Source organism: Malaya genurostris, chromosome 1 (assembly GCF_030247185.1).
Source record: "Malaya genurostris strain Urasoe2022 chromosome 1, Malgen_1.1, whole genome shotgun sequence".
In the NCBI taxonomy this organism is placed as follows: Eukaryota; Metazoa; Arthropoda; class Insecta; order Diptera; family Culicidae; genus Malaya; species Malaya genurostris.
In genome coordinates, this window is record NC_080570.1 from 73974099 (window position 1) to 74046187 (window position 72089).

A 72089-nucleotide genomic window follows, 5' to 3' on the forward strand; every position below is an offset into this window, starting at 1 on the left:
ATCAGTACTTTGATCATTTGATAAGCCTTTCAAGACAGCCTTGAAGGGTCTGTCTGATTGTATATCATATGAATAAAATTTATGAAGTTTCTCCGACAAATATCGGATAAGACGTTCATAATCTTCCAATCCATCAACCAAGACTCGACATTCTCCTCTTCGTCCGATTTGAAATGAGACTTTTACTTCTGGGAGAAAAGTAGAAAGCTCAGTACGGAATGCTTTGAAGTCGGAAATCATCACCGTCACTGGTGGCATAGATTGTTTTCCCAGAACGACAAGCGTCCATTTTGGAAATTTTTGAAGAATTTTCTTCTATGTCGCTACAATCGGATTCAGGAAGAATCTCGTAAATATTGTTAGACGGCATAGGATCAACGGAACGGAAATCCGTCCGTTGTCATTTATTTTTACGTTCAGATTCTATAAGATCGTGAATGTTATTAGAAAAAATGTTGAATAACGGATTGTGATTTATTCCGTATTGAATTAGTTTTAGCCTTAGGCTTGTTGCCTTTCCGGTTGGACGCAGGCATTTTTTAAATGAATGAAATTTAAAATTAATTTAACTAGGCTAAATTAGTCTTCGATTAGACTCCTAGTTTGGAAAAGTCTTGATAAAGACTGATTTTGTGGTAGTCTTAATAAAGACTGATTAGTTCGAAGAATAGTTCTTCAAATAGCTAGCCTTAAAAAAGGCTGATTAATTTCTTAGTCTTGAACAAGACTGGTTATATTAGAATCACTTTTTATATAGCCTTGAGAAAGGCTGACTAATTGTTAGTCTTTAAAAAGATTGTTAGTGATTCAGGTAGCCTTGAAAAAGACTGAAGCCTTGAATCAACGAAACTCTAGGTAGCCAGAAAAAATTTCTAGGAGCCAAGAGCTATACGCGTGCGGTGCGAACGACTGTTGTCACCACCCTATATGATTTTCCTGAATTGACGGAAAGCAAAGAAAAGGTCATTCAGTTTGTTTGGGTCACACAAATAAATCTTACCCCCAGGCCCATTAAAACGTGAAAGAGGCGTTGATAGTATGCAAATTATGTCGATGTTATTCTTCCAGAGACTTAAATGGTTAAGCATAGGGGAGAGTCGGCAGCTTTAGGTAATTTTTTACTTGACATTTTTGTATAACTGTAAATGAAAGGTATTTAAACATTCGGTACTCTGGCATTTTAGTATGCCTCCTTACCTTCTTTGTAATCTCTTTGTGAACTGATACTTTTGTAATTTCTACATACAAATTGAGTTTGTAATTTCTTCATAAATTAAGTTTCTACATAAAAAATGATATTCGATGCGGACTCGCTATGCTACATAAAAAATGAGATTCGATGCGGGCGCCATGCTCGCAAAAAGGATGTTACCAATGATTTGTTCGGGAATTATGAGAGCTGGATATCTTGTTAACATGATTTCTTTGCCTAAGGCATCCTTCATGTTTTTTTTAATTATTTACTGATTCTCTTTACTGATTCTTTCTCTTTTTCTCTGTTCATGAACAGTTGGACAAAGCTACTGCTCTATGACCCAATGGACTCGATTGTGCTTTTAAAAATCTTTATTATTAATTTTATTATTTATTATTATCTAATACAAGAATTTCTGTTAATTTAATGATACAGAATCATGAAACCAAAAAGTTACATTGCCGTCGTCCCGTAAATGAGGTTGTTTTTATTTCTTTTGAAATAATCAAATATTTTTTAAGATAGTTGGATGAAGGTCACTGAAATTACTCATTTTAATTACAATAAAAAATTCAAATAAATTCCTTCAAAACTTTTCAATGAAACACGAGTAGTCCACGGCTGCCGACTCTCTCCTACAAGTCTGAGGCTTAAGGTTGTTGTTGGTTAAGATGTGGAATTGACACTCTTCTTTCAAAGCAAATTTCTCAATTTAGTAGTTTCGTTCTTGAGTGAGCAAGCATTCTAATTCAGCACAATCACCAAGTCAAACTGTATATTGAGTTTATTGGTTTCGAATTTCAATTTTCTCTGCAAAACCGAAGAAAAGAATTTCAGTTAATTTAATGATACAGAATCATGAAACCAAAAAGTTACATTGCCGTCGTCCCGTAAATGAGGTTGTTTTTATTTCTTTTGAAATAATCAAATATTTTTTAAGATAGTTGGATGAAGGTCACTGAAATTACTCATTTTAATTACAATAAAAAATTCAAATAAATTCCTTCAAAACTTTTCAATGAAACACGAGTAGTCCACGGCTGCCGACTCTCTCCTACAAGTCTGAGGCTTAAGGTTGTTGTTAGTTAAGATGTGAAATTGACACTCTTCTTTCAAAGCAAATTTCTCAATTTAGTAGTTTCGTTCTTGAGTGAGCAAGCATTCTAATTTAGCACAATCACCAAGTCAAACTGTATATTGAGTTTATTGGTTTCGAATTTAAAAAAAAATATAGCTCAGACAAAGGGTTCTAGGTGAAGCCTAGTGCTCCGTACATAGAATCAAGCCTTGATCTGTAACAGATGATATTTTTCTACAGGAATTGCGTTTCTAGAATATTCAAGTATGCAAGGCAGGTGAATTCGTCCCGAGTTGGTAGTTTAATGCATTGGGCGCGGGTTGAGTTTGTTAGTCTTACAAGCCAGTTATCGTACGTTCGAGGCCCGGCCTCGAAAGATTCTTAGTTTCAATGGAATCATTTTTCTAGAAATGCAATGATTCTGTACGCTAAGAGTCGGCTTCTAGGTCTGTTGAAATAGAATGGTCAAATTCCACAAAAGGTGTGTAATGCCAAGACTTTGCTTTTGTGAAATCGTGCAAAGTAATCATGCCAAATTTTTCGACGTTCACTTTCATACCGTTTTCGTCACATCGTAAAATATTTGTTCCCATATTCACCAGAGTTGCAATGATGTGATAAATTCCCAGATCGTCTGTGTACATGGCTTTAAAAGTCTACCACCAAGGTCGTTTACGAAGAACACAAAAAGTAGTGGTTCAAGATGGCTTTCCTGGGATATACCCGAAAAGATGTTTAAATTGTCCGAGAATGAAGTTCCATGTCGTACAGATACACAACTGTACTACTACTGTACACTACACTCTGTGAAACTTCGTCCTGTGAGTGGAACCAAGAGGTCAACTAATCGTGAAAACCATTTCTTCACTACCATGTTCGGTAATAAATTTGAATAGACTGTTTTACGGTACCACGTACGGAGATTCGAAGGTTTGTAGTGATCATTTAAAAAGCACTATTAATTGTATTGCGGAAACTGTACATTGTCTAAAAATAGTGTACAAGAAAAAATCGATTGGGCGCTCTTAAAAAAATACACATTGTACAAAGTTGAAAACTTTTTAAAAAATTAGAAAAACTAACCGAAAAACTAAAATTCAAAACCGTCTCTTCAATATTTTTTTAAATAATTTCATTTTGAACTCAAACTCAAAAAGTAAAATACTAAAATTAGTAAAATGTGTTTTTTCAAAGTGTTTTAGACCTTTTTCTTATACGCAACGTACCAAAGTATTGTTCAATTTAACTTTGAAGCGTAAGGCTGATTTGAATACCACCTTAACCCTCCGCCTGACAGATGAAAATCATGTTAGCCAATTTCGATAAACGGAATCTCACTGAAAAAATTTCAGAACTTCTTTTGGAACAACGATTACGCAACGATTCATCCGTTTGAAATGTTTCATAAAGAATCAGAATAGCTAAATCATTTGTTATAAAGTATCAAAAGAGCTAAGCTATTGCTGCTTAAGTATTCAAAAACAATAAACAGGAAAAATTTTGCTATATTTTGTAGATTCAAATGTATGTATAACATTGATGCTGAGTGGCAAGTTTTTGTGGTGAAGGACCATGTGATGCAATAACATGGCGCGAAAGCTTGTTCAAACAACATGAACATGTCAAATGTAAGAGAAAAGTAAAGAAATAGTTTGAAATAGGAATTTTTCACTTATCACCCTTTAATTCCGGAACCGGAGGTCGAATCAAAATAAAATTCAGGAACTTTGTATAGGACAATTGTGCCTTTCATTTGAATCTAAGTTTGTGAGAATCGGTTCAGTCGAAAAGAAAAGCAAGTGCACTTATTTTCTTTTTTTTTGCACATATCACCCAGTAATTCCGGAACCGGAAGTCGGATTCGAATGAAATTCTGGAACTTTGTGTGAGGTTACAAGATCTTTCATTTTAATCTAAGTTCATGAAAATCGGTTTAGCCATCTCTGAAAAAGGGAGTGAAAAAATGTTACATAAATACATACAACGACGAACTGAGTCGAATTCACAGTGATTGCATAACCTTTCTACATATACGAGAAAAGAAAAAAACGAGTGTTTTGACATGATTGGGACCAATGTAGAATATGACCAATCCTAGATTTTTATCTAATATGGTAGAGGCGACATCGTCCCACGACATTCGATAATTACCAATAAGATTGTAATGGTACGTTCTGTACTGTTTTCTTCGGGAACTTGTATGTTCAACCGTTCAATGTATTTGATAGGCGCGTGTGTACTGCTAAGCCATTCATCAATATTTTCTCAAGTACTTTGTACGTTATCAGATAAACCTACTGAATAAAAAAAAACAAATCTAATAATTATCTACCATTTATATATATTACGAGACTAATCAAAGAGCTACCTACATTTTTATCACGCTTTATATACCATTATACGATTGTACAGCCAAGTACCAGTGCATTAGCGAAAATCGGTTCTTATGTGTTACGTTCGTCTGTTCGTTTATGGTTATCGCAAGGATTAGAAATGCACCACCAATTGATAAGATATTGGTCCATTCAAATGGTCTGGTCTATTCCACCAACAGGCACATACTTATTTACGTTCATAGAAATTGTTCAGCTTAATGGCCCCTGTATTTAGAAGACATCAACTCATTTCCATTCTACACCTAATCATCCCATTGCCATTACCTCACTCGAAAGCGATTCATTTGTGCACTTTTTTCGGCAGTCGGCTCAGTACCTAATCAATCAATGTGAAATAACATTAGAAAATGGTTTCCGCTCGTTCGATATTAAATTTTTTTGTTGTAGTAGGAATATTAACAATATTTTCGGTTGTATCATCAGCTACTATTGAAGAATTGTCAATTCTAGACGAGGGATATCTTATCGAGCGAACTTCCGAACCACTATCTTACACGTTATTCCTTGATATAAGTGATGAAAATTTTAATTCCTACAACGGATCAGTTGACATCCAAATGCGTTATCTGACCTCGAAGAACTATTTTTACCTAAACAGTGCAGAAGTTAACATTGATATAAGTAGCATTAAAGTGACTAAACTAAATGGAGCAGCCGTTGAGTTGTCTAATTTTAATGAATTGAAAAAGTATGAACAACTATATTTCGAGTTTACTGATAACCTTGAGCTGAACACTGTTTACAATGTGCACATAGATTTCTCCAACCGTATCGGTACTGATCTTAAAGGATTATACAAGAGTAGTTACATAGTGGACAATTCAAGAAGGTTAGTATGACTCTTAACATTTATAAATTCCTAGTGAATTTTAAGCAAAGTATTTTTTAATTATTCCTATTGTTACTGAACTTTTATATTATTTGTATAGGTCTTAAACTTGAGGTCATTTACCTCGAGATGCAATAAAATAAACTAAGTTTCGATTACATGAAAATCAAAAGTAGGGGAAGATGTCCAGGTTCCGGTAGTGTTCGGTTGCCGGCACCCTACCGTAACTTTTAACAGAAAACAGACAGCGTCATTCCGACAAATGTCATGTATGTGTGTAATATCAGCACGTTGTTTTTGTACCGAATGCCAAAGCAAACATACGCTTGTACTTTTAGCTGAGCTGAAAAGAAATTTGCGTGAAAATCAACACAAAAGTTTTTTATAGAATCATAAATTGAAAAGCATCAATCGAAAAGATGAGTTTATTGAATATTTATTAGGTAAAATCGATCTATTTCGTGATTTAATACCAGATGCTATAAAAATTTTCGCAACTAATGTCTTTTTTCGTCATTTTCAAAATGTTTACCGATTTCGGTTACAGGCACCCCAAGGTGTTTGGTTACCTGAACCCCATTTTTTCGACAAATCGCGAAAAAATATTAGTGATATGCAGAGATGCCAAGTTTGCAAATTTGTCTGTAAATTATGAAATTTCTTAGTAAACATGTAAACCTTTTTTCGTCTGAAGACTTTTTACAAACTTTTGAATCTTTGATTGTTTGCAGACATTCGTCAGAAATTACAGACTTAAGAAAATTGGTGCGATCTTTTCGTTTTTGATAGCTAAACTTTTCATTTTACCTGGCATCTCTGGTGATATGCAACACGTGGACAGACGTGCCAAATGTACCGTCGCGCGACAGTATTTTTGAGGCTGTCATGACAGCTTTGTGATTGATTTCATCACGACAGCCCGCAGAAAAGCAGTATTGTACACCCAATGTTGCCATCATCCACTACGTTCGATAGCTCATTCATTCTCATGACATTTTTTTCGTGCTTCACGACAGCCGAAGAAGCATGGAGTTTTCTCTAATGCAACAGTAAACTCCGGGAAACAGTCACTGCGTTGTTACTGTCGAGAGCAAAATATTACTCTCCCTTGACCAGCTCTGCGACTGTAGCCGGGCGGTTTAAATCACCTATCTGACACAGGTATGTGAGCACCAGCCATTTGAAAGTATACCGATTACGTTGAGCCCCTCGCGTTTCGAGCCCCAAACACTGCGATGTTTTGATACTCATCGCGATACTCAAAATGTGAAAATTATCTCCACTTGATGTCCCAAAACACTGTCTGAAGTATTTTAGGTAAACCGACAAGTTATTGTGAGAGAGAGAGTGGGTTTTGACTTTTGCCTTTGCTTATTGATATGCGAATTGATATCCATTGTAATAATATGGGCGTTTGGTGGCTTACATATTGATTGTTTACTGATATGCGACTTAACGAAATCTCAAAAAGAATAGGTTTAATAAATAATCTTCATGATGATAAACAATGTATTTCAATTGCTATTAACTCAATTACTATTACAAAACTGTAGCGTAAGTGATTGCAGAACTTTCAATTGAAAGCCATCGAACCACATTATAGTCAACATCAGCATAGAGCATTTTTCGAAAAAATCAAGCGTTTAGAACTAGTATTGTCGAATGATTAGCAGATTTGACATTTTGATAATATTTTCGTCAATCCGATGAAGTTGCCGCTAAACGATCAAAACTTTTCTCAATACTCCTTGTATTGACAATAATATTATCTCGTGCAAGGACTACTTTATACAAGAAACATGAATGTACAATCCAATCCGATTTTAGATTTATATGTAAACGATAAACATATAAACAACAATTAACAAAAAAAAGTCGTGCTATTTGACGCAGTTCGCATGGAAAGATATTTTTAAATCAAAGATACCATATTCGATACTCATTTGCGTGATTCTGAAATGCCAAAACCAATGCACTTCTTTTAAATGATGAGAGTCGCAGTCGACTTGTAAGTCTACAGGGTCCGGCACTCGAAGTGTAACCAATAAAAAAGGCCATAAATTCAGTTTGGAAAATTACTTTTACTTAATTCAAAGTACAAAATGTGTAAAAATAATACAAAATTCAGAATCAATTCACTTTTGCTCGATATGACCACCTTTTGCCTTGATTATGGCCTTGAGACGGTCGAAAAACGAATCGCAAGCTGCCCGAATGTGACTTGCAGGTGTATTTTGGCCCACTCGCGGACAATAACTTTTTTCAGCGCCTCGAGACTGGTGTATCTTTTAGTTCGGACTTTGCTCTCCAAAATGGCCCAAAGAGAATAATCCATTGGATTCGCATCTGGTGAATTAGAGAGCTATTGTGTGGACGTGATGAAGTTCGGAACGTTGTTTTTCAGCCATTCTTGGTTCACTCGAGCTTTGTGAGACGGTGCCGAGTCCTGCTGAAACGTCCATGGTCTGCCACCGAAATGTTTGTCTGCCCAAGGCTTCAAAGCAACCTCCAGAATACTTTCCCGATAATATATCGCATTTACCTTGACACCAGGCTCGAAGGTCTGAAGTTGGTTACACTTCGAGTGCCGGACCCTGTATAGGACTATTGCATGACCAGTGCTGCGATACTACGGACACTAAGAATCCTTCCAAATCAGGATTCGAACTTACAAAATCTGGTTTGTCAAACCAGTTTCTCACACATTGAACCGCCAATCAAATAAAAACCATGAATGCTAATGTATCGGGATATCAAGTGAAGCCATCATAAGTTCAATTTCATGCCAAGGGATACGGGTTGACTGAGAATAGCCCTGATATGATTCATCCATTTACTTTTTACTACGGCTGTTACCAAACAAACAATCGTTGGACGAATAGTTTGTAAAAATGATCTTTCAATCATAATATCATGAGCATAAGATGCTACTCATTGCTTTTTTCTTTCACTTTTATCGAAATGCTGAGACTTTTTCACATATAAATATGAATATTGTAAATTTCAATTTCATGATCGAAAAATAATCAGATTACAACAAACATCTTATTTTAGTTGAGGCAGGGGTACCCGCCGACAGTATATGTTAATCTAAAACAATCTCTTCATTTCACAATTGTAATGTGCAATGAAACCCTAATGTTTCGTGCAAAAGTAATCCCAACAACGCAATCGTGATGTACTAGTACCGCTTCATTGAAAAAGTGCGCGCGCACTTTGGACCACAGCTTTTCTCCAGAAACAGCCGATTAATTACTTCAATTGACATTGACGAGACAGCCATTCGTGACAGTGATTTCCTAAAGATCAAAGGAAGTCACCGATTTTCAAAGGTTGTCACCGTTGCTGTCAGAGTCTAGGCGCGCGTGCGAGCTAGTTGCATTGGTCAAAGCAAACCTGTCAGAGTGAACGTGATGCGATAACAGTACATTGCATTGAGCCGCTTCGCTTCGCATTGCGTTCCGCGCTCACTCTGATATCAATCTAACAGTTTATGCAAATGAGCGAACATAAAGAAACAAGACAAGAACAATCCGTTCAATTTGACTATACTCTCCGGATAGAATACTCTCATCAAACTGGCGAGTAGAAACTGTCTCAGTGACAGTATTTATTTAGCCACGCTAGCGCTGTTTCCATTACAATTCGGCCTATGCTTCACACATACTGTAGACTGTGGCTTTCGACTTTGCGCTCAGACAGTCTATGCTGCCTCGTGGGGGCTCTTATTGAAAAGCAGTATTTCTGGGAAGCCTGCACGTGGACAACAGTAACGTATTCAATGCCGCGAAGCCGGTGGAAAACCGGCCAAATCAAGAATAAAGGCGCCACCATCCAAATCATCGGCCAAGAGAGCCAAGGCGAAGTCTCCGTCAAGACTTTTGTCCAAAACGCATCCGAAAAGAATAAATTCCATTTTTTCTTTGAATAATTGTAGACTTCACTTATATTTTTCAATTTTTAGCGAATTTTCTTGAGGTGCCGGTAAGCGAATACCTTTTTTGAAATGGTCAAAATTTATCACTTTACCAAATTGATGATAAAGTTTTTTCAATCGCTTAAATCAACTTAGTTTCTTATTCAGTTGTTAGCTAGGGACTTTAGCTTTCCATTGATTTATATATGTCCGCATAATGTGCACTTAGTCAGAAGTTATAAGCTAAAAAGAAAAGGGTGCCGGTAACCGAACACTCTCCCTTACTATAAATACATAGCACTTGGATCGGGATTTTTTGTGGGTCAGGATTGGTAGTTCAACGCACTGGTCTTACAAACCTGGAAGGATTCTTAGGTTGCTGTCAGAGTGAAAGTGTAACGCGAAGCGTCTAGGTACGCGTGCGAGCTAGTTGCATTTGATCAAAGCAAACCTGTCAGAGTGAACGCGATGCGATAACAGTACATTGCATTGAACCGCTTCGCTTCGCATCGCGTTCCGCGCTCGCTCAGACATCAACCTTAGTGTCAGTAGGATCTTAGCACCAACCATACAATGGTTATGTACGCTATGAAAGTCTGTTGAAACGGAAGGTTGCTGTAATACCAAGGCTCTGCTTGAATCAAGATTTTGAGTGAAAAGAGTGTAAAACCATTACCAAGATATTCAACTTTCACATTTCGCATCGAATCTCGTACATAGAAGTAGGCAAAGACATCATGTTAACAAGATATTCAGCTCTTACATTTTCCAAACAAATCATTCGCAACATCCTTTGTTGCAAACATGGCGCCCACAGCAGAGTCCACATCAGTGCTGTCAACTGTTTTTTCCAAAAATCTGTATTTACCGGAAAAATCTATCTGTACAATATCTTTCTCGAAAAATCAAACATCGATTTAGTGCGGAAACTGATTTTGCGACCAAAACAAAAGGTCGTTCGATCTGATTTACCCCTATGGAATCCAACACAAAAACTGAAAATCGGTATTTATCTGTATGAAAATTGAAATATCGGTATTTTGAGAGAGCATATCTGTATTCCTGTATCGAGTCCAAAAATCGGTATAAATACCGATAAATCGGTATAGTTGGCAGCGCTGGTCCACATGGAATCTCGTATGTAGATGTAGGGGAGAGAAATGTCAAATTCGTGCGCGCCAAAATAGCAGCACTGCGCACCCATACAATTGACATGAGATGTTGAATGTGATGCCGTGCGATGGTGTTGCTGATCTGAACTGGTATAACTGAATTGAGACTTATTGATTTGTCGAAAATTCAGAAAAACTAAGAATATGTGTATAAAAATAGATTGAAACAGAAGTTCCTATGGAACAAACAGAAATAACTTTTATACTGCTATCGCCAGTCTCACATAGTCAAATATGCAGAATTGCATGAGTCCTACAATGATACACAGAATTTCCAACAGAGGCCTATAATACAGCAGTAGCGTTCGATTTATTTAGACGAAATCAAGAAAATATCACGAATCATAACAGAGATCCATCAAAATAATATCTCTCGTGTCAGAATCTGTTGCAGTATTTGTTTCTCGAACTTGTAAATAATGTCCAAAGAATTAAAATATGGAACTAACAGGGATTTTTCGGATGCTATATAGGTGATTTTCACAAACTCGTATTTAGATAGAAAATTGTAATAATTTTTCAAAGATATAATGACATCAGCTCGGTTTCCTGAGTCGTCTTTCTAGTTTTCTTCATTTTCAAATTCTTTTTGACTGGCCTAAATTACGCATCGCCGTAAGATTTTCTGTTTGTGGTGACAGGTTGCCAAATTTGGGCAAATTTGTTAAAATATAAAAATGTTGACCAATTCAAAAGAATTTTGTTGTTAGTATAACGACAGGAACAGTTCTGGTTTGATTCAACAGAAAGCTACGGATTCGAGTCTCGTCGCTATGGTAACTTTTTGCAGTTTTTTCAATTTATATTGTGTTCGTCTATCTATTTTGTCTTCGTCTATTGCTGGAAAATCCGACTTTTGATCGGAGCATTGAAGACCGCTAGTATTATATACCATTTGACTCAGTTCGGCGAGATCGGCAAATGTTTGTGTGTGTGAGAGATTATATCAGAACTAACTGGCTCAAGTAACACGTTCCTCTAGTTATTTGGAGATTTGTGCATATATGTATGTACACTTTTCAAAACCCCGATTTCAATGAGCATAGGCTTGTTTAAAAGCTACTATTGAGTTGTGAATCAATTTCGAACATCAAACAGCTTTCACTTTCGGTTCCGGGTATACTACTGTCACTTCTGGTTCCTGAGATATAATGAGGTAACCGCCAAAACGCACTTTGTTACATCTCCACTCAACTGTCTGAAATGGCTGAGTCGATTTTTAAATCCTTAGGCTCGTTTGAATTAACTAAGGAGTGTATCGAAAAGTAGTTAGCAACATTGATTATTGAATAAAAAAGCGAAAAAAATCATATTTTGACATCAGTTTTCGATAGATTGTAGAAAAATTACATTGTTATGCATTTCACTGATTATATTGAAGAAAATCCTAGTTTCTGTGAAACGCTCGCACTTTGGACTTGACATTCTTCATTAAAATTTGCACAGTTACTTTTGTGACTTTTCTGGTGGCAGCTGTCCAGTTTTGGGACACTGTACCTTCCTTCCGCATGTTTTGGGACACTGTACCTTCCTTCCGAAAGTGCCGCTTGACAATTACCCAATATCTTTCAATTGGCCGAAGATACGGGCAGTTCGGTGGGTTTATGTGCTTTTCCACGAATTGTACATTATTTTTTGACAATCACTGTAGAACGGAGTTGGCGTAGTGGGCTGGAGCCAAATCCGGCCAGAAGAGAGGAGGAGCCTTATTTTTTCTGTACAGTGGCAGCGTTCTCTTCATCAAACATTCTTCCTCGTACACTTTGGCGTTAATTGCGCCCTTCGTGAAGAAAATCGACGACCGCAAACCACAGGTAAAAATTGCTTGCCAGACCAACACCTTCTGCCCAAACTTTTCCATCGCCACAGTGGTGTCAGCGTCGTCCAGGTCCTGGTACACCGATTTCGTATAATATTGCGGTCCAGGCAGCGCTCGAGAGTCTTCCTTGGCGTAGGTTTCGTCGTCGATCAGGATGCATCCGTCTTTATTCTGTATAATCCGGTTATACAGTTTTCGCCCTCTTGTTTTGGCCTGAACTTGGTGTACCAGGGACTTTTTCGGCACCTTCTGATTCTTGTACGTTTTCAGGGAGTTCCGAACTTTGATCCGTTGAATCATCCCGATGCTGATGTTGAACTGCTTGGCCAAATCCCGCGTCGATGCCGATGGGTTTTTCCTGATGTACTCAACCACTTTTAAGTCCCGGCCGGGCTGCCTGGGACCCGTTTTCCTACCGGATCGTGTCAAATCCTTCATGGAAAGGGTCTTACCGAACTTCTCGATAATATTTTTGACACTGGTGTGGTGCACTTTCACTCGTTTTGCAATTTCGTTGTACGTGACACCACTTTCTGAGCACCAAGTGTGCAGAATTTTCTTTCGCGTTTCTGGATCAATTCGACTCATCATTGAAACGATAAACCGTACCGAAACCAATCGATTGCACAGCTGTTATTGACATGTAAACAAACATGTCACCGCAAAACACGCTGCAAACAATTAAGCCATTTCAGAGTAATAACTGTTTGAGTGTTGCTAACTACTTATCGATACACTCCTTATCTACTTTTGAGTTGTGAATCAAATTCGAAGATCAAAAGGCAGCCCCTTTTGGTTTCATAGATATAATGGTATAAGTAACGTAACCGAAAAATCAATTTATTTTCTCCGTTCAATTTTACCTAAGACTTCTACAAGCATAGACTCTTTTAGAAGCTACTATTAAATTGTGAGTCTAGCTCGAATATCAAAAAACTGTTTTTTTCGGTTCCGGAGATATTATGTTCGAAAGATAAAAATTTCGATATTTAACGAAAACATAGACGAGAATATTGAAATAGGTCTTCAGGGAAACGTAAAAACTAAGTATCTGAATTTCGTGCTTTAATTTTAATTATTTCCAGGTAAAGGTAGCGTTGAGGAGTAGGGTAAGGTGTTCGGTTGCCGGCAGTGTTCGGTTGCCGGAGCCACATCGTAACTTTTGACAGAAAACAAATAGCGTCATTCCGACAAATGTCGTACAAAATTAACAATCTACAAAACGCTGATTAGACCGGTTATCCTCTACGGGCATGAGTCCTGGACAATGCTTGCGGAGGATCAACGCGCACTGGGTGTTTTTGAATGGAAGATGTTGCGAACCATCTTTGGCAGAGTGCGGATGGAAGACGGTACGTGGAGAAAGCGAATGAACCATGAACTGCACTAGTTGCTGGGAGGACCAATCCTCGTTCAAACGGCCAAGGTCGGGCGGTTACAGTGAGCTGGACATGTTGTTAGAATGTCTGAGAACAACCCGGTATAAGAAGAAGAAGCGCGCAGCGGGCAAGTTGGATCGACCAAGTTGAGGACGAACTTTGGACCCGCGTGGTCTGCGACTGAAAGTGTAAGAGTAAGTAGGTTCAAATGAAAGATCTCGTGATACGGAATTCCTAAATTTCATACGGATCCGGTTTCGGAATTATAGGGTAAAGTGTGTTAAAAATGGTGCACAGCCACGGCGAAACAAACGTTACATTTCTTCTAAACTGGCCTCAAAACTACACCAACTGGTAGATGTTATCAGCAAGCAGCCAAAAAAACTACTTCAATTGGTAGTCATTATCAGTAGGTGGCCAAACAAACCGATTCCGGTTACCCTGGTTCTCGTTGCTTACACAAAATATCGATATCTCCGTTGAAAGAAGTAGGCATAAGTTGAATCGGAAATCTGATTTAGGATCATGATCGATTCAAATTTAATTTGAAATTGCAGCCTACTTGGGTTCGATTCCCAACTCCGGAAAAATTTCCCCAACCACGATTTCTCTCTGTTCTGAAAAAGGTTTGTTTACTTGCAGACACATCGCCACAACGCACTTTCAATCGACATATGCGCGCACTGTATTTCCATGTTATGACGAACCGGCCTATAAAGCATATTTCAACGTATCAATTCGCCATGATTCAAAGTTTCATGCTATCTCTAACATGCCGGTACAAAAAACGTAAGTTAAAGTTGTGGGACTCAAAGAACAGCAATAATTTATAATTTATTTCAGAACCCAAACAAGTGATAAGTTAACAACAACAACGACGTTCCAACAGACTCCATTGATGTCTTCCTATTTGTTGGCGTTTATCGTGTCAGACTATTCTACGTTATCCAATCAACAAGATCTCATTAGAGTTTATGCTCCAGTCAGTAATACTTCCGAATTGGTTAATTCGATCTGTCTTATTACATTTACAACTTATTACAGAGTAATCAAGTTCAGCATACAACATACGCATTAAACTTTGCAGAAAAATCTCTCGCATCGTTGGAACAACTGTTCGGTCATGATTTTCAACTACCGAAGGTAGACTTGGTTGCCATACCCGATTTCAACATGGGTGCCGCAGAAAATTGGGGCCTTATAACTTTCCGTGCAGTTTATTTAATTTATGATGAACATTCTACCACGGCACGTACGAAGCAAAGCATTGCCAATCTTATAACTCATGAGTTTGTACATTCTTGGTTTGGTAATGAAGTTACCCCTGAATGGTGGACTTATCTGTGGTTGAGCGAGGGAGTGGCAAGGTTTTTTGAATATTACGTGACCGCGCAAATCGAGGACACTTGGATGTTGTGGCAACAATTTGTTGTTAATAATGTTCACGCCGCGTTATCTCAGGACGACAAGAATAATAATAGGCCTATGAGTTATAACGCAACTGAACCCGATGTGTTAAACAACTTATTCGATTATGTAGTATATGCCAAAAGCGCTTCAGTTATCAGAATGATTCAGAACGTCATAGGTTTTGACGAGTTTGTGGAAGCGCTTAACGATTACATCACCAACCGTAGCTACCAAACCACGAAACCAGAGTACCTTTATAACAGCATTGAAAAATTTAGCAATGTAGAACTACCAGGTAGTATATCCGACATATTTAATAATTGGGCCAATAACCCCGGATACCCCGTTGTGACAGTTACAAAAGATAAAAATCTAGTGACATTTTCACAGAAACGATTTTGGATGCCAATTGAAAATGAAAAAGCACCGTCAGATATAAACTACTATATTCCAATCAACTACGCCACCACTGAGGACGCTGATTATAATGATACCACGCCTATGCATTGGTTAACACCAAGTAACCCGATTCTGCAAAATGAACTACCTGACTCCGTCAACTGGATTTTGATCAACAAACTGCAGACTGGTTACTATCGGGTAAACTATGATCAAGATAATTGGGTAGCCCTTACCAATATTCTAAGGTCAAATCAAATGGAAGACATACCGGTCATCAATCGAGCTCAGCTAATAGACGACGTTGGTAACCTCGCTAAAGCGGGAGAAGTTAGCTATGAAATTGCACTTACACTTCTACAGTACCTGGAACAAGAAACAGAATATATCACATGGAGCACCGCGTATAATGTACTGATCCACCTTAATAGAATGTTTTCCGGTAGCGATCACTATTCTCGTTTCGAAGATTTCGTAAGGACTGTTACTGTCAACATTTACAAAAATGTCGGTATGACCGGTCGTATGGATCAGATTAGTAGACTACATCGTGGTAATACAGTTTATTTAGCTTGCTATTTCGGAGTCAAAGAATGTGTTGATGAGGCTGAAAAACAAGTGCAACAGATGTTAGATGATGAATCGTATACAGTTCCAGAAGAAGTCCAGTCATCCGCCTTTTGTGCGATGAGTAAATATAATGAGGCACTGCAAACAAAAGCTATGCTTGTATTATTTGAACGTTATCTTCCGCTCAGAGCAAGCGAAAGTGCACTGATAGGACGCTTCATCACCGGATTGGGATGTAATAGAAATGTTACGAACATCGGAACATATCTAAGCTTAACCATCAGCAACATACCCGGTTTTCAGCTAACAGGCTCCGAAAGAATTCAAATTCTTAACTCAGTAATAACAGGAAGCTACGAAGGACTACTCGAAAGCCTGAAATTCGTTCTGAAATATTACACAGAGGTTGCTAGCCTGTTCTCACCTCTCGATCCTGTATTCACAGAATTTGGAAATCGGATTAACAATAACGTCACGTATGGATTGGTAATATTTTCACCTTAATTCGAAAGTATGGCTCCTTTGAATCCAATAGTATTTTTTTTCAGTTACAAGACATTATTAAAACATATGAAAATAATTTCCCCGATTCTATAAAAAGCTCAGCTTCGAGTGCACTCATCCAAGCCACTCAGAACATAGGATGGACTGCTAAGTATAATGTGTTTATAAGCGAATGGTTAATCAAAAATGAGTATGTTGTTAGTACAACACCCGATGCATCTGATCCTGGCAGTGCTTCTTTGATTGTAGTCAACATATTTATTATTATTTCAATTATGCTTATTGTCAATGTGTTTATCTAAGTCGAAATTATAGCTATGCGTTACGATATATTACACTTTTGATCCAACCAAAATGATGGCTTATTTTAGTGAAAACTCCTTTGTTACATTTTTCACAAACTGATCCACGATTGAACAGACCTACCAAATATGAGATTTGGACTTCATATTGCTCATCAGACCAATGATTGTAGAGTCCAGTTCCACCGTCAGAATATACAAGCGATTCAAGAGTACCGTACAATTTCAATACACATAATTCTGATTCGGTGAAATTAGTGAGCTTTTCTTTTACGCAATTTTTCCGATATATAGGATAAACATACAATGGTTTCTCTCCGTTGCTGGTACCATGCAGAATGAGTGGTACATGGGAATGATTACGCCATAAGCAAGCAGGAATCACATCCTTGCTAATTGAAATCGAGGTTGCTAATTTCAACACAGCAATGTTGTTGTTTCGAAGGTTTAGATCAAACCTGGGATGAATGAAAGCTTTCTCAACAGTGTTGTTCTGAAGTTGACCTATAAGCACAACCACGTCATCAGAGTTTGAGAACCTGCAATATAGTACAATCGTTTTCATTTCTTACTCAAACCCCAAAGTTTCTCCATTGAAAAGAATATGTCTTACCTTATATAACAACTGGCTGTTGTTACCAAAAAATATGAAGATATTAAAGTAGCATCGCATGTCACATTTGACAAAGTTGATTTCAAAGTAGCCTGAAAAAACGTGGTTTTCAAAATAAAATTGCCATAAAATTACCATTTTATCAATTAAATTGAAATTTCAGGTTAATTTAAAAAAAATTGAAATTAACTTGATTAGGTATTTAAACTACAGTACACTCGTATTTGTGCAATTTTTGTGCATTTTATTACCATGCACGATACCTCTGAGCTCCTTCTCCAAAAAATGGGGTGTTATCCAATGTTTGTGCCTAGGCTAGGGCACATAACCGTCGTTTATTTTTCTTTACGTTTCGTCTTAGACTCGTCAATGCATAACACTTTATACTGAACTGTTGTGCCACCTAGCAGTCATAAACCAATAGGCATGCGTAAAGCTAATGCTGTGTCTAAGATGATAAAGAAGATGGTTTTGATGATAAAAAAGAAGGTTTTGTGTCCTAAATCTTGTCACATCTTTAAATCCAATTTTCTAAATACTTGTGCAAACTGAAAAGACGACTTTCTGTTATGCAGCCGCAACGGTTGAAGTTGAACTGATAACTTTCACTAGCAGTTTAATTACACTGCCGAATCGAACACGAAAAAATGAATATAATGGTAAAGTTCACGAAATAGCAAACCGTTACCAAACTGAAAAGACGACTTTCTGTTATGCAGCCGCAACGGTTGAAGTTGAACTGATAACTTTCACTAGCAGTTTAATTACACTGCCGAATCGAACACGAAAAAATGAATATAATGATTAAGTTCACGAAATAGCAAACCGTTACTTCCCAATGACCACTAGAGTTGATGGTCAGTCGGCTTAAAAGTCTATTCGCACTATTCCAGGACGGGACCAACCGGGACGTTTTTTTCCTCATCGGCGATGACTGAACTGCCGGCGTGTGCATGTATTGGAATGTCGAATCCGGCATAAAATCCATTTGGTTGCCACCGATAATCCTCGCCGAGTTTTTCGCACCTTCGGCACCGGGAAAAACTCGGCGAGGAATATCGGTGGCAACTAAATGGATTTTATGCCGGATCCGGCATTCCAATATATACACACGCCGGCAGTTCAGTCATCACCGATGAGGAAAAAACGTACCTTTGGCACCGTCCCAGATGGTCCCGTCCCGGAATAGTGCGAATAGACTTTAAGTCGACGTAAATATTTCATAAGGTGCAAAGTTCTCTTCGGTTAAAAATTCATTATTTTCACATTTACTTCCTAACTGTTTGTGTAAAACTTTCATTTTGTAATCAGTATTAGATAGTTTGCTAAAACGCCTATATAACAGGGCAGAAATAACCAAAAGACAAAGTAAAAACTGTTGGCGAGATTTATTATAGGGACGCTGAGTCACTAAAACCGGCAACCATGCCAGTCAAAAGAAAAATGTTTTTTGATACCACTGTTCAGTACCTTTTTGCACTAAGACAGAAATACAACACGCGTTACTTTGATTAATTGATTTTCACGTTTTTCTTTACGCGGTATAAGTTCCCTGCAACTTTGTTCTCTGCTGTAGCCAGTGGTCCCAGTGCAGGAATCGTGAAATCGGCGATTAAGGTGAAATGTAGCGGAATGCGAAAATCGCGTTTTTGATCAATTATTCAAAAACTAGACCGATTTTCGAAAAACCAAAAACACTTAAGTTTTCGAAATCAAATTTATCATAACTAAGTATTCTTAGAATTTTGAAATTTTGCTTTGCCGAGCCGTAATTGGTTTTTGAAATGTATAAGCGGTAACTGTTCCGTTCCACGGGGATGATTTTAGAACTGGAAAGTAGTGTTTGTAGCAGAATTTCACAAATAATCTGAAAATGCAACTCAAAATTATAAATTTTAGCTAAAACAACCGAAATTTGAAAAAGTTTACATAAACTTTTCCGCATTTTTTTATTGCTTGCGCACTGCTGTTTCGTATTGAGGTGGCGTGCGAAATGCATGGTGGACTCGATGGCATTACATCGTGAGCAAAAATTACATATAAAATTATGACGCGAATTTATGCAGCATTGGGTTTTGTGTTGAAATAAAAACGAGATGAATTCAATAAAATGGGTATTGTAAGAAATTGTTTATTTTCTAAGTAACTGTCATTTATAATGCTAATAATGTCCAATTCTGTTGAGTTCAATGCATTGATGTTGCTGAAGCAATAAAGCATGGCTGTGTGATATCGTATAACAGGTATTATTTTAGATTGTAGCAATTTTTATAGCAAAACCAAATACAAATTATAATACGGAATACTTCGACAAATTTTCAAGGACACATTTTGCATCGTGCGGTACACTGTCATGATACACTGTCAGAGTGACGGTGTACCTTATTGAATTTTATATAAAACTGGCAACTCTGATGACTGGAAAATGATTCACCATAGTGACTGTTTATTATGCTCATAAACAAAGATGTTTAATTTTTCGAGATCGTGGAAAATCCGAAAGAATTTGAATGTAATTGAAGCTTTTTGTGATTACCATTGTTTGACTCAGAACCGATATGACTATCGACATCTGCAAGAACCCGGATTCAGTTTTGAAAACTGTCGCAGGTTAGTGTCGTCAGAGGAAACGCAAGACTTGAATTTCTAACCTTGATGTTTTATAGAAATGCTCAACAATGCACCAACGATTTGTTCCGCCGAAAGCTATTAAAACTCGTGCTACTGAGAGACCAATCGTGGAGGATAAAAACTGCGAAAATATTCACTACTTGACTAAAAACATGAACTACTGTGGTACCGGAACAGCTGCTGACACGGAAATAACCACTCATATGATATCGTCAAATTTAGAATTACACCGGTTAAATACTGGATGAACAGTCCCGGTAGTTATTGCTAATACGATGTTGAAACAGTTTTTGTTTCGCTATCAAGGTCATATTAGCGCTGCTTTGGTTTTAGGGGGTGTAGATCATACGGGATCGTATATTTATTGTATTTATCCTCACGGATCGACAGATAAGCTGCCTTATGCTACAATGGGATCGGGCAGACTTGCAGCTATGTCCGTGTTCGAGTCTCGCTGGAAACCAGATATGGATGTAGAGGAGAGCAAAAAGTTGGTTCGTGAGGCAATTACTGCCGGAGTTTTCAACGATTTAGGATCCGGTTCTAACATTGATCTATGTGTGATTCGAAATAATGATGCACAATATTTGACACGTTCGACGTTCGAGGAAGCTACTAAAAAAGGTACCCGTTCCCTCGCATATGACTACAACAACGGCAGTTCAACAGAGCAAGTGTTTCAACATTGATATTACCGAGGAATGCGAGTGGTCCAGAAGAATATCACACTGGCGTCAGTTATGAATATGGTTCTTCCATTAAAAAAAAACAATATGAAACTTGGTAATGGAATAAGTAAAATACCTCAAATCACGGAAGTTTTCGTTTTGAAATATAAGTCATTTCGTTCATAAATGTTTTCATCCGCTATTCGATAGCGACGCATTGTTTTCATGATAATTACTAGCATGCTTCGATGTCGTAGTGTTGCCAGAGATTTTCTTTTTCAACTTTTCTAAGCTGTCATGACGAAAAAGTAAAACATGCTAGGCTAAATTGATCATTCTGTGAACCAAACATTAGCGCTCCGAATGTATGGGACTTAGGGGTATTATTATTTGTATTTGGCAAAACTATAACTTCATCATTGACAAGCTGCTGAATAAAACACAAACCAAGTATTATTGTGATACAAACAATGTGATAAACTTTGAAAATAACAGGCATATACATGGTTAGCAAGTTGATCAATACATATACATATGTCATGTTAGTCATTCATAATTACTCATGATTGATAGCTCTAGTGTAAGAGTAATCACTATCAATAACGATTGAATTAGCATATTTTCAAAGTGTGAAGGATTCAAAAATCCATTACGTCCAGCCTTTTTTACAAGCCAATATAACGAGAGGTAAGCCCACTGCGCTCAATCATTGAACAAAGTTCTTGTTTCTATGTGTCCGTTTTTCTAGGTATGCTTTGTGTGACGGTTCGTTCAACGGTTCTAAACTAAATTTCGAAGAGATTGTCTGTTGGGTTTTTTGATATTCGTCACCGTTTCTGAGAAAATCAGATTTGAAGCGTGAAAATAGCCCTTTAAAACGCCCTAAAACACACTGGCCTCAGCCCTTAATTGGTATACTCTGATCTTGTGTCATGCAAGCTCGGAATTCCGTGTTATGTCGTTTCCCCATGAGAAATTGACAACTACCTCTGGATAAATTTTTAGTGTTTAAGATTAATTTCTAATTTATATTAGATGAACTCGATTGATAATGAGAAATAGTTTATCACTTCAACCGAAATTGCAGAATGGTAGAGAAACTTAACGCTAAAAACTGCTTGCATAAAAAACTTGAACACAAGCTTGGCGAAGAGAAGCTTAATAATCGAAATCGCAAGTATGTACAAAGATATAATTGCATATATTTGGGATAATGGTGTAATTTCGTCGGTCATAAAACAAATGCAAATCAAGACAAATTATGTTCGGTGTTGGTTCGGATTGATTGAACTTTTTGACTGTAGATCATTAGAAATTTTGGTTGCCTTGTTCCACATCAATGGCTCGAACAACCCCATGGGGCTGATCCTTGTAGTTTTTTCAATCTCATTTGTAATAAATGTTTATAGTGGCAGCACTGTGTAATTAAAATCAGCATCAAGACGTTTTTCTTCTTAGTGAATTAAAGTGTAACCAAAAAAGATTTGTTAAGTTAGTGTAAACTCGAAAGTGTGTTAAGTTTTACGAGAAGAATGAACTGTTGTGTTCCATACTGTGGTCGTACTAAGCATTTCTATCCAAACTTGATTTTTTCCGGTTTCCAAAAGATCCGGTAATACGTCAACAATGGATTTGATTTTTAAGTTTTTAAGCATTAATATATAATAAAAATAAGCATTCACAAAAACATTTTTCATGTTTATTTCAAATCCAAAACCGATTTAAAAATTTAAATTTAATAAATAATTTTTTCTTAGCATAAAGTTCTTAAAAATGTGTAAATATGGCAACACTGTAGCCGATACGTTGGTTTTTATTCCACAGAGCGAAAATGACGAGAATGATGATTCGGAAGGAAGAATAAGAAGCCAGTTGTCAGGTCTTGTCTTAGGTTTCTGCTACTGCAAGTTTGTGCAACCGGTATGATGAAATATTCACATACACAGCCGAAGAAATTTCAAACCAAGCCAAAGAGGTCGACTCATGTGTGTTCAATAATAAGTTCACTACATTTTCTCGGAGATCACTTGCTGGGGTTTTGAAAACTTAGATTGAAATGAACAAACTATATAGTACCATTAACTTTTTTTTCGGAAGCGACTTTCGAAATTATAGCATAAGTCTAGAAATGGCTATTTCAACGATAACGAACCGAAGATCAAATGTCATCTGGCCTCCGGTGCCAGAAATCATCAATAGTTTAATAATTTCTTAGATTACGAGGTCTGTTCAAAAAGTTCCCGGAATTTTTTAATTGCGCGCGTCTGGAGAGTCCGGTGGTCAAAATTTTTTTTTATTGTGTTGGTACATATGTCCCTAATGTATGGTGAAATTTTCAGCTGCATTTATTGTTTACATTCTGTCTTGTAGCGGCTGGTGTAGACGTGTTTTTTTGAGCTCGGCGATTTTTGTTAGTTTAAACAATGGAAGAATTTAAGAGTCAAAGAATTTGTATTAAATTTTGCGTGAAAAATGAAATAAAGTGTAACCAACTGTGCGAAATGTTACAGAGAGCCTACGGTGAGTCTGCTATGAAAAAAACAAGTATTTACGAGTGGTATAAGCGTTTCCAAGATGGCCTCGAAGACGTTGAAGACAACGAACGCTCCGGTCGACCCAGCACGTCAATAATCGATGAAAATGTGGGAAAAGTGGAAAAAATGATTATGGATGATCGCCGAATCACTATTAGAGAGGTTGCTGATGAAGTTGGCATATCAGTTGGCTCATGCCATCATATTTTTTGAAATATTTTGGGCATGAAACGAGTGGCAGCAAAATTCGTTCCAAAACTGCTCAGGAGCTGCTAAACGACGTCAACGACGATCCAAATTTACTTGAAAGGGTCATAACAGGTGATGAAACATGGGTGTACGGTTATGATGTCGAAACAAAAGCACAATCGTCCACGTTGAAGAGATAAAGGCAGAATCGCTGAGAGTGCTACAGAGCATTACAAAAAGTGACTATCAGGGATGTTTCGAAGACTGGAAAAAAGGCTGGCATAAGTGTATTATATCTAGGGGGGATTACTTTGAAGGGGACCATATAGATGTAGACGAATAAATAAAGTAGCTTGTCAATGATGAAGTTATAATTTTCCTATAAAAATTGCTACAATCTAAAATAATACCTGTTATACGATATTACACAGCCAAGCGAAAACTTCGAAATTTTCGAAAATCGGTCTAGTTTTTGAAAATCGGTCTAGTTTTTGAATAATTGATCAAAAACGCGATTTTCGCATTCCGCTACATTTTACCTTGACGTGCGGATTCAGTCCAACAATTAGCGGTTCGAAAATCTCGGTGGTGTACAGTTCCGATCGTGAGCAAGATGGCGGAGGCCGGAAAATTTTCGGTAGTCAAGCTCGGGAACGATAATTATGGAATATGGAAATTTCAGATGGAAATGTTTCTGACCAGAGAGGAACTATGGCACGTGATTGAAGATGAGAAACCAGAACCGGTCACAAACGCATGGCAGAAGGCGGACAATAAAGCACGGGCAACAATCGCTATGTGCATCGATCAAAGCCAGTACGTTCTCATCAAAGAAAGTAACTCTGCGAGAGCTGTTTGGGATACATTGAAGACTTACCACGAAAAGTCGACGGCAACATCACAGCTATCTTTGTTGATTGTCTGTGCGACGCAAAATTGGATGAATCCGGAGATGTGGAGAAGCATTTACTTGACATGGATTCACTGTTCGAACGCGTGGAAGGTGCTGGGCTCGAGCTGGCCGAGAAATTGAAAATTGCGATGGTTTTGCGCAGTATGCGAAACTTATGCAGGAATACCACAAGCGGAAGGAGCGGGGCGGTATGATGAAAAACGAACGAGTTTTGAAGGTACAAAAGATAAAAAAGGAAAAAGAGAGCTTCTTTTGTCACAAGCCAGGAAACTTCAAGAAGGATTGCAGGAAATGGCAGGGAATAAAAAAAGATAGTGATGGCGAGGGATCCGGAAGCAAGCCCGGAAATAACTGTCAGACACAAACAAAGGCGAAACAAGCAACGGGTTAAAGTTTCTCAGCGAATGAGAAAAGTGAACTCGTGTGCGCGGCGGAAAAAACGAATCACTATTGGACAATCGACAGCGGTGCGTCATACCATATGAGCAACGATGAAAGTTTTTTTGATGAAATCGACATGTCAGCGACCACGTCGGTGCTGATGGCTAACGGGAACAGTGCGAAATCGTGCGGGTACGGTAACGGTACTGTGACGGGTATGAATCGCGCGGGTGAGTCGGTTAATATCAAACTTGAAAACGTTCTCTATGTGTCGGACTTGGAAAGCGGTTTGATCTCAGTAAGCAAGATCGCTGATAAGGGTTTTAGTGTTCTGTTTCTGCAATTGCGTGCAGATTATAAATGAATTGAAGTGAAGTGGTGACGCTAGGAGATCGCTGTGGCGGATTATACGTGCTCAAAGAACCCGAGCGTGTGTTAATAGCAAACAGTCGATGTCACACCCTCAATTGCCAGCACACATGGCATAGAAGATTCGGACATCGTGACCCCGCGGTGTACGAGCGCATCCAGAAGGACAAGTTGGCAACTGGGATGAAACTTGTCGATTGTGGAACTAAAATACCGTGTGAACATTGTATGGCAGGAAAGTCGTCTCGTTTACCGACCAATGAGTAATGTCACACCAGGAGGAAACAAATATTTCATGACTATTATCGACGATTACAGTCGGTATGTAGTGATGTATCTGCTGAGAGATAAAGGAGAAGCAAAAAATTGTGAAATGGACTATGTACGGCTTGTGGAGAACCAGTTCGGAAGAAAACCGAAGGCTATTCGTTCCGATCGTGGCGGAGAATTCGTGAACGAAACGCCAAAGAAATTCTACAGAAACGAAAGGATCAAGATGCAGCTGACAGCGGGGTATGCGCCTCAGCAAAATGGGGTGGCAGAGCGACGCAACCCCGGAGATGGCCGTTTGCATGCTCCTCGATGCAGGTTTAGAGAAAATCTATTGGGGAGAGGCAATTGCGGCAGCTGCGTACGTCCAGAATCGACTACCATCCCGAGTAATAAAAAAAACTCCTTACGAGTTATGGAGCGGTGAGAAACCTGATTTGTCTCATCTGAGAGTTTTCGGTTGTGAGGCTTACGTTCACATTCCCGACGTGAAGCGTGGTAAACTAGACAGCAAAGCGGAAAGGTTGATTTTCGTTGGTTATAGCTGTGGATCTAAAGCTTACCGTTTCCTGAACAAACAGACCAATAAGGTGGTTATCAGTAGGGATGCCAAGTTCCTGGAACTCGGATCTGATATACAGGAGGAGACCAATGATCGTTTGCCAAGTGATCAATCGGTTGAAATGGACGTAGAGATTCAGTGCTCATCTGATACAGATACTATCGTGGATGAACCAGACTTCTATGGTTTTTCGGAAAGTGACAGCGAGTATCATGATCTCGAAGAAGCAGATGAGTTTCCACAGCGGAGATCGCATCGATCTAATGCTGGTGTGCTACCTACTAGACTAGAAAACTATGTAGTAGGTATAGCAAGAAGTGAATCGCGAGAACCAAGAACCTACAAGGAAGCAATTGAATGTTCAGATAGGAAGGAATGGGTGAAGACAATGTACGATGAATACCAGGCTCTATTGTCTAATGATACCTGGTCGCTCGTTCGTTTGCCCAAAGAAAGTCATCGAAATGGGTATATAAGTTGAAGAAGGACTCGTCTGGGCAAGTAGTACGTCATAAAGCCAGACTTGTTACTCAAGGTTATGCTCAGCGTTTTGGCGAAGATTTCAATGAAGTGTTTGCGCCAGTCGCTATGCAACAGACTTTTCGAGTGCTGTTGGCAGTAGCTAGTCATCGTAAACTGAAGGTGCATCATATCGATGTAAAGAACGCATACTTGAACGGGAATTTGGAAGAAGAAATTTTCATGCGAGAACCTCCAGGATATGCTGTGAAGGGAAATGAGGAGTATGTTTGCAAATTGAATCGTAGCCTGTATGGATTAAAACAGGCGGCAATAGTTTGGAATATGTCACTGAAAGGAATGTTGCTGAAGTTGGGTTTTAAGCAATCACAATCAGATGTTTGCTTATTTTCGAAACAATTGGAAGATGGTGAATGGTTCTACCTACTCGTTTACGTGGACGACATGATCGTGGCTTGTGAGGATCAACGGCACATTGATTATCTTGTACGAAAGCTAAACGAAAATGTTGAGATTACGTCGCTAGGTGAAGTTTGACATTTCCTGGGCATGCGAGTGAGGAATGATGACGACGGAGTGTTTCATCTCAGTCAACAATCTTTCATAAGGGAGATTGCGCAACGTTTTGGTCTTGAAGAAGCTAAAGGAAGCGGATATTCTCTGGACACGGGTTATTTGAAACAGCAGGATAGTGTACCTTTACCGGATAACATCCAGTATCACAGTTTAGTTGGGGCGTTGCTATACGTTGCGACTAACACTCGACCGGATATAGCAGCGGCAGTATCAATTTTGAGTAGAAAAACGAAGAATCCAACGCAGCGAAATTGGGTGGAACTGAAAAGAACCGTGCGATACCTGCTTAGTACTCAGAACTACGAATTGAAGCTGGGAGGAGATAGAACGAAGCAGATGGAGCTTGTTGGTTACAGCGATGCTGACTGGGCAGGCGATACGGACAGAAAATCCACCAGTGGCTACATCTGCCAACTCGGAAATGGATCTGTAAGTTGGGCTAGCAGGAAGCAGAATTGTGTGAGTACTTCGACTATGGATGCCGAATACGTCGCAACTAATGAAGCAGTATGGTTGTGTAGGCTTCTTGTGGATCTGGGACATACACAACAGAAGCCAACGCCGGTGTTCGAAGACAATCGTAGCTGCATCGATTTTGTTTCACTGGAAAAGCAGAACAGACGGAGTAAGCACATCGACGTCAAGTACTACCAGGCGAAAGATTTATGCGCGAGAGGAGAAATCTGTCTGCGATTTTGCTCAAGTGGTGTAATGGTTGCCGACATGTTCACGAAACCTCTGGGACCAATGATGACGAATCAGTTTGCTACATGTTTGGGATTGATGGAGAAATGAAATTGATTATTTTAGTGAAACAGCGAAGAGGAGTGTTGGCGAGATTTATTATAGGGACGCTGAGTCACTAAAACCGGCAACCATGCCAGTCAAAAGAAAAATGTTTTTTGATACCACTGTTCAGTTCCTTTTTGCACTAAGACAAAAATACAACACGCGTTACTTTGTTTAACTGATTTTCACGTTTTTCTTTACGCGGTATAAGTTCCCTGCAACTTTGTTCTCTGCTGTAGCTACGAATAATCCAACAAAAACACAGATACTGTTATTTGCTTGAAAAAATGCTTTTTAAAATGCTTACGTTGAACTGTTAACAAGTTTTTCTTCTGAGCAAATTTGTCGGGAAAATTATTAGACACAGTTGGTGAAATTGTGGTACATGATTTTTTTTTTGTTTTCTAAAACAGAAAAGATCTAAACAACTTAAAACTTACCACGTAAGTGACAATTTCTTCTTGAGGATTATCCAATACATTCGATGGTCTGAAATCGATGTACATATCTGAACAATTTTCAATCTCTCCTAATGCTTTTTTAATTCTTTCATTTGATGTAGGAGTTTGAAAACAATCCACGTTTGTACAACATACTAGAGAAACATCTTTCTCGAAGCCACATAGTAGTTCACTTAAATCAGTTATATTTCCATCCACAACCTGTTTCATCGTGCCGGGACATTCGTCAAGTGTGAGACAAACACCAGGTCCATTCAAAGTTATACATTCGTCGCCGTAATAAACACTTGAGTCCTCGTATTTCACTATAAAGATAACGTTATAATTATTTATATGATTATTGCATCTTATATCACATATTTCCTAACCATTGTCTGCAAACACAATACTGTCTATCCAGTTAATGAATGGTGCTATCTTTGTGAAAATGGAGGGTGTGTTCAATCCACAGTTTTCACCTTGGTTGTTCACGGCGAATATATAATCAAATATATAACTTTTGAAAACCCATATTTCGCGTGACATTGCTGATCCGAAGTTATTCTGTACTTGAAAAATAAAAATGGTTTAGTTATTTTTAGCATCAATTTAATAATCAATGCTTTTTAAATATAGTAAAACAATACAGGTCTCCATGTAGCTCGATCTATGGTCGCTCATTACCAGCCACTAAAGGCACGAACACTTCGCAAATCACCCTCCTATTGATCGATTTTCCCTTGAGCGCTGTACTGGGATCAGACTCAAGAACTGTCCACGTTCCGTCTTCTATCTGCACTTCGCCACCACTAAAGACACGTTCATCCTCTGCCAACACAGTCCAGGTATCGTGGCCATACAGAAAAATCGGTCTAATGAACGTTTTGTAGACGGTCAATTTCGTTTTTTTTTCAGTCCAAAGTCTGCACGATTTTCTGCTAGAATACGAAATTCCCTGCTGGTATCATTGTCGGCGGTTGCCTGTGAGCCAAAACACACAAGTTCATGAACCACATCAACATCGTCGCTATCTGTGAAACTTTGTGATGGGAGGCGTAGTGTTTCCTCTCTAGAGCCCTGATGTTATGTATTTTGTCATCGACGAATTTATAGCCAACTAGCTTCGTGTTTTCAGTTCAATAATATTTCCATCATGATCTCAAGGTTACTTGTCACAATATCAAGATCGTCAGCGATGCCAAAAAGTTGTACATACATTCGGAACATCATATTACTCATATTAATCCTCGTTCTTTGAATCACACCTTCCGAAGCTATGTTGAACAGGCAAGAGCTCATCACCTTGGCGTAGCCCTCTCCGAGACTCGAGAGCTTCCCAGATACTCGAAGGCAACACAACACTATACACCGTTGATATGACATATCGCAACAGTATATACGAAATATGATATTGGCGCCAGTACAGTTGGTACGGCCCTAGGAAGTCTTTAGATATTGTTGATAGAGGGCGACAAAAAATACTGTACGTGGCGTTCAGAAATGTGATCACGTGATACTGGTAGTAATCTAGCCTTTCACTCGTTTTGTAGATAGGACATTCCTACCGTAAAATCTGGCATTCACCGTCGAACCAGTAATTTCCTCGATTCTATGCCCTGGTACCTAATACGATCGCTGCAGTGTTACTAATGAAGGATATCATATCCTTCAAGCCATCTTCAACAGTCACCGCGCGGTCAGTGCGAACATTTATTACGTCGTTTTTTTTTTTGTAATGATCGGGTAATCTACGGGTGGCGCAGGAAGAAGGTGCATCAGACAAGCATTCTCGGTAGGCAGCAAAACTATCTTATCGTTGGCCGTTGTCGTTGGAAGCCGTGGACAAGCTCTTCAGCCCGATTACATGCGTGTACATTACCTTTCACTCCGTGACTACGATATCGGTCATCATAAGACATATGTTGAGGTATGAGATAGTGACCTGATGACCCATTTGACGATCGTTAGCAATTTCGTTACTTATTACTAATAAACATTCCGAATTAAAAAAAAAGGAAAAACATGAATATTCTAATGTAATACTTGTATGCAATACAATAATTATTTTTACAGTACCTTGCACACTCCTGGAACTAATGTATACGCATCTCCAACGCATATTTGATGGGCTGTCAGATTCATCGGACAATTAACCAATACTTTTGAATTCAAGTAGAGCTCAATTTCTTGTCCATCATCTGGCGAGGTATCATATAAGTCCGCAGTTTTTTGGGGGCCATGTCCATTAGTTTGAAATTCTCGCACTGAAAGCAGATCGTGAGTCCACAGACAAGCAGGCTTGAAATACCGATTGAAACTGTTTTTCTCAAACGGAAAAATGTTATTGATAATTATATTACTGAAGTAAATTATTTCTAACCTGATATCATGAAACTCTAGATGTAAGAGTGCTAAATCATTTTCCAGTGGCATTTTACTGAAATTTGGATGAATGTATATCTGCGAAACAAGCACTTCCTCTTGGTATGGATAATATTCTTTATAGGGAAGATTTGGATCCGTAGGTTTAATATATTCACTTTTCTGATTCATTCTAACGACTACAGAATGACTGGAAATTTGAAGAATAAAGTTTTTTTGTCCTATTAGAAACATATTCCTACGTTATGTTATATTTACTTTGTTATATCAGTGACACAATTAGCTGTAGTTAAAACATACTGGCGATCAATCAGCGTTCCATAGCAGTCATACGATTTAGTTGATTCAAAATCCTTCAGATAATGTCCTATTAATACTTTGTAGTGATTGTTTAGCGAAGTTAACATGATAGCTTTACTAAGCTGTAGGGATTGAAACGTGTCAGTTTCAATGACGGGAATGTTTACTCTTATGTTGGTTTCATATTCTCTAAAGCGGAAATATTTTGTGGCACAATCTGAAATTATTAAAAATCTACATTAACAGAAATAGGTAATAACAAAATAAAAGCAAAAGGAATGTTTACTGGAAACGGTTGTGACAACTTTTGTTGATTGTATTACGAGATAGCTTTTAACATTTGTTGCTTGAACAATATTTAATTGGCAATCGTTAATGGCCAACTATACCTTCATCTTCAGGGTAAAACGATGAGACATAGTTGTAATCGTTTTGCCCTGATGATGAGGAAATGAACCTCCAAAACGTTTGGTGCAAACTAGAGATACATATTTTTGTAACAGCAAACGACAAAAAACCTAATTCATTAAAATTGAAAAAATTGTACACTGGAACTCTAGTTTCCGCGAATTTTTACCCGCTTTACTTAACATAACGCGATTTTCGCGGAAAACCTATAAAAACAGTTTATCATAAACGTATCAGTAAACGGAGCATTGTGAAATATATGTGCATTGATTAGTTATCTAGTTTTATAACATATAGTTGAGATCTTGGGTATCCAAGAAATCTCTGAAATAAAGAAATCAATAGAGGAATGTCGTCAGGGTTGGGCCACTGCAAAGACATCATATTAACCATGGGCCATTGCTTTTTCTTTTATATGACATGTACTGTCATCGGTTTTATATCATGGAAGTATTCTTCTCAATGATAGCAATCTTTTCAGTGCATTGTTTGTCACGAAGAATGTCTTGTAAAAGTTTTGTGCATTTGTCTTGTTTTTGTCAGTCCTAAAAGTTTCAGAATAACCGTGAAAAACAGCTCAAAGCTTGGACAATAATGATGACATCTTCAAAGGAAATATATATTTCCATTATGTGGTTTACCATTAACAAGTTTTTCAAGAGAAAATATTGTTTCTTTAACCTGTTCGCATGTTGTGTTTCGCGATTAGAAAAAAAAAAACGCTTGTTTTTGGGCCACTTACTTGTAGGTTGGACCACTCATGTAGTCATGAGTTTTCGTTTTGTTAATAACTTTTTTTATATAATGCGCAGCAACTTACCCTAATTAGAAGTTTCTTATGGCGGACCAAACCTCTAAATAAGACATCAATATTGAGAATAGTCCAATATAAACAAAAGATACAGGGCAAATTCAAAAAACTGGTCCAACCTAGACGACATTCCCCTATCTAAATGCGAAACGTGTGATTTTTGCAAAATCGTAATCGATTACACTATCGAGTTTCTTGTATACGGTCCATGCTCGTGGTAGTACATGCAATTATTGTTATAAATTAGGAGGATGTACTAGTTTATCTCAAAAATATTTGAGGTCATAGAAAAATTATTTTGAATATAGGCCTTAAGATCTAGCCAAAGACCAAGATAGATTTTTTGCGAGCATGGCGCCCTCAGGCGAGTCCGTATAGAATCTCGTACATAGGAGTAGAAGAGAGAAATTTCAAATTCGTGCGCGCCAAAATAGCAGCACTGCGCACCCATACAATTGACATGATATGTTGAATGTGTTGCCGTGTGATGGCGTTGCTGAACTGAACATTGATAATTAGAATGCTCGATCTTTGAAATCGAGTGAAGATGAATTTTATAATTTTCTCAAAGTTCACAAAATTCATATTGCCACTGTGACAGAAACTTTTCTTAAACCAAATGTCAAATTGAAAAGTAATCCACATTATGTGGTTCATCGATTTGACAGGTTTACTGGAATGGGTGGTGGAGTTGCCATTTTTGTCCAACGGCAAATTAAACATCAAATATTACCTTCTTTCAATACTAAAGTTATTGAAAGCTTGGGAATCGAAGTTGAAACCATTCATGGAATTTATTTCATCGCTGGAGCATATTTGCCATTCCAATGCACTGGCGAACAATTAAATTTCTTTAAAGGTGATTTGCAAAAACTCACAAGATATCGAACGAAATTTTTCGTAATAGGGGACTTAAATGCAAAGCATGTCCAGTGGAATTGTAGGCAAAATAACAGTAATGGTAAAATACTTCATAATCAACTCTCAGCTGGTTACTTCACAGTTCTTCATCCCAGTAATCCGACTTGTTTCTCTTCCGTGAAAAACCCGTCTACAATTGATCTGGTTCTAACAGATCAAAGTCACATTTGTAGTGAACCGATTACACATGCTGTCTTTGACTCAGATCATCTTCCTGTAACATTCAGACTTTTCAACGAAGCTTTAATTAATCCAATTAGTTCTATATTCAACTATCATAGAGCGAATTGGTTGGATTACAGATATCATGTTGAAAATCATGTGGATCATGAAACTATTTTAGAAAATTCTGCGGACATCGACACAGCAATTGATAATTTGAATCACTACGTTATCGAAACTAGAAATCTTTCAGTTCCCAGTTGCAATCATCGATTGCAATCTTCAACTGCTAATTCGGTTGAAGAATGTTCGCCGACGACAATATCAACGTTCTCGTGATCCTGCTATGAAAAACATAGATAAAGATTTACAAAAAGAAATTAAACATAGATTTACTCTTTTGTGAAATGAAAATTTCGCTAAAGAAGTTGAACAAATTAAACCTTATTCTAAACCTTTCTGGAAACTTTCTAAGGTTCTTAAGAAACCTCAGAAACCAATTCCTGCTCTCAAGGAAGGAAATCAAATACTTCTTACAAATGGCGAAAAAGCTCAAAAACTTGCTCAGCAGTTCGAGAGTGTCCACAATTTTAAGTTGAACGTTGTGAGTCCTATTAAAAATGAAGTCTCACTGAAATATGATCATATTTCAACCCAAGTGTTATCACAAGATGACATTATTGAGACGAATTTTGATGAAATTAAATGAATTATTAGGAAACCTAAAAACATGAAGGCTCCTGGTAATGATGGAATTGGAATATTCTTATTAAAAATCTTCCCGATGTTGTCTTGAGACTCCTGGTTAAAATTTTCAACAAGTGTTTTTCATTAGCTTACTTCCCAAAAAGATGAAAAAACGCTAAAGTAATTCCTATCCTCAAACCTGATAAAAACCCAGCAGAAACATCAAGTTATCGACCAGTTAGCTTACTTTCTTCTATCAGTAAACTTTTTGAAAAAATTATCTTGAACATGAACATTCAACAACTCATGAACATTCAACAACTCATCAACTTGTCTGAGTAACGAACATGATAAAAGCAAATCAATCTTCTGGGTTATCCACTGGAGTTGCTCTTCTAGACATAGAAATAGCATTCGACAGAGTTTGGTACAAAGGTTTAATAGCAAAAATGTCTGATTTCCAATTTCCTATTTATTTGATAAAAATTATTCAATTGATCGTACTCTTCAGGTTAGCTATCAGAATTGCTACCCGGACGAGCCGGTGTTCCGCAGGGTTTGAGCGTAGCTTCAATCTTGTATATTATTTTCACTTCTAGTCTTCCAAATCTACCCGTTGGGTTTCAGAAATCGCTATTCTGTGACGACACAAGTCTGTTAGCCACAGGTAGAAATCTAAGAGTGATCTGCAGTCGCCTACAAAGAAGTTTAAATATTTTCAGTGATTATCTGTCAAAATGGAAAATTAAACCAAATGCAGCAAAAACGCAATCAATTATCTTCCCTCATAAGCCAAGAGCTTCTTCTCCTAAACCAAACAACAATCACATTCTCAAATTGAATGGCTTGGAATTGACATGGTCTGATCAAGCTAAATACTTAGGTTTAACGTATGACAAAAAAATCACTTTCAAGGATCACATTGAAGGAATCCAGGCAAAGTGTAATAAATATATTGAATGTTTATATCCTCTTATAAACAGAAATTCTAAGCTCTGTCTAAAAAACAAATTGTTAATTTATAAACTAATTTGCAGACCAGCCATGCTTTATGCAGTACCAATTTGGTCAAGCTGTTGTTCCACCAGGAAGCAAACGCTTCAAAGGATTCAGAATAAAAATCTGAACATGATTTTGAAGCGTTCTCCCTGGTTTAGCACAAATGAGTTACACAGACTCACAAATATAGATCCATTAGACGTAATGTCACATAATATTATAAGCCAATTCCGACGAAAATCGATGCAATCTTCAATTGAATCGATTCGCTCTTTGTATTAGTTAGTAAGTTAGTATATAAGTTCCTTTTCTCCATTACACAGTACAAGTAGGTTTAGAATTTACCTTACACAAAAATCTCAGAATTGCGGAAGCAAATTATGTCCTCATGGTAACAACCAATTGATATATACGAGGTCTGTTCAAAAAGTTCCCGGAATTTTTTAATTGCGCGCGTCTGGAGAGTCCGGTGGTCAAAATTTTTTTTATTGTGTTGGTACATATGTCCCTAATGTATGGTGAAATTTTCAGCTGTATTCATTGTTTACATTCTGTCTTGTAGCGGCTGGTGTAGACGTGTTTTTTTGAGCTCGGCGATTTTTGTCTTGGTGACATTGGGTGCTTCCACGTGGACGATTGTGCTTTTGTTTCGACATCATAACCGTACACCCATGTTTCATCACCAGTTATGACTCTTTCAAGTAAATTTGGATCGTCCTTGACGTCGTTTAACAGCTCCTGAGCGATGGTAATTCGTTTGTTTTTTTGATCAAATTTCAGCAGTTTTAGAACGAATTTTGCTGCCACTCGTTTCATGCCCAAAACATTTGAAAAAATATGATGGCATGAGCCAACTGATATGCCAACTTCATCAGCAACTTCTCTAATAGTGATTCGGCGATCATCCATAATCATTTTTTCCACTTTTCCCACATTTTCATCGATTATTGACGTGCTGGGTCGACCGGAGCGTTCGTCGTCTTCAACGTCTTCGCGGCCATCTTGGAAACGCTTATACTACTCGTAAACACTTGTTTTTTTCATAGCAGACTCACCGTAGGCTCTCTGTAACATTTCGCACACTTGGTTACACTTTATTTCATTTTTCACGCAAAATTTAATACAAATTCTTTGACTCTTCAATTCTTCCATTGTTTAAACTAACAAAAATCGCCGAGCTCAAAAAAACACGTCTACACCAGCCGCTACAAGACAGAATGTAAACAATGAATACAGCTGAAAATTTCACCATACATTAGGGACATATGTACCAACACAATAAAAAAAAATTTTGACCACCGGACTCTCCAGACGCGCGCAATTAAAAAATTCCGGGAACTTTTTGAACAGACCTCGTATAATAGGGCTGAAAAGTCACCACTTGTGGCTGAATACCCAATTTAAATCCTAAGAATTTAATTTTAACTCATATTCCAATAAATAGTTATTTAAAATAAACTGAAGATTGATTTCACTCCAAGCTGAAAGAGTCTGTTTCCTGGTAGCGTTCTGAAAAGGAGAGGAGAGGAGCGACATAAAATCAACTCAACAAGGACCCTAAATACACAGACGCAAAGGGAATTGAATGAGCCAGGTAATCGATTCGATTCAATATATTTATGTAAATATATATATATATATATATATATATATATATATATATATATATATATATATATATATATATATATATATATATATATATATATATATATATATATATATATATATATATATATATATATATATATATATATATATATATATATATATATATAGATACTAGAATTAAAAACATACCATTTTCAGTTAGTACCAACCTTCAAAAGATACGTGTATAAATTTGACAGCTGTCTGATTATTAGTTTGTGAGATATTGCATTTTGAGTGTAGCTACTTTTGTTATTGTGAAAAAAATAAAAAAAAAAAGGAATTTCGTGTGTGAAGTGGGAATTTCGGAGTGAAGTGATGGAGCCATGTTTCGTCCATTGTTATATATCGACGAAAAAAATCGGTTTTATTTCGATATAACAGCTCCAAACACTGCTCAGAATCATCAATTCGTTGTTGTTTTTGATCGATTGTGAGCTCACGCGGCACCCATTTTGCACAAAGCTTTCTCATATCCAAATATTCGAGAATAATATGTCCAACACGTTCCTTTGATATCTTTAGGGTGTGAGCTATCTCGATCAACTTCACTTTACGGTCATTGAAAATCATTTTGTGGATTTTTTTCACGTTTTCATCGGTAACAGCCTCTTTTGGACGTCCACTGCGTTCATCGTCTTCGGTGCTCATATGACCAGTACGAAATTTTGCAAACCACTTACGAATTGTTGCTACGCCCGATGCAGAGTCTGGATAACACTCATCAAGCCATTTTTTGGTATCGGCGGCAATTTTTTTCATCAAAAAGTAGTGTTTCATCAACACACGAAATTCCTTTTTTTCCATATTTTTTCACAATAACAAAAGTAGCTTTACTCAAAATGCAATATCTCACAAACTAATACTAAAAATCAGACAGCTGTCAAATTTATACACGTATCTTTTGAAGGTTGGTACTAACTGAAAATGGTATGGATTTAATTCTAGTGGCGCCCTCTCATAGAAACGATACGAACTTTTCAGCCGACCTGTTATATATATATATATATATATATATATATATATATATATATATATATATATATATATATATATATATATATATATATATATATATATATATATATATATATATATATATGTGTATGGTTTATTGATTTCGGATTATCAAAACAGCCGGAATCATGACAGCAGTTAAGTACTTCAACTTTGCGGTTTACAAAGCTTTGGGTTGAGTTTCCTATCAAAATAACACATTGGCTGATATTAGAGTCTGTCAGACTACAGATTTCACAAACTGCAGATAATTTTTTTACGTAAAAAAGCGGTTGCTCTGTATTAAATTTCATACATACTATAAACATAGACTAACAGACAGGACACTCAAATTAGATTCTTCAATCATTTTAACGGTCATTTCGAATATTCCTTTATTTGGGACAGTACTCACATGTGTCATGATGGCGCCATGTTACCCTATCAGAAACATCCTGTCTGGCATCTAGACTGTGTTTATTTTTTTCATTTACCAACAGAGTTGCCATTCATACAGAATTACCTGTAATGTATTGATTTGTATACGTCCATGCGAATTTCATGGAGGATACAGATTTAATACATATTACCAAAACTATATACAGAATTGTGCCTACTTCTCATCCTTCAACGCAATACAAAATCGAACCCGTTATGTAACAATATTTACTTACTTCTGGTCTGACGCCACTTGATTTTTCATTTTCAAATATTATGATGAAATCAGGCATCCCTGCAAGCAGCTGATCGGTGTTGTCAAACGAGGGGAAACCAACTAGTAAAAAAACTTTTACATAACACAAGGGGTGTTCAGATAGTAAATAGTTCGCACAGTACAATATAGGTGGAACTAGTGCATCACGAAAAAATATTTTTATAAGAATTTACTCTTACTGTCATGTCTGTTAGTCTGTGCTATAAACGTGGGCACGAAAATATAGTTTCACCTAACGGGCTCAAATGTTGCATGATTCTTAATGAATCCAAATGGAACTTAAAAAATTAACTGGAGTAGGAATCTAAATTTTGCCCCACCCTAATGAACATACACTTACCAATCGCATCCAGCTCGTATCCAATTTCTTGTTCAATCCAGTCAGCATACTTTGATATCTCTAAAATCGATCCATTTTCGTTAAAACCAAAGGCCACAACGAAAGGATGTGATCGGTAATTAGAGACAGCTGGAATTTGCAAAAACCCGATGTTGACATTTTTAGCATCCTGAAAGCAAGTTTCACGTTCAAGAAGCTGACAATTTATTGTAATATTTAAAAAATTGCCATTCTGTTGATCTGAAAAATAAAACCCGTTTCAATGTGCACCATTATGTATAACAAGTCTGGGATTTACCCCGAGAAACACGTTGTATAGTAGGAAATCCACTACTAGGTGATGCAGTCCAAAAGCATGCTGGTGTAATCTGGTTACTGATGCTGCAAAAAGATTACATTGAAAGTAGCACAGACTAGAAAATGTACATCAGAGCAGAAATGCGGTAATATATGAGGAATGATTAACTAATTGCACTCGCCCAAGTGTACTTTACATTGACTTTACTTTAGACTAGTTTTTAACTGCAACAATGCAACATCAAAACTCTGATGATACGTCGTGGATTCTATATGATAATCGGACAGATTCGTATTGTGAAAGCTCACTTCCTTAGGGTTTTCCAAAGCACAATCCTTAGTAGTCAAAATGTGCATATTGTCGACTATAACACCTATGCATGACAGATTTATAGTTGATAATTTAACAACATGCGCGAACGTCTTGTCGACGTACATTTCCGAAAATATTGAACTAGCCAAACCTTGTTTTGCATAAACGTAGTTAGTATACGGACAATCTGGAAAATAATCCTATTATTGCAATCCGAATCATGTATGGTAGACAGAATTCACCTCTCACACTTTTCTCATCATATGGCATTAATGGATTTAGTGGAACATTTTCAAACATAGGAACACTTGTTGGTAATAGATCTGTTTGCCATGTGTGAATGGAACTAATTATCAATCATTTCTATATACATATAACATCACATTTAAAATAGAATGCAATTAAAACTCAAGATTCAAAATACTGGTTCAGCTATCAATCGGCCTACATTTTACCGTATTTCGATTGCAGTCTATTTGAATTTATTTGAAATTATCTTACTTCCTTTGATAAATGACCAAAGCAGTGTGTAACAAAGTGTAGTTTTCAGTATCATTGTTAATATTTTTGTTCAAAAACTGTAGCTTGAAAAAATTCAATAATTCACACTTCTCCCGACAAGCGCTGTAACTGTACTGCTATGCTGCTGCAGCGAATTGAGTATAGTTTCCTTTCAAGTTTGGCTCCGGGATTTTGTTTTGTGTACAATGTCAAGATAACCTGATTATCGGAAATTCTCATCTTATGACGCTTTTTATATTTCATATTAAAATATGATATATTAACCACCGTTATAGCAAAACCTAAGAACTGCAATCGATTTTCAAAATGCGTTCTCCACTTTAATGTTTTTTTCTCAAGTGAAATTACAATTTACGTGAATATGTCTTACTTTTGCATGGAGTGCCTTTTCATGTGAAAGAGTGATGTATATGTCTTTGATCGCATGTATCTCGAGTTATATTAAATGTAAGAACAACAGCTTTTTTACTGTTTTCAATATGAACAGTAATTTATGATTAAGATTTCAACAGATATTTTTACGAAGTATCTTCAATATTGTAGAATCAATGTCCATATATGTAGATGATAAAACGCTCATCACGTTTGCTTGTCCCTCTCGAGCTCGAGTAATGATTTCGATGCAGTTAACAACATATCAGTCTCGCTGAACTGAACGAGTATTGGGCATCTTAACGTCGTTCTAAGGCATAGGCGAAGTAGGCGATCAAGAGAGGGGCATCAAGATCAAGGGAGCGGCGCCGAAATTCTTAAATTTGAAAAACGTTTTTTTTTTCTTGAATTTTTTGAATGTGAAGAGTGAAATGTGTGATTTTGCAAAACGAAATTTATAACGCGTGAGAAGTTAAGTTAAGGATTCAAACCATAATAAACCATAAAAACCATAAACCATGTTTTCATAAGAATGACCCTTTGTGGGACGAACAAATAGGTATAGATGGTATGGATTTAGTATGATTCACAACAAAATTTGCCTACATAAAAAATGCGCCTTGAGCCGATCCTGCGGACACAGATGAAATGTGAACGGACGCGTTTGTATACGGAATGGAAATGTGTGCAACCTGTAGTCAAGTTTGTTGGGAATTCAATCTTAGCCTCATCTTTTCGAATTCTGTATATTTATCAGCTAACGAATTGTGGTGAATTACGAATCGATCGAAAAAAAAATCTTTGAGAGAAAGTGCAACACAGATTCTGAGTTGGTGTTCTATTTTTAATTATATTTATTATTGTCGACCTATTATCCTCTGAAATTCTCCCCATCAGATGATGTTCAGAGGCTACTCCAACACACTCATACTTAAATTTTACCTTAAAATATAAAACAAGGTCGAAATTTGATAATTTCTTATTGTGCGTTAAACGGAAAAGAACCAGCAATCTTATACAATTCTTTGCCAATAGGAATAGCAGTATTGCTATCTGACAGGGGCCGTTAGACTGGATTTTTTATGCTTGCAGAAGAAGTCTGGCAATTATTGAATCTACCTATATTCGGGTCGATCATTTTATAATGAAAAAGATAGCAAAGATATTGTATACGACTTTATCACAATTGGTTGATTGAAAAAGCATTCGGCAAAATAATATGGCGACTCTGCTAATGAGAAGGCTATTGACACAATAACCCTATACGATTTCATTCAGTGCGTTTAGATCAGTGAATGTATGTGTTTTTATACTTTATCTTTCTTTTAAAGCTTTGCAGTCACGGTAAAAACAAACTCTTGAATCGCGGTACGAAATGCCATTCGACTCAGCCCGTCGATGGCTAAACCGATTTTCATAAACTTTTTTCAGAACCTGAAAACATCTTCCGATTTTTACGAACTTAGATTCTAAAAAAAAATGTTCCATAAATGTCTGTTCAATTTTATCCGACTTCCGAATCTGTCATTTTAGAGTGTTTTAAATTTGAATCCGTCGTTTAAAAAGACGATGCAAATAACGTAGACTCTTCTGAACATTTCTAAGAGTGTTCCTAATAGCCATAAACACTGACTTAGCCAAAAGCAGGGATATCTTTAGGGTCGCTTTTATTGGGAAATTATTAATCGGTCAAATAGACCTCCATATATACATTGTCGAGTTATCATAAATGTACCACCTAGAACTTTAATATCGAGGAACTTTTTAAGACTTGACCATCAACGTACTGATTATGGACAGAACGAACCCATAAGGGCGATGTGTTGTATTTTTAACAATGTCTATGATTTTTCGACATTTCCATTTCATGTGATAATTCTAAAGATAGGCTTAAGAGATATACTAAGTGTATAAGAATTTATGTAAGAACCAATATGTCAATTATGTAATATCGATGTTTTTGGTAATATGCAACTGATTATGATGTCATTATACTGTCAGTTCAGGCAACCCTATGATTTAGAAAATAAAAAGGGTTTCTCGGCCAAATTTAAGATAGTTTCTGTTTGGATCTTCAATTGGGCTTTTACCCTTCCAATGCTTCATGTAGACTATATCTGGTCAGATGAAGGAATAATAAATAAATTAATAAATAAATAAAACTGACATTCGTTATTCCGGAAAAAAAGGTCGATAACTTCAAAAAAGGAACACATTTAGATTTCTCAGAGATATACAAACCATGTTTCGCCAGTTTAAAATCTAATTAAAAGTCGAATGATCCCATTGATACTATTAAAATTAAACCAGGTCCGACATCCGGTTAGGGAATTACAGGTCTATGAGTGTGATGTAACAGTGATATACGAAACAACGAAATCTTCCAAATTGTAGGATTATTTGGTAAACAGTTGAACAATCATACTTCGATTATACTTATCCCTGATGTTCCGTTCCGGAATCACGAAAGTTGTAGTCAAAAGATTGCAGACACCTATGATCTCATCGGTTGCTTTTAGAATTTGCCCACATCCGAAACCCAGTTCCGGAATTACAGGGCAACAAGCTTAAAAAAATTCAAGCCATCACACAAGTGACGGCGACCATCTATTTAAACATGTGAATCTGTTGTAAAAAGACCTCTACACAGATAAATATATTTTGTGAATTTACATCTATTTTCATGCACATATTTGGAGCAGGCGATTAAACTTAATGTTACTTTACAATTCTGTACGTTTCAATAAAATTTTACCGCAAAACTAAGCATTACTTGAAAAATACAGTTCTATACAGTTTTGCATTGATGGTCGTTTTCAATCAAACTTTCGATTCAACCATGTTACTATTAATGTAAACGTCGTATTAATTTCATTATTTCTTTCTGAGTAGGATGAAACCAATATTGATACTTGATGACCAAACAAATTTCCGAATCCGAAAGCACCGGATGTAAAAAACACCGAAATGAAAATTACATAGATTTGTCATATGAACGTTTGATTTTGATTCACACTAGCCACCTCTTAAAGAGATCGACGTAAAAGCTTCAAAAGGGCCTTTCAATTGCTTTAGACAAATTCTCTTTGGTTACTTTCTCTTTCCACTATATCTGTGTTGTTATACAGTTGTTCGTTACATATCTAGTACTGTTGGAAAAAGGGAAATATTGTGCTTCATTCTACATGAATACTTTATAAATAAACGTGAGAATTAAGGAGAAATTAACAAAAGAGGAAGTGAACAAAGAGAAACTCTCGTTGGTCATGTAATCTTATGCAATGTTCACGGCGAAATCCGCCTATTCGAAAGTTAAGCTAATCGATTATGAAGTTCAATGATCGGTTACTGCTTCCAAAAATAAACCCAAAACACAAAGTGCAGAAATTTTTATCATTCATTTTACCTTATATACGTGTAATACAACTTTCAATGATACTTAAATTATTCCTTTGAATTTGTTATATGATTCAAATCTAGCAGTTAGATTTTATCTAACCTATAAATACGAAAGGTTCTGAAATATGTGTTGAATACATTCTAAACAATTCTCAAAAGAACAGACATCCTCAGTTTGTTAGTGCTGCATAGCCTTTAAAAGCAGCACATCGGATTCACTTCATAACAACTGTTAACTTCGGGGATTTTTATGATTTTTTCGTCGTTTTATTTATTCTACGTCGCTCAAAGCCGAAACGTTTGTCCAGCAATCTCATTTCACACGTGACATTGGTTGAATCTTCTACTGGGCCTTACCAATATGCGAATAAACAGTCAGAATCGAGACTTCATTGGATCCGGTTCTGCAAAACTGCTGTACAATACTTATATTAAACGGCGGTTTTTATTGATAGATGAATAAACCAGTCATGTATCGTTTGCTTATGTCTGTTTCTATGTTGAGTGTGGTTATTCCCGGTGAGTTTGAATCATCATAATGGATTGTTTATCGTATTAATTTGTCCATGCTCTTGACAGCACTGTTCGGAAACCAAGCTGGAATTCTACTGGATTATAGGAATTCTTATCTTTCCTATGAACAAAAAGGACTCGACAGTAAGTATGAACATTTATATTTTCCATAACTATGCATATTCAAGAGAATTCAGATTCAAAATCAGTAACGATGGAGTAAATTTTGATATTAAAGCAATTAGTTTGTAAGTTGACTACTCTAGAAAATGAATTTCGTGTGTTTATTTTACTAACAATAGCCAATGTAATGGAGTAATATATTTTGAAAATAATCATATAATAAAAACATTTAAAAATAAAGTGTTGATAGTATTGAGTGCATAGAAGGCATCAGATAACTCAGATTATTCTACGTTATTTTATATAGCTGTAAACATGTACAAGAACAAATGAAGTAAACAAATATACCACTATTTTTAGTTTATTGGATGTAACACATTTTGTATTAAACAATAGTACGAGTCGAATACTGACGTCGAATAAGGGGATCGAGTAAATAAATGATGACGATTACTAAAGGAAAACCTGTTCTAATTCACCGTGTGGTTTATTGATATGATGCATTACTGTGCGATTGATCCACTAGTGATGGGCAAAACAGTTCATTTCGAAGAACTCTACAGAACTTGACAGTGAAAGAACTAGTTTTCCTGAGCCGTACAGTTGTTCTTCATAAATTTTGTATGTTTCTGCGAAAATCCTACGAGAGCAACTAGTTATATCGTCGCTTTTGTGCACTTTTCCAGAGTTCTACTGTATTCTTAAAAACTATGTCCATATCTTAATATACATTTATTATTGCACATTCTTATAATATTCAATCATTTTTATTTCATATGAGAAGATTAGTGAATTATTGCATTTATGCGAATTATTGCATTTATCCATTCATTATTCATTCTTCCTCAAGAACTAGTTCATTTGAACCGTACGCAAGGTGACCGTTCATAAGCTTCGTAGACCACAATTAGATACTTTTAAACGGAACAACAATCTGGATAAATGCGAATTATTGCCTGGGTAAGTCTCGGCTCCTTCGAATGGCGAAGTTTGAATTCTATTTGAAGATTTTGCAATTATGTTCTCTAATAATTCATTTATCGATTGGAGTGATAAAAAATCAATTCATTCCAAATCCTCAAAGACTATAATGACAGTGAGACAGTATTCAAAAATTCTCTTTCCAGTGCTATCTCATGCATATACCTTTTTCTCGACCGTTGTGATGAAAAGTGAAAACATTAAATTGAATCCTGCATTGCTAACATCTGTTGACTGTAAACATGATACACAAAGCAAAGTCTTGGCATTACATTCCTTTTGTGGAATTTGGCCTTTCTGTTTCAACAGACTTCGCAGCCGATTCTTAGTGTACAGAATCATTGCATGGCTAGTACTATGGATCCTATTGACACTAAGAACCCTTCCAGGTCGGGGATCGAACATACGACAACTGGCTTGTAAAAACCAGCGTCCTATGCATTGAACCGCCAACCCGGGTTGATGATACACAGTTGAAGGATTTAAATTTTAAAGTTTGTTTCGAGACTCACATATACCGTTAAATTGATTTTTACTTTATGACTTGACTTAAATCTTATGGCTAGTTACTCGGTCGAGTTGGGATAAGCTAGGGATTCCTTCGTATATATTTATCGCAATATCAGGACAGTAATATGTGGGTGACTTCAGCTGGAGCTTGAACAACCACCCCAGGTTGCTACTCCGTAACCCCAGAATTGAATGATCAGTACCGGCGCCGACCAGGTCCAGATGTAGATCTGGTAGAGATTAGAAAGGGCTGTTAGTTCAACACTTATTGTTACTAGGGGCCGTATATACTACTGTGCACTCCACTAGTGTCACGGGATGTGGATATTTGCTCGTATACATTTAAGTGATTATTAGTGCGCAACTTAGTAGATGCTCATTTACTGAAACTAAATTTACAGTTACTAAATATAGGCTAAAAGGTAATTGGTTGTATGAAGAGATAGTAGTAAAAAAAGTTTCCAAATTATTCTTGTTATCCTTCTAGGAAAAATTTGTGTATGTTTGGTATAATTATTTTCATTTATATATTTATTTTCAGTATGCCCTTTCACCTACTTTCAAGAATCTTGCACCGATTTCGCTCACGTGGTAATCATAGAGCCATCCGTTAAAAATGATAACGACTCACATGCTGTTTGCATTGGAACTTTAATCAGTGAGCAGTTCATTCTAACAACCGCAAGCTGTGTTTCGACTAAAAAATCTGGAACATTGGTTCTACAAATAAAAACAGACGAAGACATTGCTGTTGATTCCATATATCTTCATCCAGATTATAAGCTGTCGGAAGATCAAGGACCATCTATAAACGACTTAGCGATCGTTAAGTTAAATTCATCTCTCAGGCATGAATAATGAACTACACAATGAAATCCTTAAATTATATTTGTTTACTACCACAGCTTTAATGAAAATGTGGCAGCTAGCTGTTTGTGGGATTCAGAGTCACTCGACATGTACACAAAGGTACAGGAAATTGATTTTGGTAAGAAGTGAGCTACACAAGTTGAAGCACTTGTAATGTAAACGTTTAAATCTTTTTTAAGATCAAACAATTAAAAGATTGGAACAAAATACAACAGTTTGCTCCGGAACAGCTAAAAATGATTGTCTTGAAGCAGTACTGAAACATTGGTGTCAGAGGGTATCTCGATTGATTTTATTGTTGTGTATTTTCATAAGTCTGTTTTATTCTTTCTCCAGAAATCATCTTCCGGCATTTTGCAAATCAGAGAACTGGGGAAATACAGAATGCATGCAATGATAGCAAGTTTCGGTTGTGATAAGAACAAACACATCGTTCCAATTTCTAACTACTTGCCATGGATCAGAGAAGTCACAAAAAATACTCAGATTGAATATAATTTCACAGACATCGGTTTAGGCGAAAAATGCTTCAAGAACGATGGCACAAACGGAGTATGTCTACCAACCAACCAGTGTCCTCAAATTCATGAAAATTTTAAAGCCCTTTGGAAGAACAATTCAATCAGTACATGTGGCTTCGAAGGAGAAGAAGCATTAACATGCTGTGCAACTGAAGATATGAAGATTGGACCAGGTACGGAAGCCATGTTACGTGATATTGTTCAAGAGATTGAGAACTGTGAATTGCTTTACGATGAGTTCAGACGAACTCCTGAAGAGCACCAGCTGTATTCTCAAGTTGCTATTATTGATTTGTACAATTCTATCAACTGCAGTGCAACACTTATTTCAACGCGTTATTTACTCACATCTGCACAGTGCGTCCTAGAGTAAGTCGATTTGTTTTTTTTTTTGTGTGTATCATATTAATCAGGTTTTCGCCATTGCAGTATTGATATTCATCATTCGTCCATTTGGCTTGGTGTGGGAGTCCAGGAAGAATCTGTTGCACAGAAAAATTCCATTCAATCAACCTTCCCACATCCCAAATTCCATCCTAAATCAAAACACTACAATATAGCCGTAATCATGCTTAAATACCCAGTACTGATCCAATCATTTAGCGTACCGGCTTGTTTATGGTTTGAAAAGTCCAAAATACCTACAAATCTAGAGGCTGTCAGTTTGCAAGGCAATGAACGAGTTTTCTCTGTATTGGCTACCAGTCCGATGTACTACAGTGATTGCCGCCGACTACATAATTCTCAACTTATTACTTCTGAGATGTGTGTTCAGTATCTAGCCCACTCAATGTGTAATTCTGTCGAAAAGGAGGATTTGTGTCAAAATCCAGGAAGTGGATTGTATTCTAACCTTTACTATGGCGAAGATATGAAACCAGTAACATACGTAGTCGGAATTTTCAACCAAGGACACATGTGCAACAAAAACGGACCTGCGATGTATACTCGAGTAAGTGAGTATTATCAGTGGATAAAAAGTGTAATTTATCTCAGTTCTCAAAAAATGAAATAAAAGTCATTTTCTTATGAATTGGACGAAAATTAAAATTAAGTAATTGCTTCAAGAATTATTTTATGCATGTATTAATTTTATCATTTGACCGGCTGTAGATCAGACAGCCTAAGCTAATATTATTGATAATGGTTTTGATGTCTGAATCTCGCTGATACCTGCTTTCTTGGTGGGAAGGTAGTATGATATAGGAGCCATTGATTTACTGTTCGCCATCATCGATTGAATCGTCGGCACAGCTGTAACTGTTGTTGTTAGTTGTGGTTTTTTCCTGTCTTATTTTCGTCTTTATTCCGGTATCTGTCGTTGTTAGCAGTACTTTGTTGGAAATAATTGGTTGCGTTTTATGAACATTTTTTATTGTCAATTTTCATCATCGAATTATAAGTTATCGGTTATCGGCACATTGGTTCAAACAAGAGCCGTGGCGTCTCTTGCTGCATGTGGAATCGTCTTCGTTCCATTCGGTCCGTTACCGCGTATCGCCATCCTCGCAATCTGCGGAATGTCTGCAGGTTACCCTCCACCGTGTTCGCTGTGCCACCAAGAACCATCTTCACCGGGTCGTTGTCTGATATCCTTACCACGTGCCCTGTCCACCACAAACGTCCGATTGGTACATTGTACTGGTTAATTCACAATTCTTTACTTCTAAATTGTTTTATGGAATAATCAAAAGACCTATGTATGAATCGATTTCAGAAGATCGTGGTCATGATTGCTCGCGATTAGTGAAGTCACAGATAACAGATATACACGCTCGAACAAAAATTTTCAAAATCCTGTGTAAATTTCAAATTTGCTATACGTTGGAAACACTATTGCCACCTACTCGACTGTTCGCCGCGATCTTTCAAAACGTTCCACTACGTTCCGGAACGATAACAAAATCCTCCTGCCTGTTGTAGAAATATTCCAATTACAACAATTTTAACACTTATCAAACGATTTCCCTAAGTGTTAAAGACAATTTTATTTCCATGTCGCATAAATCACACGAGAATTCGATCGGAATAAAACAAAAATATTCTTGTCATTTTAACAAACAGCAAAACAAAAATCTATCGAGAAGTGAATGTTGCACCCGAAGTTGTGTCTCAAGTGAAAGCGGCACTCAAATAGTTCATATGTGTGTGAGCCTGTATATCTGTTATCTGTGGTGAAGTAGAATGGTAATAGTTATTGTTGTCGTTTATTAGCGGCGTTAACCACGTGTGAGTCGCTCGCCGCACAATGATAAAAGTTGTTTTATCGCACACAGTGGCTAGTCTTGTTTTTCATGTACGCTTTCCACTTCGAAGTAGCGTTGAGATAAAAATATTTTCAAAGCGATGTTAAGAGAAAAATATGCCCAAAAACATCTCGAATGGATTGATATAATATGGATCGTGTCTGGATCAGTTGAAGACATTTAGGCTCAAATGAACCGTACTGAAAATTAGAAACATTTTACAAAATTTGTCACATAATCTCAAAAATAAACCGCACTTCTTCGTAAGCGAGAGATTGTGCTCATGCGCTTCGTCCTTTGTTTACTGCGTTAGCTCCACTCTTAGGGACCGGCAGGAGCATGACTTCCAGCTTACTGGCGCCCCATTTACCCGAGACTGGTGCTACATCGTGAAACTACTCGACTAGGCCCTGCCGAAGGTCTAGCCTACACCACCGGAGAGTTATCCGACGAAATAAGATCTCCCCAAACCGATGCTTCCGGTACCCGTCAACGACCCGTTTGAGAGGATGCCTGTGTCGATCCATTCATTCCGGTTGGAGGATGGCTTCCAGTTCATTGGTGCCCCGACGATCTTAACGGTGTTACGTCACGATCTACTCGACTAGTTCCCGACGAAAAATCTAGACTACACCGGCGGAGAATTCACCGGCGATGAAAGTTCCGATACCGATTCAACTGTTGCACCACACGGGAAACCAAAAGGAGTGTCGAGGTCGGTCCGGCGATTCCGGTTGGAGCATGGCTTCCAGTTCGCTGGCACCGCGATGACTCGGACAAGTGTTGTGACGACTACTCGAGCATAGACCGGCGGAGAATGCCCCGACGTAGGAAGTTCTCCCGAAACCGACGCTTTCGATACCCGCCTGCGAATCGACCGGAAGAATGCCTGGGTCCAGCGATTCCGGTTGGAGGATGTCTTCCGGTTCACTTGTGCCCCGGTGATCCATCCGATGCTTTGTCGTGATCTACTCATCTTGTCCCCGACGGAGAGTTCCCCATCGATGAAAGTTCTCCCGAATCGACGTTTATTCGCTTTTTCTGCAGCTCTGACAGTATCTGCGTTACCACCCTGTTTACTGCATTCCACTTCCCTTCTACACATTTCCACCTCTAAGGCTGGCATTCCCATGCGCACTTCCACAAACCTGATTCACTCGAAGATCACATGTTCTGGTGTTTCCTCAACGTGCTCGCAGTCCGGACAAAAGGGTGACACTGCATGACCACACCGATGCAGATACTTTCGGAAACAACTGTCGCCAGATAGAAACTGCGTTAGGTAAAAGTTCACTCCTTCGTGCTGCCTATTCGCCCACGTCGACACATTTAGAATAAGCCGATGAGTTCATCTACCTATGTTGTCCCACTCCTGTTGCCACTTCGCCATCAAACCAATTCGGACCATCTTTCGTACATGTATGTATGTATGTATGTATGTATGTATGTATGTATGTATGTATGTATGTATGTATGTATGTATGTATGTATGTATGTATGTATGTATGTATGTATGTATGTATGTATGTATGTATGTATGTATGTATGTATGTTTTTTTTTACAAGGTGAAATACCTTATGTACTTTCCCAGCTCACGCGCTCAGTAGTTGTCAAGCTACCGCTATTGTGAACCAGCGAGTGGGACTGGCTGAACCTTACCCACTAAAACACCTTGGACATCTTGCCTTGATCCCCCCGGAACTAAGCTAAGCTCAATACTTCGGGGGAGGCTGTGCTCATGCACTTCTTCGTTTGGGAGAAAATAAGTTCCTGCGTTTCTCTCTTTATTCATCTCGGCTGTGCTCATGCACTTCTTCGTTTGAGAGAAAATGAGCTCCTGCGTTTCTCTCTTCATCCATCTCGATCCACCTTTTGCGCCTCGACGATCCAATGCCGCTACGTCGCGCCACACTACTCGCCAGATCCCCGACGATGGATCTAGCCTACACTGACGGAGAGTTTCCCATTTTACCCCACGCGGGACACCCAAAGGAGTGCCGAGGTCGGCTCCGCGATTCCGGTTTGGAGCATGGCTTCCGGTTCGCTGATGCCCCGACGACTCGAATCGGTGTTGTGGCGGCTACTCGACCAGTCCCCGGTGATGGATCTAGCCTACACCGACAGAGAGTTCCCCGACGATGGAAGTTCTCCCGAAACCGACGTTTTCGATACCCGTCCACGGCCCGACCGTAAGGATGCCTGGGTCGATCCAATGATGCCGGTTGGAGGATGGCTTCCGGTTCACTGGTGCCCTGACTATCTTAACGGTGTTACGCCACGATCTACTCGTCTAATCCCCGATGAAAGATCTAGACTACACCAACGGAGAGTTCCCCGGCGAAAAAGGCTCTCCCGACACCGAGTCCCCTGTTACACCACACGGGACACACGAGAGAGTGCCGAGGTCGGTCCGGCGATTCCAGTTGGAGCAAAGCTTCTGGTTCGCTGGCGCCCCGACGACATGTATGTATGTATCTATGTATGTATGTATGTATGTTTGTATGTATGTATGTATGTATGTATGTATGTATGTATGTATGTATGTATGTATGTATGTATGGATGTATGTATGTATGTGTGCGTGTGAGTTAAAAATATGTTCTCAATTTTATCAGCTAAAAATTTAACCTGGCATCCCTGATGTAAACGACATTAGACATTTGTACTAATATTAGTGTACGAGAAAAATTTTAGCGTGTCTTTGATTTTAATCGCTTTGATAGAGATCGCAATATATAAATTTATTTCACCTTGCTTTCAGCCATTAGGTCTTTTGCAGAGGACCGCATTATATTGTAAGTTCCGCTGCAGCAGTGATCGAAATATTCATTTCGCGCCGCGTAAATCATGTATTCCATTCAAAATTCACCTTAAAACATTAACATAACCTATTTTCGTGACAGAGAGAACGTTGTCAGGAATATGATGACGAATAATTAGTAGCAGTCATTTAATGTGAAAATGATTAATAGATAACACAACACTGTAGGAACTAATAAACAAAATAAAAAAAAAAAAAAAAGAAAAAAAGTAACGAGCAGAATCCACAATGTGGATCATGAGATGTACACTGAAAATCATTTCTACCTACTTTGATGAGATATCACTCATTATCGAGCTCATCTATACGCTACCCAAAATTAGGTAGTTTCTGCTCAAACTTGGAGTTGATTGGTAAAAAAAATACGTAGTGTGCTTTGTTATGGCATAATACTTGTACTAAACTTACATTTACCTAAATTTCGAGGTCATCACTCGTTACCCAAAATTGGGGAAATACACTATAGTTGATTTTGGGTAGATTTAATTAATGAGGTAAATTGTACAGAAAAGAACATGTCATATTCAATACATTTTATAACGATACAGTAAAAAAATTGTAATATACTCTAACTCTGTATTGTATGCTCTCTGGTTTATTGATTTTGTTATTAAGATAAATGAATGAGAATTGTATAATTATAATTCAGTACAATATTTGAGTGGCAATATATTTGTATAAAATGGTTATGAAACTGGTACCACTGAAACCGATTTTGGCTTTACCATGGTAACCGTTTATGTTTCCGATAAACAATTAGGCGTCGTTGGTATGGATACGGATTTGTTGATAATCCGTTGGGACAATGTTAAATGATGAAGGACAAGAAAATTTCGATTCATTCTGTGAACGAGTGTTGTGAGAAAAGGTGCAGAATACGACATGGCGCAGTCTGTAGGTGAGCATATTAGAAAAAAAAACTCATTTTCAAAATGAAAATGAAGCATGGCGAGTGGGCCATTGCTGCATATAGTAAACCTTATTAAAAATAATATATGCGGACGAGTGGGTTCCTGCATTATTTGAAAATATTGTATAACGAGTGGGCTTATACAAAAAAAAATGAATCGAAAAATATTACCTGGAAGAAAATGAAGCATGGCGAGTGGGCCATTGCTGCACATAGCAAACCTTATTAAAAGTAATATATGCGGACGAGTGGGTTCCTGCATTATTTTAAAACATTGTCTAACAAGGGCTTATATATATAAAAAAAATGAAAACGAAAATATTACCTGGTAGAAAATGAAGCATGGCGAGTGGGCGATTGCTGCACATAGCAAACCTTATTAAAAGTAATTTATGCGGACGAGTGGGTTCCTGCATTATTTAAAAATATTGTAGAACGAGTGGGCTTCTACCTAAAAAAAAATTAAAAAATTAAAGGAAATATTACCTAGTTTCATATTTTCAATATAGAAACAAAGAAAATGAAGCATGACGAATGGGCTATTGCTTCACATGGTGAATCCTATTAACATAAATGTATCCTGTGTTATTTAAATATATTGTAGAACGAGTAGGATTATACCTACAAAAAAAAATGAATAAATAAATAATGAGGAAATACATGATTATAATAAGTTCTATATTTCTTTATCTGAATTTAGATAAACCATTGCAAACACGAGAGCAGAAAAAGAAGGCCAAAAATTTGGCTCGCGAGCTGGCCAATGAAAGGTCAAAAACGCAGCTTTAATGGAAGCATTAGATCGTAGTAAGAAACTGAATGAAGAACTCCAAGCCGGAATTTCTAAGAAAAAAGACGGAGGACAGTCGGCTACTTCAGAAGAATGCGAGATAGAATTCAATGCTGAAAACGGATTGAGCAGCACGAAACGTTTAACAGGACCAAACTTTGAAGAATCTAGATTCATATCATCAATGCATCAGCTTTCCGTGGCGTCCATTAACGTTCCGGAATGCAAAGCAACAGACGAAGACGGAATTATTCGTCCTGTGTATGAGCAGTGGAAGGATTTATTTATAGATTCACTCAAGCTAGCTGGAATAGAAGATGAAATAACAAAATTTATAGTGTTTAAAGTTAAGGCTGGATCTCAATTGCTTGAGATATTCAGAAACACGAAATCAGACACCGACTCACCAGATGTATCTTCGGCACCATTTTCAAACGCATTGCATCGCCTTCAAAGCTATTTCGGTTCTGGTTCGGACATTATGCTAATGCGACGCAAATTAGCTATGGTGACTCAGAACCCCAATGAATCGGATCTTAGTTTTCTCACTCGTGTCGGATCGACTGCTCGTCTCTGTGAATTCAATGAGAACAAAGAGTTTGAGCAAATTGTTGCCACAGTAGCAGAGCATGCTGGAAACAGGGATGTACGGACAACTGCTCTAAAAATGCTTCATCGTAAAGGTACCTTTATTGATTTGGTTGATAAAGTACGAGAAATTGAGACAATTCGAATCAACGAAGAGTACATCCAACATCGACATGGGACTGCAAGCGATGATTGCTTCTTTGGATTGGAACAAGTATCACCGGCAAAGTCATTCAACAAACTTTATTTCTCGCGATCAACGTGGAAATAATCGCAGAGAGTCCATGAGAGCACGGCAGATGCATAGAGGTGGACGGCAATTGAACAGAGGTGGCTTTCAATTTCGGACCAACATAGGTAGAGGCTTCAAATCTAACATTACATCCGGCACAAACTGTTGGCGTTGTGGAGGAGTTTATCATTCACCCAACGATTGCAATGTAAAAGATAAAATATGCAACAAATGTGGACAAATGGGACACATTCAAAGAGTGTGCGCTGGTCAGTTCAAACGTGCAGCAGAGGTTTCGGAATATCCACCCTCAAAGATAGCCGCTATCGATACCAGAGAAAAGTCCGAGGAACCGAAAACGGAAGACTCGGTAAGTGATACTCAAGAATAAAACATTAAAAAAAAATAATAATTTAGTTATCTCGGTTCATGAAGTACTAAAGATCGTTAATAATTATTTACTAGTCAACTAGTTATATTCCAAAAAAAAAACAAAAAGATAAATAAATAAATAAATAAAATTTATATATATATGTGTATGTAATGAGCTGCTTTAATAATATATGTATATCAAAACAGGAAATAAAATTTCATTCACAAAGCGAAAATAGTGCTGAGACGTATATGACTAAAGAAAGAATCATTGATCGGCACGATGAAGCAGTGCTTGTGATAACCGGTGAAACTTCGAGTTATCCTTCGAATGTTGACGCTGTAAGTATGTATAAACTCACTAGTGAGTGTAATTAACTTGGAGTTCCGCAAATTTATCTAGATTCATCATCCATACCAAATCCAGTTCAATATGAAAAATGCAAATAATGCAAAAGAAAAATCAAGCGACGGAATTATTATGGCAACAGTATCTGGGCTAAAGTGTTCTTTTCTAATAGATTCTGGTGCCCAAGTAAACACCTTTACACTAGCAATGTTGGAACAGATCATGTCAGATCCTAGCCTCAGAAATGGAATACATAACGTAACATCTGGTTCTGACCGTTCACTGAAAGCATATGCTTCATCAGGAGAAATCGATGTGGTGGCTACTTTCCATGCTTACATGTACATATCTGACGACAGGCCTACGCTATTAGAAAAGTTTTACGTTGTAAAGGAAGAACGTGCTCTACTTTGCAGATCTACGGCATGTCGATACAATGTATTGCTACTCGGGTTAAAAGTCCCTGTTAAGCATGTTGAAGAAGATAGTATTCATTTTGCAGGAGAAATTGCATCAATTTCAAGAAATGAAATTTTTCCTAAATTCAATATACCGCCTGTAAAACTTTACTACGATAAAACAAAGCCACCATGCAGAAATGTGTTCATGAATATCCCATTAGCCATTAAATCATTGGTTGAGGTGCGTCTGCGAGGTTTAGTTGTAGCAAACATCATCGAACCAGTAACAGATCAAATGGACACATCGTTTTGCTCTTCAATGTTGGTGGTACCTAAAGGAAAGGACGATTTTAGATTGGTCATTGACTTAAGAGGACCTAATCAATATATTCAACGCACTCCTTTTGCCATGCCAACGTTGGATAAAATTCTCGCAAAGCTGGAAGGAGCAAACTGGTTCTCAACGATAGACTTGTCAAATGCTTTTTTTCATATTGAATTAGACAAGGAATCAAGACATTTGACAAATTTTTTTACCGAGTTCGGAATGTTCCGTTATGTACGTCTACCATTTGGCCTGTGCAATGCACCGGACCTGTTTCAGGAAGCGCTCCAACAGAAAGTACTGGGAGAATGTAAAGGTTGTGTAAACTATTTGGACGACGTACTCATTTTTGGTTCAACCAAAGAGGAGCATGACGAAAATTTAGCTAAAGTTCGCTCCAGATTAGAAAACCACAACGTTAAGTTAAATGAAAGTAAATGTGTCTTCGGAAGTCAAGAGGTCAAGTTTATTGGTTTCATACTAACTTCACGAGGATGGCAAATAGAAGAATCGAAAATGGAAGCAATCAAGGAATTCAGAAGGCCCATAAATTGCGCCGAGGTTAAGAGTTTTCTGGGTCTGATTACGTACGTAGACAAATTTATCGTACACCGAGCTACAAAAACCGAGTGTTTGAGAAAACTGGCTAATTTGAACGTTTTTTACTGGACTAATAACGAAGAAGTTGAATTCGAGTACCTTAAAGAGAGAGCTATAAATTCTATTAAAACTTTGGGATATTACAACCCAAATCATCACATCGAACTATTTGTTGATGCATCTCCATCCGGTCTAGGAGCAGTATTGATCCAATTTGACGAAAATAAATGTCCACGAATCATTGCATGCGCATCCAAAGTTCTATCACCGTCCGAACAGCGATACCCTCAGACTCAGAAAGAAGCATTAGCTGTCGTCTGGGGCGTAGAAAGATTTAGTTACTATTTACTAGCCAAGTTTTTCATAATATGGACAGATTCAGAGGCAAACCAATTCATCTTTGATGTGAATCATCGATTGGGCAGAAGAGCGATTACGCGTGCAGAAGGATGGGCTTTGCGTTTGCAGCCTTATAATTTCAAAATAAAACGTGTACCCGGAGATCAAAATGTAGCTGACGTACTTTCTTTTTTTCGACTTGTATCCGAGACTCAAGTTGAAGAAGCATTGAACGGTGATGACGGTAAACATTTTCTTTATGCCTTAGATACAGAACGTATGGAAATAACTTGGACCGACATTGAAACTGAATCTGAAAAAGACACTGAGCTTCAAGCAGTGCGAAAAGCTTTATCGTGCAAGAAATGGCCAAAGGATCTTCAACCGTACGAAGCACAAAAGAAAAACTTAATTTGTATGGGTCCAAAAATATTCAAAAACGAAAGAGTTCTTCTACCAAAAGAGCTGCGAATAAAAGCTATCTCATCTGCTCATGGTGGTCATGTCGGTGAAATGGCAACGAAACGTATAATGCGACAATATTTTTGGTGGCCCAAAATGAGCAAAGAAATAAGTCTGTTTATTAAGAAATGCGAGATATGCACTCTTTTGTCCAGACGGAACCCTCCTTTGCCATTGGCATCTAGAGAAATGCCTGATGGACCTTGGGAGATACTCCAAATCGATTTTTTGACGGTTCCTCATTTCGGTACTGGAGAGTTTTTAGTAGTAATCGACATTTATTCTCGATATCTAGCCGTTGTAGAAATGAAAGCAATTGATGCAACAAGCACTAATAATGCACTATGTGAGATATTCCGGACATGGGGATTGCCATTAGTGATTCAAAGCGACAATGGACCCCCATTCCAAAGTTCGACATTCATAAAGTTTTGGGAAGATAAGGGAGTATCTATTCATAAATCGATACCTTTTAGTCCACAGTCGAACGGTGCGGTCGAGAGACAAAACCACGGAATCATCAAAACATTATCTTGTTCAAAACTTGAAGGAAAAAATTGGCGAGAGGCACTCCAAAATTTCGTTCATCGGCACAATACACTCGTACCGCACTCAAGACTTGGAGTGACACCATTCGAATTGATAACCGGTTGGAAATATCGAGGAATATTTCCAGGATTATGGAACAATTCTGATTATAGCCTTGATAAAATGGACGCTTGTGAAAAAGATGCGGAATACAAACTTTCAAGCAAAAAATATGCTGACTTTAGACGTGGTGCTAAGGAATCTAATATTGCTGTTGGAGACATAGTAATATTATCACAGCAGAAAAAAAGCAAAACTGATCCAAATTTTTCATCAGAACGATATAGAGTTATTGCTAGGGACGGAGCTAAAGTCGTGATTATGAATACAACCGGTGTCCAATACACGAGAAATGTGCAGGAGATAAAAATCGCTCCATTCTCTCAAACAAGTGTAAGCGACGAACAGTTGAAAGAGGCAGGACTAGCACCACAAAACAATGATTTCCTTACGAAGGAAAAACATTCGTATCAACGGGAACTACCACAAATACTTAGAAATCCTCCAGGAGTTTGTACACCATGCGAAATCGAACCGTTATCCAACAAAGAATCTCGAATACTTCGTAGTAGAGACACGATTAAATTTCCTTCACGATTCAATGATTTTTTATATCATGTTTTCCACTAGAATCGCGTTTCCAGTCCAGTCCAGTAAGAAAATAAATTCAACAAAATAATGTAAATAAACTGATTTTTCTGATCTAATATGATATTCTCCGATATGTAATAGAATATGATGACATAATTTACAAGTTTACTGAAATAAAATAATGTTTTAGTAAACTATAATTTATTTTTTTCATACCTTCAATTGAATTTCCAAGAGTACAGAAGAAAAACGATGTAGGAACTTATAAACAAAATAAAAAAAAAAAAAGAAAAAAAGTAACGAGCAGAATCCACAATGTGGATCATGAGATGTACACTGAAAATCATTTCTACCTACTTTGAGGAGATATCACTCATTATCGAGCTCATCTATACGCTACCCAAAATTAGGTAGTTTCTGCTCAAACTTGGAGTTGATTGGTAAAAAAAATACGTAGTGTGCTTTGTTATGGCATAATACTTGTACTAAACTTACATTTACCTAAATTTCGAGGTCATCACTCGTTACCCAAAATTGGGGAAATACACTATAGTTGATTTTGGGTAGATTTAATTAATGAGGTAAATTGTACAGAAAAGAACATGTCATATTCAATACATTTTATAACGATACAGTAAAAAAAAATTGTAATATACTCTAACTCTGTATTGTATGCTCTCTGGTTTATTGATTTTGTTATTAAGATAAATGAATGAGAATTGTATAATTATAATTCAGTACAATATTTGAGTGGCAATATATTTGTATAAAATGGTTATGAAACTGGTACCACTGAAACCGATTTTGGCTTTACCATGGTAACCGTTTATGTTTCCGATAAACAATTAGGCGTCGTTGGTATGGATACGGATTTGTTGATAATCCGTTGGGACAATGTTAAATGATGAAGGACAAGAAAATTTCGATTCATTCTGTGAACGAGTGTTGTGAGAAAAGGTGCAGAATACGACAAACACATTCACAACCGATTTTTTAATCAAGAACTAGAGCTTCCTTCTTGCTTTATCCATCTCTAATTAATTCACTACAAATGGCATCTAACCATGCTAAGTGGCGTTCCTCAAAAACATACATTTTTGTTGCTAATAAATCATTATGATAAACATTGATTTCCATCCAAAAAAATTATACGATGACAAACCCCAAAGTCTTAGCATTACATACCTTTTGTAGAATTTGGCTTTTCTGTTTGCACTTCGCAGCCGATTAATAGCCTACAGTATCATTGCATGGCTAGTACTTTGATCCTACTGACAATATGAATCTATCCAGGTCGGGGTTCGAACATACGACATCTGGCTTGTAAGACAAGTGCCCTTTGCATTGGACCACCAACACGGGTAAACTCCATTTTACTCTATTAGTCGTATAGATGTTCAATTTTCTATGAGAATCTATAGAGTTGGCAGCCCAGCTGACGTAATATCGATAATATATTCAATACGTTATTCCATTGTAAAAGAATTGGCACATTGTCGCAAAGCTGATTTACCGTAGCGACACCTGCCAATGAAAAATGGAACCAAGAAAAGGAGGATTCTTTCGGAAATTTTCTGATCGGCAGTACTGATTTGCAACACTTTTATCGTTTACAAAGTACAAGTAGATATCAGCAATAAAAGTACACTCGGAGTAGAAGAAAATCGATTTCAACGTGATTACTACTACTTCTTTTAGTGTAAACTACGATTGAGCATGGAAAATCTTCAGAAATGTGTGAAATTGGGTAAGGTTAGGTTTTTTCGGATCAACATTTTTTAAACAGAGACCAGTGTAATGTTGATTTCTCGAGTACTAGAATGTATAGCGATCGAGTACTATTTATTTTGGATACTTTATTTGTTATTTCCAGGCATTTGAAAAATGCTATCAAACCAAGTTAAATGCTCTATTCTGAATAACCGGTAGATTTCGCACAATGAACTAAGATCAACATTACCACCTCAGAGTAAAAACTTTTTCTTCAACTTTTACTATGATTTTTCAAATGAATTTGCCCGCTTTCATAAAAAATTGATGAAAAGGTGGAGTAATTAGAAATTTGCTTGGAAATTTGCGTACCGATTTGAAAGCTCTTGCTGAAAGTATCATCTCTAAACAAGCAGCGCCTCTACATTTCAGTTTTGCGACAATATACCAATAAGCAATAACTCTAGTAATTAAAATCTCGGTTAATTTTTCAAAAGGGCGTATAAGCAAGTGACAGTTTCTCTTTAATCACTCTCTCTTTCGATTATTGTGATGTGATTGAAAAGATTTTCTTTGATATCACTATTCTGTTTGAAAGTCGAAAGTTTCGGGTATCATTTCATGCAAAGAGTTTAGTGATAAACTTGGAAACCGCTTGGTGATTAATAGAAGAGAAAGTAAACAAAGAGAAACTGTCACTTGCTTATACGCCCTTTTGAAAAATTAACCAAGATATGTTTTCCTAAAAAGCCGATTATTCACTGATCATAAAGATAAATACCGATCTTGGGTTTTAGCTGGGATAGACATAAGAAAAGATTGTCGTAGGATCTTTTTTTGCTCACTTGACTTAACTCATTTTGGTGCAAAGTTTGCAATGGATGAACTTAGTTTTTCCAAAAAAAAAATCGATATCTCGACATAAACTAGCTGTGTCAAAGCAGTGTTTTCAGCTATTTCATGGGGCACAGAGTGGCACACTTAGGCTCACAGTATATCACGTGTTTTTTTAGAAGCACAGTATAGTTTCTGTTAAGCTACTCTCACCTTGGGACCGATAGATTATTGCGCCCAGAGTTACCAGGTTAACTCAAAAACAGGTCTCCCCATCTATAGTATAGAGGCCAAAACCGTAACAATCTAGCGAGATCTGACAAAATCTAGGAAAATCTGGGAAAATTTGGAAAATCTGGCAAAAGATCTGGTTAGTTTGAGTGTCTGGCGAAGTGGGGAAAATCTGGCATTTGCCAGACAAATCTGGCAACCTGGCAACGCTGATTGCGCCAGATACAGATTTTTGAAAAAATAAATAACCTGGCACCGCTGCTACACGCTACCAAATTTTGCATTATGAAATCTATTAAAATATTTTTGGCATCCCTGTTGCAAAGGAAATGTTCAATACAAATGTCAAACTTTTTCAATGCGGCTATCTTCTAATCGCAGTTTTAGGTTTTGCAACATTAATAAATTTAGTCTTAAATCAAATTTTCAAACGCAATTAGTGACGGAAGTGCATGTTTAAAAGTTCTGTGCGCATTGAAATAAACAGATTTAGTCGACTGATTAAAGCACATGAAATGTAAGTCTTAAAAATCATATGACGCCATTTTCAAAACAAATTTTTCTTTAGATGGCAAATACAGACGCTGTGAAGAGTAATGAAACAGCTAAAGTTAGGTGTTTCTTTGATATCGCCCTCGGTGGGCTTCCCGCCGGCAGGATTGTATTTGAGCTTCACCCAGATATTGCACCCAAAACATGTGAAAACTTCCGTGCACTGTGCACTGGAGAAAAGGGTATCGGCAAAAAAACCGAAAAACCTTTGCATTACAAGGTAGGTTACCTAATAAAAAAATCAATATCCTGGTTTCAATTGAAATCTGGAAAACACCTTCAGTGACAACTATCATTGCATCCAACGTGTAATATGAATTATACTATCATTGCTACGCTATTATGCGCACCAGTAGAGAAGTTATAAATCGGCAAATGAACATGGCAAATGAAGACGATTATTAGAAAAGGTCTCAAGTGCAAATGACAGTTTCTCTTTCAATGATTACGGTCACATCTGGAAACGCTTTCATCAAGCACTTTACATAGAATGATGACTACAACTATCACGCTCGTTCAATGTTACTCTAAAGTGAGTACAATTTCACTCACTTTCGTTAAAAGTGGAACTACTCTATAGTGAGTAAAGCTTGTTTACTCACTTTTGAGTAAATATGGTTTTGTCAAATTCTGAGTAACATGTACTCAGTGCTACAAATCGTAATATTAGCTCGAGTGAGTAAACATTACTCAATATCATTCGAATTGAATAAGGGATTCGAATAAGGAATTCTTTGCTTTAAACAAATATTGACTTACTTCTATCCAACGAATGAAGGAAACCGCTACCTGTTCATCGGTCAGGCGCGTACACAGGTGGGGGGTTTTAGGGGTTCAAACCCCCCCCCCCCTGAAACAAAAAATTATAACCCATGGGAAACATTGTGATATAAATTGTACATGTGTTGATTTATCACCATGTTCTAAATCTGATGTATGCTATTGACCAATATGTCCCTAAACAAATTAGTAAGCCACCCGAACAAGTACCGTGGCAAACCGTAGAACTACGACGACTGAAAAGTTTAAAAAGGACAGCACTAAAGAAATATTCCAAGAACGGAGGTTTGTTGCTCCGGCGAAACTACGTAGAAATCAACAAAGTTTACAAAAAGACAGCTGAACGTTGCTATGCCAACTATTTACGCTGTGTACAGAGGAGATTAAAGTCTAATCCAAAATCATTCTGGAAGCACGTTAACGAGCAAAGGAAGGAGTCAGATCTTCCTTCATCTATGTTTTACAATGAACAGACAAGTTCTAGCATGCAGGAAATTTGCGAAATGTTCATGAGAAAATTCTCTGAGATATTTTCTAGAGAAATCTTAGCACCTTCCCAAATCACCCAGGCGGCACTTAACGTTCCCGTTTTGGGACAGTCAATGAATTCAATGAACATAAGCGCAAGTTCCGTAAAAACAGCAATCGCAAAAATGAAGTCTTCATACTCTGCTGGACCCGACGGTATCCCGGCAGTTATTTTGAAGCGATGCTCTAGTGGTATTATAGTACCTCTATGTCTTCTGTTCCGACTGTCACTCATGACTGGAGTATTTCCTGATATCTGGAAATCTGCTTATATGTTTCCTGTGCACAAAAAAGGTGACAAGAAGAACGTCGACAATTACCGTGGTATCACCGCTCTTAGCGCCATTCCTAAATTGTTTGAGCTTATCGTTTTGGAACCTATTTTTAATCACTGCAAGCAGTACATCGTTGAAACTCAACACGGGTTCATGCCGAAACGCTCAACGGCCACTAACTTACTAACTTTCACGACGTTTATAACGGATGCTATGTCTAAAGGTCATCAAACGGACGTTGTCTACACTGATCTCTCTGCTGCTTTTGATAAAATTAATCACGCTATCACTATTGCCAAATTGGACAGACTGGGCTTCGGTTCCAACATTCTTCGGTGGATTCAATCGTATCTTTGCAATCGACGGCTGGCGGTTAAGATCAATGAAAATGTTTCCAAGGAGTTTTTTGCTTTTTCTGGTATTCCACAAGGCAGTCATCTCGGACCACTGATATTTCTACTGTATTTCAACGACGTGAACTTTTCATTGAAAGGTGCACGATTATCTTTCGCGGACGACCTAAAGTTATTCCAAATTATCAAGACTCTTGAAGATGCCTGTCTCCTTCAAAGTGAGCTTGAAATTTTCTCCGAGTGGTGTGAAATTAATAAAATGTCGCTAAATATCAGCAAATGCTCGATTATCACCTTCACACGAAAAAAAACACCAATTCGTTTCAATTATTGTCTTCGAGGATCAGTGATTGATAGAGTCAATTGTGTCAAAGATCTTGGCGTTCTTCTCGACGAACGATATTTCGTACATCGTGGCAAAAGCTTCTCGTTGTCTAGGATTTGTCATGAGAACCGCCAAGCAATTCACAGATATATATATATTGTTTGAAATCTCTCTACTGCTCGCTTGTACGGTCAACACTCGAATATTGTTCGTCAGTATGGAACCCTCACTTTCATAATGGAGCTTTAAGACTTGAATCAATACAGCGCAGATTCGTTCGTTTCGCTCTTCGTCGTTTGCCCTGGAATAACCCTCACCAGCTGCCTAGTTATGAAAGCCGTGCGATGCTCATCGGACTCGATACTCTACAAGTACGCCGAGATCTGTTCCGTGCAATGCTGATTGCCGATATTTTGACGAACAATATTGATTGCCCTGCACTACTTAGTGAAATCAACATCAACGTTCGTTCTAGAGCTCTTCGCAACAACAACCTCCTCAGAATGCCTCTACGTCGTACTAACTACGGAATCAACGGTGCCGTTATTGGATTGCAGCGAACCTTCAATGGCGTATCGATGGGATTCGATTTCCATTTTCCTCGTAGCAGAATAAAAGCGAATTTTTTGAATATTCTTAGAAATAATCATTAGGACTTTAGTTTGTCTGTTGATTAAAATATATAAATAAAAATAAATAAATCATCCTGTACACTGAAGAATCGGCTACGATGTCTGTAATATCAGAATGCTATGTTCGGCTTCGAAATGTAGTACTCGGAAAACAGACTTCGATTTACTATCTGCAAACGATATTCAGGAAGTTTCAGAATGTGTATCGATTTCAGTCTTTAGTATATTTCAGCAAGTTACGACTGAAAGAAGCTAAAGATAGGAAATTGAAAGGCGGATTGATATTCTGTATCAACCTCGAAATCGAAAATCTCAAAATGGGTGGAGCGGAAATGGTCAGTCACATTTTGACGTAGCGATTCGGCGCACGACCACAATAAGGGTAAAATTTGACATTACTAAATATTTTGTGTAAATGAAATTTGTTGGCCTTATTGATATCTTACTGTTTCGTACATGAAAAATATCATTACGTCATAGAATTTTGATTATCTAATGACATAATCTAATGTCGTTTTTTGTTTTATCTAGGTGTAATCAAGGTATCCTTTTCTTTCCTACACCGGTGTAGTGCCACCGTTAACAACGAAAATGCCACCGTCTGGCTCAGGGAAGCAACTCACACATGTGAAAGTACTGTCGCTTGAGCGCAAAGTTCGGGAGCATTCAATGCAAACTTTGTAAAGCAGATTATTGAGTAATTTATCCCAGTAAACGCAGTATTTGTCCAAATCATTTGATAGTTCGCTCATCATTAATGCTGCCTAATGCGTTTAGAAAAGTACATACGTTGTCGGTATTTCGAAGTACTAGCAATGCAATGATTCTGTACGTTATGATTCGGCTACGAAGTCTGTAGAAACAGAGAGGCCAAATTACTTAAAAGGAATGTACTGCCAAGACTTTGATTTTGCAAATGTTTCAATCACTCTTCTACAGTGAAATTGTCGGAGCTTCATGTTTAAACTGTATTACATAGTCGAAAATGCGATGAATTTGCTTATCGCAAAACATGGCTTGCATCAAACATGACTAAATTATATTGATTTTAATATTATTTATAACTCCCTATATGAAGGACTGATTTTAATACTAAATAGGGATCGTTCATAAACCACGTAGACTAAAATCTGGTCTCGACCAGCAAGCACAAGAAATATAGGGTGAATTTGTGACACGTTCTTATGCAATCCGTGCATACGCGTTACCATTTTGCCACCTCAAGCATGTAATACACACGGCTCTACCACAAGACCGGGTTTGGTAAAGCGTACATCGAACATGGTCTAAGCCCTAGCCGCGATATCAATTTTCGTTATCTTTACAGCGTGTATGAAATCGACCACAGCACGCTGTGTGCCTCATTCGTAGAGGCGGTGCTGTGTTTTCTTCTTTCTTTCGATGGCATGTAAGTACGGGGCGCTTTATATGGTTTCTTGAAAAATAGGGCTGACATTATACATCTCGAATCGAGTTTCTCGAAACGATTATTTTTGAAGTCGATTCGACTGAATTGTGGCATTACGTATCGCGTTCGACTTCTTGATCGAGATATTAACAATGTGGTACTAGATTTCGACTGGTTCGAGTACTGAAAAGAAGGAAAATGTTTGTAATACGAGATTTGGTTGGAATAGTATGACTACATTTCTGCAATTTTTATCAATTGAGATGCCGATACGTTTTCAATCCATTTGAAAGAGTAAAGATTTTTTTAGTGCGAGCTTGTATACAATCTATAGATAAACGTTTGAAATTTTAATAAAATATACTATGTGTTTTTATGTATTGTTGCAAGTTAAATACATTTACGTCGTCCATATGTGTAGTTTTAATCGAATGATCTATCTAGGTACTATTGAAGAGTCAAATTAAAGTGTTTATCACGAGATAGCGAGATAGTTGTGTTTTTGACATATTCCATATACACTGAAGTTTTTTTTTTATGCGAATTTACGTATCGCATAAAAAAACCGCATAACTCTGAAAATTCGCATAAAAAACCGCATAACTCTGAAACTTCGCATAAAAAACGCATAACTCTGAAACTTTGCATAAAAAACCGCAGAAGGGAAACCGCATAACTCTGAAAATTCGCATAAAAAACTGCATAACTCTGAAACTCCGCATAAAACATAACTCTGAAAATTCGCATAAAAAAGTCGCGTAAAAAACCGCATAAAAAAAGACCTCAGTGTACTTTGAAGGTGTTAAATAAATTTACTTGAATTTAAACGATTACTAACTACAGAACCTTATAAATATGATAAAAAAAACATTATTCACGTATTGTCATCAAGCGTATAATTGAAAACTGCATAGTATATTCGAAAATTTCGGATAAAAATTTATATTATTTGTTCACATACAAATTTTATTTGGATGTTACGACTCGTGCAAGCTGGCAAATATGATCAATTTCGATCCAAATTTATCAAATAATCTTTGAAACCAACCATAAAAACTAAGAATTTTCCAGATGTGTAAATAACACTCAATCTCAATTCTCCGAAATTCATACTCCATATTTCCATTTGATTAATATCAATCAAACATACCACAATCACAAAAACATTAGAGGTAATTCAGATTAGATTGAAATGAATCTAAATAAAATTTTCAGTTGTTATCATGCAAAACATTGAATGGAACACAAATGAGTCAAAATTGTTGAGTCATCAAAATTTTCTACTATTTTCAACTTTCTGCATTCCCTCCCATTGGTTGGTGGGCTTGACGGTATTGCAAACATCATCACATACAATCAATTAGCGTTACAATTTGATAAAGATACGCGTTACAGCTTTTAGTTACATAATTGAATTTAATGAATAAGATATGAAACGAATTAAATTAATAAGATGTTGATTGCATTACGCTCCAACATCCGGGGTTGGAGAGGCCGGTAAGGCTTAACTGAGTTCTTTTTTATGTTTTATTTTCATACTACCGGCCCTTATTACCAGTGTGAAGTAGAAATTAAGTAGAGTGAACGTATCCCAATTGGGTTTCACACGATGACAACAAATGAACGGTAAATCGAGTCCATATTTGACGTTTATTGGTGGTTTGTGTACAATGGATTACTGTGGAATGAGATAGAATATTGTAGAATAGAACGAAATAATAATGACTTAACCAATGGGCAAACCACTGATAGCTGTCAAACGATGTTCATCCAGCTTGTATTGTGAGGATATATCGTTTGGGATCTGATGAGATGATGTGTGAATGGAATGTAAGAGTGACCGGGAAAACCGGGAAAAAGTCGGAAATTTTGTTTCATCGGGAAAAAGTCGCGAATTTTAGTGAAACACCGGGAAAAATATTACTAGCTCACATTTGAGTAACAGTTGTTTAGCGTAATGATTTTATTTTCAACAAGGGGAAAAATAGGAGACAATACCCAATTTTGCATTTGAGCGAGATGTTCAGTAAAAGTGTTGAAACAACTTATTGTCCCATACAGGTTCTATGTTCAACATTACATTGGAAAATAGGCCTACACCCCAATTATAAGACATAAGAATAAGGAATTCAACACACTTGCAAAATTAATGGCAATGTCTCAAGGTAACATCGAGAAAATTTTAAAAAAAATTATTCAAAATTCTTAGGAGCCTTCATGTTTTTAAGTTTACTAATAATTTCCCTTATTTCACCATAATGTAATGTCATCTTGAGATAATTTTTGTGTTATTCTCAAATTTCTTTGAGATGTCAATAGGATTCACAAAATTGGAAAAGTTGTCGACTTCGATCTTATCCACCGTTCTCAGGGAGTATTTAGGTTCCTTCTTTGAGTGCTAAAAACTGGTTTCTGATGACCAGTATAGAATCTTAGGATGATTTAGAATATGGATTGAATGCTCAGTGAATCTACGTTTAATTTTCTTTAAAGGTCTTCAACTGTTTCATAGTATGATCACAAAAACGTTGGTATTGATGTAGATGAATGAGAATTTAATTTAGGTTAAACTTTTGCAACTGATAGACTTCTAACTTGAATAATGTAATGATTTAAAATATGTATGGCTGTATCGATATTTCCCAAAACAATTTCAGAATTCACATTGCTTATTTTTCTTATTACTCCACGAGCATTTAAAATCATATTAGGAAAAAATAGATCGATATCTTGTGCGTTTTACAGCTATCATTTGAATTATTTGCTCATCAACGCATTTAAATCGTAAACATGCTGCATTTCAAACATGGAATGACATAACGGATGTACCTATTTTTTTTATTCAAAAGATATTTTTTTATTCAGGCCTATTTGCGTACAAGCTTTACGTGGCCGATTGAGCCGATTTTTTAAATAATTTTGTTTTGAGTTGGATCTCGTTGTCACCCTTTTTCTAGGGGGAGAGGAGCTTCCATTTCCCTCCTGCGAGAATTGAGGGGCACTTCGTTCGTGGTTCGTCTCGTCATCCATTGCCACATCGATGGTATTGTTGTTGGTTTCATTGCTAGTTGCTGGAGATGAGCCTTGTTGTACATTGTGTTCAGTTGCGCTCTTCTATAGCACTATCATCCATATATACTGGAATGTTGTACCTAATGTTTTCGTGCTCCACATAGTGCACATTGTTATTGTCTTTTGCGAATTGAATTGCATCCAACTCTTTATAAAACTGGATGTAAACAACATTATTCGTCTTATTGCATTGAAGTAAATGCACACGTTTAATGTCCAGCAGCATTTGCTCCTTAAGCAAACCTTCAAGTTCTCGTATCGAAGGTCGAATTTTGCACTGCCTGAAGTCAACAACAATTGTATTCTTTCGTGTCGGCGGTAGCTTTTGTTCGTTTGGTTCACTCATTTTCGAGGTCTATTGTTCACTACACAATACTGTACTTGGTTTCTTCTGTTTCCAACGTAAGCGGTTTTGTTTTATCGACTGACTTGGATGAGATGTAAAACCGAACTGGATGTACCTATTGTTTATTGACTAACAGATACATTAGAAAAAATGTGTTTTAGAAGAGCAATTAGTAGTAGCCGAACGGTTTTGTTAAATCTTAGATATATGTACATCTAATGATTTCAAATTGAATTTTATTACATGAGAATTTTTTTTGTCTGATAGTACGTTGTTAGTGGTTGGTTTTATGGTTTTCATCACAAACACGTGCTTGCAAGCAAATTACAACAATTTAAACAGCGTCCATATGACAATTTGTTGTACCATGACCGAAGCCCAGGGAATGACAATATTGTGTTAGGTTCGCTGTGCCGTTTATAATTTTCCCGTCGAACTGAGATTTCCACTTGCACTTCCGGAAGGAGCGATAAAAACTTTGTACAAAATACTTTGAAATTGCAGGTAAAGATTGTTGTTATTTTTTTTAGAGTGGCAAGGGTCCGATTTTGGGGTTGTTGTTGCTTATTGATTTATTTTCAATCATATGTATACCAAAAAAACAGTCATGTGCACTCGGAAGAAATCGGTTACGTGTAACCAAAACCCCTAGATGGCTAGAAAAATTGTTTGTTTGAAATGAAATGAATATTAAAAAAACTAAACTGGGGCGATTTGGGCCTATTCCAAAAACCGGAAACTTGCATCTACTAAACCATGAAAATCGGGAAAAAACAAGAAATTGATATCGGCAATTTACTTGCCACCCTGTTCTTGTGAGCTAAGGAAGCTTTCCATAAATTGGGGAATGCTTCTGTAGCTACTGACATGCGAAACAATTTACAAAGGGGAGCAATTAAACCACGCAAACATTTTTAATATTTCATCAGGGCCTGGAGAAATTGATGCCTTCGTTCCTATAATTGCCGTCTGTATTGAGTCCTCGTCAGAATTGATGAAGTTCAATGAGTTATTAGATTCGCGATTCTATTTGCTGCTGAGTCAAGATCTCACCTGGAAAAAATTTCGAAAGCTCTTTTTGGCAAACATTTCTTGTGTGCACGTTTTTCAAATTTCAATGACGAAAGTAATCCAAATCCTTTCCTCTGTACATTCATATGCTTCCAGAAATATATTGGATTTGGGTTCAATTCTACGTTATTCAAATAGTTGACATGGCAGCGCTCAACAGTTTTCTTGTACAGCTATCTTTCCGACGAAGCATTGCGCAACCAAATCCATCGAATTTAGGTGGCTGCGGTTACGAAACAGGTACTTTACATGAGAGACGAGATATTTGCTGGCTATTTTATGTAATTTCGGCTTTCAACTCAGTAATCGATTCTGTTCTCTCTATGACAGCTACGAAGATGAAACCGAGTCGCGAAAACGAGCAAATTCTATTTCAAATCCCAAACAGGTGGAAATTTTCATTTAAAACCTTCAGCATCGGTTTGTTGAGTTTTGCGCATTTCATATGTACTAAATGATGGCAAAATCCGAACATTCAACACTCCTCCAGTTTCAAAATTTTAGCACAACGAGTATTAGTCATAAGAAATTCAGATGGCACTTCGTTCGGGTGGAAAAGAACTTGGAAGTGAATATCTTGATAATACGATGTTTATGATAGGTGCCACTTCGCGATATGAGAATCGAAAAACAACATCAAAACTTACCGAAATACACCACAAACTGTCTACTCTCCATAACGACATCAAAAACTATTCATTTCAGTAAAAACCATTCAAGCGAAGAGGTTGTGTTTCGATTGTACTGGCTCGTGAGTTAACGGCTGCTACCGAGACAATTCTAAGCTTCAGGTAGTTAAACTGCCCATAGCAAACGCAATATTCGGGGCGTTTCCCGACTGGAAAGCTAGCAACGAAGGCCATCCCGTTCATACGCACAGAGGTGTAGAGACACAGAGGTGCGAGAGCATAGAAGTGACGAGTCACAGAGGTGCCATCGCATAAAGGTGCGAAGACGAAGGGGTGCAAAGGCACAGAGGTGCTAAAGCAACCCAGTGCTGATCTACCAGGTACCAGAATTTGTACGCTGCGTAGGATCAGAGACGGCATATATCGCGAGGTGCTACACTGCAAGCATCGCATTTGATCGCCATCAAGAGCAAAAGCACTGTACCTGGGGTCAGGTACAGGCAGCACAGCAAGTGCAGTGGTGTCCACAACGACTGCAGAGCAACTGAGAGA

General features: G+C 37.3%; 5 protein-coding genes and 1 pseudogene across 8 annotated transcripts in view; 5 read left to right on the forward strand and 1 right to left on the reverse strand.

The window, feature by feature from the left end:
• Positions 1 to 4888: 4888 nt before the first annotated feature.
• LOC131440483 (aminopeptidase N-like) lies at positions 4889 to 16969 on the forward strand. Its single transcript, XM_058611798.1, has 5 exons — positions 4889 to 5498; positions 14427 to 14573; positions 14628 to 14766; positions 14829 to 16649; positions 16712 to 16969. The coding sequence occupies exons 1-5, from the start codon at positions 5017 to 5019 to the stop codon at positions 16967 to 16969; spliced, it is 2847 nt and encodes a 948-aa protein (XP_058467781.1). The 5' UTR covers positions 4889 to 5016.
• LOC131440484 (uncharacterized) lies at positions 16863 to 53529 on the reverse strand. 3 transcript variants are annotated; one of them, XM_058611799.1, is made up of 12 exons: positions 39867 to 39991; positions 39608 to 39688; positions 39261 to 39552; positions 39054 to 39136; positions 38756 to 38995; positions 31025 to 31283; positions 30765 to 30956; positions 30461 to 30701; positions 28774 to 28948; positions 28385 to 28710; positions 17583 to 17674; positions 16863 to 17508 (listed from the first exon to the last, which is right to left on the reverse strand). In XM_058611799.1, exons 1-12 carry the CDS (start codon positions 39919 to 39921, stop codon positions 16983 to 16985), a joined length of 2562 nt encoding a protein of 853 aa, XP_058467782.1. In that variant the 5' UTR covers positions 39922 to 39991; the 3' UTR covers positions 16863 to 16982. The 3 variants fall into 3 exon arrangements, with proteins under 3 accessions (XP_058467782.1, XP_058467784.1, XP_058467783.1); XM_058611801.1 differs by lacking the exons at positions 39261 to 39552; positions 39608 to 39688; positions 39867 to 39991 and adding an exon at positions 53480 to 53529; XM_058611800.1 differs by lacking the exons at positions 39261 to 39552; positions 39608 to 39688 and having other exon boundaries at positions 39867 to 39976.
• LOC131440487 (proteasome subunit beta type-7-like) lies at positions 20122 to 20936 on the forward strand (annotated as a pseudogene).
• LOC131440486 (uncharacterized) lies at positions 44001 to 48226 on the forward strand. Its single transcript, XM_058611802.1, has 7 exons — positions 44001 to 44177; positions 44238 to 44315; positions 46327 to 46628; positions 46686 to 46773; positions 46835 to 46932; positions 46992 to 47545; positions 47606 to 48226. The coding sequence occupies exons 1-7, from the start codon at positions 44114 to 44116 to the stop codon at positions 48189 to 48191; spliced, it is 1770 nt and encodes a 589-aa protein (XP_058467785.1). The 5' UTR covers positions 44001 to 44113; the 3' UTR covers positions 48192 to 48226.
• A 1024-nt stretch (positions 53530 to 54553) lies between the features above and the next one.
• Positions 54554 to 55955, forward strand: LOC131426207 (uncharacterized). Its single transcript, XM_058588781.1, has 3 exons — positions 54554 to 55134; positions 55344 to 55478; positions 55902 to 55955. Exons 1-3 carry the CDS (start codon positions 54706 to 54708, stop codon positions 55953 to 55955), a joined length of 618 nt encoding a protein of 205 aa, XP_058444764.1. The 5' UTR covers positions 54554 to 54705.
• A 5938-nt stretch (positions 55956 to 61893) lies between these two features.
• The window catches only part of LOC131440488 (peptidyl-prolyl cis-trans isomerase G), a 21304-nt gene continuing 11108 nt past the window's right edge, over positions 61894 to 72089 (forward strand). For both annotated transcript variants that reach the window (XM_058611804.1, XM_058611805.1), the window contains exons 1-2: positions 61894 to 62083; positions 62135 to 62338. In XM_058611804.1, coding sequence (XP_058467787.1) covers positions 62135 to 62338 — 204 coding nt within the window. In that variant the 5' untranslated portion in view covers positions 61894 to 62083. The remainder of the gene's footprint in view (positions 62084 to 62134; positions 62339 to 72089) is intronic.

Coding starts and splice junctions, on each gene's coding strand:
- LOC131440483 (XM_058611798.1), top strand. CDS start 5,017: ATGGTTTCCGCTCGTTCGATATTAAATTTTTTTGTTGTAGTAGGAATA. Junction 14,767..14,828: donor TCATTAGAGTTTATGCTCCA/GTCAGTAATACT, acceptor AACTTATTACAG/AGTAATCAAGTTCAGCATAC. Junction 16,650..16,711: donor ATAACGTCACGTATGGATTG/GTAATATTTTCA, acceptor ATTTTTTTTCAG/TTACAAGACATTATTAAAAC.
- LOC131440484 (XM_058611799.1), bottom strand. CDS start 39,921: ATGATACTGAAAACTACACTTTGTTACACACTGCTTTGGTCATTTATC. Junction 17,675..28,384: donor AAGAAATTGTCACTTACGTG/GTAAGTTTTAAG, acceptor ACGTTTTTTCAG/GCTACTTTGAAATCAACTTT. Junction 17,509..17,582: donor ACAGCCAGTTGTTATATAAG/GTAAGACATATT, acceptor ACTATATTGCAG/GTTCTCAAACTCTGATGACG.
- LOC131440486 (XM_058611802.1), top strand. CDS start 44,114: ATGAATAAACCAGTCATGTATCGTTTGCTTATGTCTGTTTCTATGTTG. Junction 46,774..46,834: donor GGTACAGGAAATTGATTTTG/GTAAGAAGTGAG, acceptor ATCTTTTTTAAG/ATCAAACAATTAAAAGATTG. Junction 47,546..47,605: donor TCTGCACAGTGCGTCCTAGA/GTAAGTCGATTT, acceptor TCGCCATTGCAG/TATTGATATTCATCATTCGT.
- LOC131426207 (XM_058588781.1), top strand. CDS start 54,706: ATGGGACTGCAAGCGATGATTGCTTCTTTGGATTGGAACAAGTATCAC. Junction 55,135..55,343: donor AACCGAAAACGGAAGACTCG/GTAAGTGATACT, acceptor ATATCAAAACAG/GAAATAAAATTTCATTCACA. Junction 55,479..55,901: donor ATCCTTCGAATGTTGACGCT/GTAAGTATGTAT, acceptor TCTACTTTGCAG/ATCTACGGCATGTCGATACA.